The following is a 64,687-nucleotide window of genomic DNA, read 5'->3' as shown; positions in this document are numbered from 1 at the left end:
TTATCCGGTCCTTAATAATTTATTGTTTGGATTTTAATTCAACGTTAACGCCGTAATTTGATTTTATTTTCGGAGCTGATTCGCGGATAGATTAGAACAGGTGGATGTCATTCTGTTTGTTTACATTTTCTCCACTTGCGATTGCCTTTTTGATTGGCTGTTATAAGAGCCTTATTTTTAGCCCCGCCTTGATTCATTTCATATGAAAATAGCGATCCTAGTAACGGCTTAACGCCTCGATTTTAAATACGATGATTTATACCCGTTTCAGGTAGGATTATATGCTTAATTGTAGTTGAATGTGTCAGAAATATTTTAAATAACAATAATCAATCGCTGCGTTGATGAAAGATATTGTCAATTATTTTGCTTACTGAGGCCCGATCTGATTCGCGTTAGGTTGGGAGATGAGGTTTGTTATCTGGGCATTTTTCACAGTAAGATGAAATTACGGTAAAGACGAAATGCTAAAAAAAAATTGAAATGATTTTAGTTTCTTTGGTCTTAAATGAAGCTCTGTCCAATGTAGATTTTGTATCTCAATTTTGAATGCAAGAATATGTACTAAATAAGTACATATTAAACATTTATTTTCATTTTTAATTAACAAACATGTGAATAAAAATGATATAAAATATTTGGCGAAAACTTTCTGAATTGGCTAATAAAATTTTGATTTGGCCAAAAATTTGGCTAAAGGTTTTAAGGGTCTACTAGGTTCTGTGTACATGTTGGCGTGCATGTAAAAGAACCGTGACAGAATTCGTAATAAGAGTATGTTGTTGCACCGCAGTTCGGGCAAAATAGTCCTCATAGGCCACTGCATGGAGTACATTTGTATGTCCATCTTAATTAGCCCGGTTGGTGCAGAAAAGTAAGACGTAAATCCTCGTTTCATTTAATTTCCTGGTAAGTTCCCCAGATTAGTTTTAAAATAAATTTTTTAACATAAATAAATGTCATACATGTATGTTACAGCAGAGTTTAACAAGTGCGACATAAACGTTTCACAGCTATGGTAAGGCAACCAGGGGGACAGACTGACAATGACATACAATGACATTGCATTTTGCTTAAATGTGACATCTTAAGCCATGGGCCCTATGCAAGCCTACTCCGACCCTGGGTGAGCCAGCACATTATTCACTGCACATTTTTCATAATTGTTTGCGCATTCTTTGCCAAGGCTACGTAAGGTGCTAAGTTTTTGAATAATCGTAGAGCAAATGATCTGAAATCATCTGCAAGTAATCCTCATACCATGAAATAAAAATATTGTTGATGTCAGGAAAAAAAAAATCAAACTACTAAAATTCATCAATAATTGAAATGTCCATGTCAGTCTAAATATTTAAATTCACTTGACAATATATATTAAACAAGTAAAATTTAAAGTAGTCGATTAAAAATTCAAATAACTGACAGTTTAAACATTTAAAAAGCAAAGATTCCACTTAAAAAATAAATTGTGAATATTTCACATTTCTCTTTCAATGTTTTCAGTGTTGTATAAACAAGCATCGAAGCAAATATGGCGCGGAATGCATGACATAATTTTTAACTTTTAACCTAGCAATGCGTATTCTTACATATTGAAAACTGACTATATTTACACATGTAAAAATGCTAACTTATTTAAGATTTATTCCTTAAATACTGTAGTTTGATTTTGTTCTATTTCCACTATTACTTTTCATTTATTGATATATATTTTTATATTATCAGATTATATTTTATATTCAGATTAATTTCGTAAACATTTTGACATTTCATAATTTTTAATACTGGATCTAAACGAGCCCATAAGCAGAAGAACCATGCCTGGTCTCACTATTCACAGTCCCGATACACTTTGTCACCAACTTCTTTTATTCAAGACAATAGCATGGGCTGTATGAATGCTACCAGACATGGACTATTAGCCTTAATGTTGCGATTACATGATTAATATTGGTAACTAATTCATGCTGTAAGGCCTTATAGTTATTATATGTGTCATAGGCTATAACCACAAATAACATCAAAAATAAGTCTGAATTTCAATTAAATCTGTCATTCTTCAAAGACAAGTCTTTACCGAAATGCCAACCTGTAGACGGCAAAGACAGAATTTGTTATGGCGGTAAAGACATAGTTTAGTGCTTGGATGTCATAATAATAAGTACACAATTGAATGGTCTAAACCCTGGGTTTAGTGATGTATTTGCTGTATATTCTCAATAATTTATGCTTATTAATGACTGTTTGGGGGTTGCCGGCAGGCGGGCACGATTGAGATGGCAAGTTTTAGTCTGGCAAATAAGGCAAAGGCCTTTCACAATAATTTGCGTATAATATTTAATCTTCAAACAGGCACGGCTTAGTGACAAATAAAAGTATTGAAGTATTTCTTATTATCTAAAAAATATATAAATAAACCTTGGCTAAGTAACTAATTGAGAGATTGACAGTGCTATTAAAACATGGTAAATAAAACACTGAACAATTATTAATCGAAATATGACAATAATATACACAATTATAAGTTTTAAATAACTCAAAATTTGTGTGAAGGTCCACCTTCTCAATCGCTCAATCGACAAAACAAGTATGGCTTAAAATATTATACTGCGCATGTATTAATTAGAACAAAGGAACAATTATTACAACACAGGATACTGTGAAACCTAATATAAAATTAATCAGTGTACCGACCAAGTATAAAACTTATAATAACAAAAATGATAAAGTTAAATAATGTAAAGTTCAATCTGTTCACAACAGTCACATTCCAGTGACCCAGTTGTAGAAGTGTGAGAACTTATTGTATATATATATTATACAGGTCACAATTCTATGGAATACAATTACTGCTTTTTACTGAGCGACGTTTCGACTAGGCTTCTCTAGTCATTATCAAGCTATGATAAAAAATGAAAATATGACAGGACAATATATACATGTACACCACAATGCTAAGTTAATGATGACAAACCAGGGATGTAACTTAATTACGTGTACCTAATGGTAATCTGATTTAATTTACGCTAATAAGTAATAATACCAATTAACCTAAAAAATTGACTAATTGATTAATGGATAAGTTGTTGTGGAGTATACACAATGATTAGTGGGTTTTTATAATACAAACGTTGCAAGAAAATGAAAATTGATGAAATGTTATCAACGACCCCTTTCACTGAAATAAATACAAATGGTAAAAGAATAGATTGTTGTGGAGTATTTACAACGATTTGATGAGGTTTTGATAATGACAACATCCCGCGAAGATGAGATTTGATTTGTGTTATGACCAAAATAATTGATATGTGGGTGTTGATGCGAGTGATTACACTGATATACGAAAAACCCTTAGAACAATGACTGCACAAATGATCAATAGTCCCCTGAAGGCTGACAATTTAAAATAATATTGAGTGGTACTTCACTGGATGTTATGGTGATGTAGAAAGCATTTTCAGGCATTTCTGCTTTTCAGGCCTGCGGTTATTGTAATTTAATGCCATCAATATTTCTAACCCTGCTTTTCTACAATGACTGCACAAATGATCAATAGTCCCCTGAAGGCTGACAATTTAAAATATTGAGTGGTACTTCACTGGATGTTATGGTGATGTAGAAAGCATTTTCAGGCATTTCTGCTTTTCAGGCCTGCGGTTATTGTAATTTAATGCACTCAATATTTCTAACCCTGCTTTTCTACATCACCATAACATCCAGTGAAGTACCACTCAATATTTTAAATTGTCAGCCTTCAGGGGACTATTGATCATTTGTGCAGTCATTGTTCTAAGGGTTTTTCGTATATCAGTGTAATCACTCGCATCAACACCCACATATCAATTATTTTGGTCATAACACAAATCAAATCTCATCTTCGTGGGATGTTGTCATTATCAAAACCTCATCAAATCGTTGTAAATACTCCACAACAATCTATTCTTTTACCATTTGTATTTATTTCAGTGAAAGGGGTCGTTGATAACATTTCATCAATTTTCATTTTCTTGCAACGTTTGTATTATAAAAACCCACTAATCATTGTGTATACTCCACAACAACTTATCCATTAATCAATTAGTCAATTTTTTAGGTTAATTGGTATTATTACTTATTAGCGTAAATTAAATCAGATTACCATTAGGTACACGTAATTAAGTTACATCCCTGGTTTGTCATCATTAACTTAGCATTGTGGTGTACATGTATATATTGTCCTGTCATATTTTCATTTTTTATCATAGCTTGATAATGACTAGAGAAGCCTAGTCGAAACGTCGCTCAGTAAAAAGCAGTAATTGTATTCCATAGAATTGTGACCTGTATACTCTAGTTCAATTACTAAATGCCATTGAAACAGTTTATATATATATTAGCATGCAACACAAATTATTATATTATAAAACACTAACTAAATGTATAACATTAACATCATCTTACAGTCCCCCCTGCGACGGAAAATCAGAGGTTGTTACTGATTTGAGTAGCACATAACTCCTCTCTAGTGGCTATCAAACACAGTTTGTGAATTGGCCTTTCATATTGACCAGTGGCAGTTTTTATTTTCACTTTCTTGACATGACCATCTGCACTAGGGTATATCTCATGTACCAGCGCGAGTTTCCATAAAACTCTTGGTATGCGGGTCTAACAAAATACACAAATCTCCAACTTCAAGATTATCTCTTGAATGAAACCACTTGTTTCTGGCAACTAATGTTGGTGCAAAATGTCTAATCCACTGTTCCCAAAATAACTGAATTCTATGTTGGACGGAATTATTTAAATGTCTAGGGTTAACAATATCTTGTTTCTCTGGCTGTGGTACGACAATGTCATGTCCTAATAATAATGAATTCGGCGTGATAGGTGGTGCATCAAAAATATTATCTGACGATGGATATAATGGTCTACTGTTGACTAAGTTACTGGATTCGTAAAGAATTGTTATCCACTGACTTTGAGAATAACTTGCAAATCCAAATACTCCATCAATGGCTTTCCTGATGGATTTGATAAGTGATTCAACGGCACCATTCATATGACTGGCTGTTGGGCAATTAAATTTCCATTCAGATTTAGACTCATTGTCGGCACAATTATTCCGAATTTTCACCAAGTTCCAATTATTAATCATTTCACGTAAGTAAGTCTGTGAACCGACAAAGTTAGTTCCATTATCAGAATAAATTAACTTTGGCCATCCTCTAATAGATGAAAATCTGCGTAAGGCCATGAGGAAATGATCTGTACATTCGTTCAATACGAGCTCTACATGGACGGCTCGTGTAGTGAGGCATGTAAAAACATTCGTAGGCTTTTTCAATGGTTCTTCTGGCGACTTTAACTTTCAGAGGTCCAAACAAATCAACTGATGTATTAGCAAAGGCGGGTGTACTAACATCAGCACGAAATTGAGGCAAATCTCCCATCTGTTGGTTAGAAAGTGGATTGCGTCTTCTCTTACAGATTAGACAATTGTAGTAAATGGATCTAGCAATATCTCGAAGCAATATCTGGAGCTTCTGCAACCAGGCGTTTGTAACCTGGTAGACCTAATTTCCGATGCAAGGTTTCTAAAATTCTTCTAACAAATATATGATTACTTGGCAATATAATGGGGTGACGTATACTGTATGGAAGGCTTTTGGCTTGTTCAAGTCTTCCTTTGGCTCTCCATATCCCATCTTTATCAAGAAACGGCTAAATCCCAATAAGTTTCTTATCGTGGGCATCAAAGTCTTTTTGGGACTTCTCGATAAAAAGCAATTGGGCTTGATGTAGTTCATCTGGTGTAAGATAATTGACAGTTCTTCAGAAAACGTAACCATATGGCAGCATAGCGACGTATTTTGGACCAATCAAAACTGCGATTTGCGAAACAGTTTATAATATCTTCAACCACTTGAACAGCTGAAATTTTAACCGGTTTGCGTTCAGGATCATCTTTACCAGATCTTTTGACGACCTCACGAATAGACCATTCGTCTTCAGGCAACCGAAGGAATTTTGGTCCGTTATGCCAATTTTCCAGTTGATCAGGTCTAATTCCTTTGGTAAGAGAATCTGCTGGGTTGCATTCACTGGGTACATATCTCCATATAACTGGGTCGTGGCTTTCCTGAATCTCAGCGATGCTTACTCCAACAAATGGCTTAAACGATCTGGGGTGCTTCTGATCCATCCCAGAGCAGTAGACGAATCACTCCATAAAATAATTCTTTCGAAGTTAGTTATCAAGGCAGATGTGGCAGTGTCTACGAGGCGAGAAAAGGTAACACATCCCATCAATTTAAGTCTTGGAATGGTTTTCCGTTTAAGTGGAGCTACAATAAATGGCTTGGAGGCAACAAATCGGCAATCAATGGATCCGTTTGGAAGGCGCCATCTAAGAAATACACATGATCCATAACCATTTTCTCCTCCATCAGCAAAACCATGTAACTGTGGCAGGCCAATAGCATCACTAGGCTTCATACTTCTATGAGTTTTAAAATCTAAAATGGCAGGTAAGTCATTAAACAGTTTATCCCATTTAACAGTAATGTCCTTGGGTAAAACTTCATCCCAACAAAATCCTTCTGACCAGAGATTTTGCATTTCAATTTTGAACTTGATCATTGACGGGCCTACAAGTCCTATTGGATCCCAGCATTGAGCAATAACACCAAAAACAATCCTCTTTGTAAGTTTTTCAGGGATATTTGAGAAATCTTTCTCTTTTAAACCAAAACTGTCTTTATCTTTATCCCATTTATGTCCCAACACAGAAATAACTCTATCAGTATCTGGTGCTTTGTCAGTAAGTTGATGATTACTATGCCAGACCTTTCAGAAGAATGTGATCGACTTCTGTTATGGTTTCCAGGGCAGTGTTCCCATTACTACTGGAGTCCGCTACATCATCCATATAAATATGATTTATTAAAGCGTCTTTACCTTTAGGGAATTCAATTTCATTGTTCTGTGCTAGAATCTGGATTCATGAGCAGGCTAGGTCTGGTGATGACTTATCACCAAAACTCAGTCGTACCCACTGGTACACATTCGGGTCCTTTGACAAATCACAATTTCTCCAAAGGAAACGATGAAAAGGCTCATCATCAGGATGGATACTGATTATGTTAAACATCTTGCGTATATCTCCACAATGGGCAATTGTTTCCTGTCTCCATCATATTAAAACTTTAAACAAATCGTTCAAATAATTTGGTCCTCTCTCTAGAGCATCATTAAGACATTTACCCAAATATTCTGCGGCAGAGTCAAAAACGATTCTGATTTGTGTGCTTGAGGCGTGTGGTCGTTCAACTTCTCTGTGAGTCAGTAACCAGAAAGGTTTAGACCAGTTGATATCATCAGGCTTTAACTTAATACAGAAGCTGTCATCAATAAGTTTACGAATCTCATTGTTATATAGTTCCAGAGAACAATGTCTTTTCAGGGCCATAGGACGATTATCTGGAAATGATGGATGACCAAGCTTCCAAGGCATTTTCATCTGAATTCTACCATCAGGCAAAAACTTGGTATTTGACTTCAGATTTTTCTATAAATGCAGATTCGGCTAACTCACTTTCACGGCATGTGCAGGCTTTAGTAGGCTTTACTCCTAGGCTATCAATTTCGAACAGTTTGGCAATATTCGGTGTGTCCATAATAGTGACATGATTGATGTACGATACTTCGGACTGTTGTCCTAATTCTCCCAAAAGTACGCAACCTAAAGGCGTTTGCTTGGCTATTGGTGCACTTTCGTCTGAAATACAGCAGGAACCTAAGTCTTTAAAAGCGGTTGGAAAGTTAGTCCCATTAAGCAAATCGACTTTTCCACCATCGCAATAAATAAGGTCTAAAAGTCCAGACAAGTGAGGGTACAGTGACAAATTATGGTTGTCAATCGGTGGAATATCACCACAGACAGTTTCAAGCGAAGAGGCAGTCAATTCGTAAACTTGCGAATTATTAACATCAGATATTTTAAGTACATGACTTTTCAACCATTTCACAACCACCAGCTAATCTAATATGAATGTCTTTGGGTTGGCTACCATGCAGTCTAAGTTTATTAGCAAATGATTTTCGAATAAGTAATTGTTGGCTACCAGAGTCTATCATGGCGATTGCTTCGTGTGTGACACCATAGTCGTCTTGAACATGATCTTTTGCGACTGGCAAGTGACCACATCCAGCTGTATTAATTGAAGAACTACTTGAGTTGGCTTGTGTTGACCGACTGTAATCCCCGTGAAGAAGTGGGTGATGATTCTTTTCACAACCAGATTTCGTGCACTTTTTCTTTTCAAAACAGTTTCGAGTCTGATGATTAGGTCTCAAATAGCAAAAAACAACATCTATTGTCTTTAATTATTTCCCATCGATCTGGAACTTTACGCGCATAAACTGCAGGACATTCCTTAAGGGGATGTAAGGCATCACATTTCAATAGGCAAGGCTGACTGGTGGCCTTAAACTTCTGAGGAGGCTTAAACGTCACAGAATTAGAACCGCTGACCTTGTATGATTTTCGCGCGTCATCAAATACACTGGAGCGTAATTGGGCTTCATCTCCTAACCAATTAACTAAAGTTTCTAAATATTTAGGTAAATCTTTTTCATGACAATAAGATTTAAATTTGTATTGATCTTTGGTTGTTAATTTGTCAATCAAATCCACAACAATATAATCAGATTTCAGATCATGTTTTTTATTTAAGTCGTGCATCCTGGTAATAAAACTACGAATTTCTGATGTGAAAGCTTTCAAACTCTTAGCTTCACCACCTCTAAGTGGTTTATATGATTTGATGTCTCTCAGAAATAATGTCATTAACTCGTCTGAATTTCCATAATTTTGATCTAATATTTCAAATGCTGACACAATTGATTGGCAATGTGTAGTGTCCTTTCTAACAGGTGACAATACAGCTTCTTTAAGACGCTGAAGTTGTTCTTCTTCATCTTGGCAATATTTTCTCATAGCGAACTGAGGACTAGTCTTCCAGCCTGTATAATCACGAATGTTACCCGAAAAATGTTAAATTTTCAATCTTTCAAGATGACATTTCATTTGAATATCTGATACAGGATGTGAACAAGGCGGAGATTTATTTTTCTCTTCTTCTTTTTGTGCTTTCTCAACTTTTAAAACGGTCAGTTTTAAGTGTTTGACGGCTACAGTTATATCGGCTCGAACAGAATCCACTTCTTTCATATAACTCATATTATTCTGAAGTTCCTCTTCAGCACAATCGTCAGGCAGGGCTGCTAACGCAGATTCGTTTGCAGTTACAAGATTATCATAGTTCAACTCCATTTTTTCAACAGCTTTCTCAATTTGGCGAAGCCTTTTCAGTCAATATAGAATCAAATGAATTAACAGAAAATGTGAACAAACGTTTGGCAGTCTTTCTCTGTTTTTTGGCTTCCTCCATTTTCCTCGTGTAGACAGGGCTTTAGTTGACCAAAACGTTTCTCAGGCAAATTTTGAGATTGTTTGGGGGTTGCCGGCAGGCGGGCACGATTGAGATGGCAAGTTTTAGTCTGGCAAATAAGGCAAAGGCTTTTCACAATAAAATGCGTATAATATTTAATATTCAAACAGGCATGGCTTAGTGACAAATAAAAGTATTGAAGTATTTCTTATTATCTAAAAAATATATAAATAAACCTTGGCTAAGTAACTAATTGAGAGATTGACAGTGCTATTAAAACATGGTAAATAAAACACTGAACAATTATTAATCGAAATATGACAATAATATACACAATTATAAGTTTTAAATACCTCAAAATCTGTGTGAAGGTCCACCTTCTCAATCGACAAAACAAGTATGGCTTAAAATATTATACTTCGCATGTATTAATTAGAACAAAGGAACAATTATTACAACACAGGATACTATGAAACCTAATATAAAATTAATCAGTGTACCGACCAAGTATAAAACTTATAATAACAAAAATGATAAAGTTAAATAATGTAAAGTTCAATCTGTTCACAACAGTCACATTATAAAAGGGGAAATCTGGCTGATTCTTAGACCCAGTTGTAGGAGTGTGAGAACTTATTGTATATATATATTAGCATGCAACACAAATTATTATATACTATTCAAAAAAAGTAGGGGATATTTGATTTTGGGGGCATAATACTAAAATATGCAAATGACTAGGAAAAAAGTCACTATAGAACCTAACAGAAGAAACATTTCCAGTTACATGTGACGCCCAAACGCACCAATAGCTACCGCATGGAATGCAGGTGATGCTTGGGATCATCATGGGGGTCCAACCCAAGATTTGCACGACTCTGACTTTGAATGTTACAGTCATTGTGGCATTGAATTCCAGGATGGAAACATCAGTTTAATTGTTTTAGTGACCAGAAAACAAATTTTGATATGCGTCGGCTTACCCAAAATGAAAGGTTACGTGCCCTTGGCATGCTACAGATCGGCACAACACAGGCGGTTGTGGCGCGGACGATGAATGTTTCTCAGTCTGTCATAAGCAGGCTATGGTCCAGATACCGTGATACACAATCTGTACAGGACAGACCACGCTCAGGTCGACCAAGGGCGACAACTCAAGCCCAGGATCGATTTATCCGTACCTTGGCCTTGAGAAATCGTGTCATCACAGCAAATCAGATCAGCGCTCGTCTTCAAACAGACACTGGTGTGAGAGTGAGTGGCCAGACGATTCGGAATCGACTGCATAGGGGTCACCTTCGCGCCCGACGTCCTCGCGTGATCCCTTGTTTGAGAGATCATCACATTCAGGCAAGACGTCGTTGGTGTAGGGATCGTCAACACTGGGATAATCGACGCTGGAGCAATGTGATGTTTTCAGATGAGTCAAGGTTCACTGTTGATTTTTTGGACAGACGTAGGAGGGTGTGGCGTCGTCGAAACGAGCGCTTCCAAGACGTTAACGTCATCAGACATGATCGATTTGGGAGTGGTTCTGTTATGGTGTGGGGAGGCATCACTGTTGCTGGAAGAACGGCTTTACATGTTGTTGCAGGGCGTGTTACAGGCCAGTACTACCGGGACAACATCTTGGCAGTCGATGTTGTGCCGTTCGCACGACGTCATGGCCGCCGTTTCATCTTCCAGGATGACAACGCAAGATGTCACAGGGCCAGGATCGTTACAGGTTACCTCCAACAACAGAACATCACCACATTACCTTGGCCAGCACTGAGTCCCGACCTCTCCCCCATCGAGCATGGCTTGGACAGAGGTTACGTCAACGTCAACAACGTCCTGCCAATGTCCAAGAACTTGCTGCTGCGTTGCAACAGGAATGGGACAATCTGGACCAAAATGACCTTAGACGTCTCATTAGGAGTATGCCACGTCGGATCAATGCTTGTTTGGCAAACAGAGGAGGATTTACCCGTTACTGACTTGGTTGTGATGCTGTGGTAACTTTGCTGTTTGACCCCGGGTATCATTTTACCCTTATAATGGTCAGTCTGTGCCTTACTTAGTCTAACGATCATTTGGAATAAATCGATGAATGTGAACTTCATTTCATTTTGTCATTTGTTTCTTCGTCAGTTTCATTAGGTGACTTTAATAACACTTAAAAATCAAATATCCCCTACGTTTTTTGAATAGTATATTATAAAACACTAACTAAATGTATAACATTAACATCATCTTAAAATGACAAACTTTGACGGTCATTGTAATGTCGGTAAAGACTCTCCAAAAGTGCGACATTTAGCTTTCAGAACTTCAAATTTCATGTTCTGTCATTTCATCACATCTTCTGGCTAAGGCTTTATGCCAGAAGGACACTCAAAACATATTTAAGCACTTTGAAGTTAAAAAAGAGCCCTCTATACGGAAAGACCTAGTGAATTATCTCCCTTAAAAAATGGGCATACGGTAAAGACACTGAATTTCAAATTTTACGTTCAAAGTTTGGTGCCACATAAAAATTTACCTTTGGTTAAACTTGACATATTGTGTGTTTAATATTAAAGGTATGTGCTGTATGTTTTAAACCATTTAAATATTTGTTGATTTGAATGTCATATTTAATATTGAAAAGGTGTTTTTCTCTCCCTATATAAATATTTTGCCATGTCGGTAGGGACATTTAAGGCTGTTTTTTACACCGAAGTAAATCATATATTGGTTGTAGAATGAAAACAGTGTGTGCCTCCAAACCTAACTATATTTCACATATTCTTTGTTAGCTACAAGAACGTAACTAAAAACGCTGAGATATACTGATATGCTTGTTTTTAGCTACGATTGGATGCCCTTAGTTCCAAGTGGCAAACTCAATTTCATTATTAATGTATGTACCATCTTAAAAAAAAAATTAATTTTATACTATTAGTACTTATTACACATACGCAGTCCAATCTACTGAAACAAAATTCATTTATCAGCAAATATTGACAATAAAGTAAATCAAGCGTTGTTTGTTTGTTTTTTTATCAAAATTGATTCGGACGTTCATAATTACGCCGTATTACTACTGCGCAACTCTGATCAGATGCGTACTTTGATTGGCTATTGCACACGGGGCCCCGCCTTTATGTGTTACAGACGTAAATTTAAAATGTCGGAAAAAGCAATCTATACTGTCGCTTTGATTTAAAAAGAGGGAATTTGTACCCGTTTCAGGTAGTATTATATGCTTAATTGTAGTTGGGTGTGGCAGAAATATTATAATAACAATAACCAATCGTTGTTTTGATTAAAAATATTGTCAATTTTGTTTACAAATGCCGGGTGCGAATCGCTCCCGCATGTGCTACATTGAAGGTAATAGCATCATCTCTTATCTCGAAACACAGAGGGTTGAGAGATAAGCTTTGTTATCTAATTCTGTGAAAGATTTATTACCATCAGATCATTAAATGTGACAAAAAATTATGTTGACTGTTTTGACTCCATTTTGTGAAAAACACCCATCTAATTACAAGTAGTAGGCATATGCTAAGCTAATTGATCGTGCCGCTAATCGACAATAGGCTTTTATCTAATTTTTCACGGCTTAATGTACGATAAATTGTTCTTAGATTGATTATTTAACATTTAATTAAGAAAACTAAACCAAAATAGACCATCAACGGAATATGTAGATATTTTCTAGCTTGAATTTAATTGGATTTAAAAGAGGCCCATCAAAAGATTGGCCAATATTTAAGGGTTACACTGGCTTGTTTATATCGTTTGCATTAGATTCCGAACGATGATAAATTCTCAATTCATCATATCTTTGTAAATACTGAATAGAACTGAAACGTCTTTGAACTGATATTGCTTTTAGCGATTTAAATTTCACAAATGGTGATTAGGGGTTTTAATAATCCTTGAATGGATAATGACGGCCATGTTGATTTTCCCACTTGTGCACCCGAACACGACAAGTGTGGTATTTATAACTATTTCCTAGTGGGTAGAACGCTATTTCCAAGCGGTAACGAATCCAGTATAGGGCCGTATACTTACTTTACACTGACGTGGTGTTTTATTATGGATTCTAGGACGGTACGTGCTTGTTATTTTATAAATCCTGCATTATCAAGTTGAATAGAGTGAAAGATAATATTATGCAAATGTAGGATGATGACAGAATGTTGACCTATAGGTAAGTTATGTGCATAAATAATCTAGGTCAACTTATAACGAATTTAAAGTAATAGTTTCTATTAATAAATATGTACTACTATTATAATTATTTCCTTATTGGGGGTTGGGTGGCCGAATAGTTAGCACGAGCGCGCTGTATCATGAGGTCTGTCATTGAGTAAACTGGCGTGGTTTCGAATTCCCGGTTGTACGTGACAAGGAGTAGGGTAGCCTGTCCAACCTCGTGGGTTTTCACCGAGTCCTCCGGTTTCCTCCCACTGCTAAAGACCCCTACGCGCAAGCGAATTATTGAAATAAAATTAAACCATATGTTAGTCCCGAAATGAACTAGTTTGTGTCAAGTGGACGTTTATCACCATTTCTCTCTCTCTCCTTTATGGCCAAGTGGCTATAAAATACGCTGGCTCGGTAGCCCGGGGGTCGAGTGTTCGATCCCTGCGTTGGCCGAGAAAGTTCATCGAGATTTTCCGATGTGGTTCCTCCTTGTCAGTGGTGCAGGACGCTGTCTAATCGTTCGGATGGGAACAAAAACCGAGGTTCCGTGTACACATTAGCGTGCACGTAAAAGATCCCTTGGCAGTTGGAATTCGAGTTAAGAGTAGGCCGTAGCGCCGCTGTCCGGTCAAAATTTCCCTCATAGCACACTGAATGGCGTAGCCCAGTAGGAGCAGAACAGTTAAGTATAGGACGTTAAACCCCATTTCATTTCCTTTATGACCAGAGAAAAAATTATGAAACCCCGAAGGGTGGCTAAGTGGAGGGGTGGGGTGCGGGTAGATAATAATAATATAACATAAGAATAGTACACGGTAAATCAATTTGGCACATAAAGACTGTATGTTGGAAAGATAAAATAAAATAGATAAGATTTAATGCACCAATTAATATGATAAATATATAATACCAGGGGGTCTTTATTAATAAGATATTTATTATAGAAAGAACAGCGACAACTCTAACAGATCTGTCCGTGGGTTCATTGCATTAAATACAATTGGTTTGGGTGGATTAAATAGAAGGTGCGTAGATTTTCGCGTAGTAGATATTCCAACAAATAGGCTTTATTTTATATTTTTGCATGCAATGTCGAGGGGACATTTTTGTAACTGTCCGTTTTAGTGAGCGGGAACTTTTAGTAGTAAATGGCTTATTATGAACATAAAATGAGGAAATGTATAGCAGGGCTATTAATTTCAGTTTTAAACAGACAATTAGTTTTTAGCCTTCATAAGCAAAAACAAAATCAATTGAATTGGTCCCGTGTTGATTAAATTAAATTTTGGTACGTATTAATATTGAAATAATGTATTAAGCATGTCATATAGAGACAGCCTATAAGATTTTATTATTAGTTAGCTATTAAATAATATCGTCATTACAAGGCTTCAGTAACAGACTGGTTTCTCTCTTACTAGGTTGGTTTAATATTTTGTACGTCTAGTAGGGTAATGAAATGTATGTTATCAAGTTACATTCCTAGTTAAAATTATACTTTACTTTTTATATCTGAATAAAAATATGCATGCATATCTACCCTTGGTCGGTTTACTGTTATCTTGTATTCCTAGATAATATTTAGAAAATGGAGTTTAAAAAAAAAATAGTCAGGGGCGGATCCAGAGGTGTGTTTGGGGGTTCCCCCCCCCCTCGCCCTGTTCAGCCACATAAATCTTTTTGTAAAACAACCTTTTTTATGAGAAAAGTTTCATAATTGTGCTTTATCCTTTATCGTCAGATGGTGCGACAGGATGGGCACTCAAAGCGCGAGATAATGATATAGACATATGTGATATCACAATTAATGCTTTGCATCAATAAAATATTGAATCACAATGTAATCGTATTGATTCATAATAAAAATTGACATCAAACAGGAAGTTGGATTTCTCTGTTTAAAAAGCTCAATGTGTTTGTATATACGCCAAAATGACGATAGAGACCATGTATTTTTCAAAACATTTCAAGCCGAGGGGAGGGGGGGGGGGTTCAAATGATATTTTAATGGAAATTGATAATAGAAAATGTACATTTTTAATTTTATTATATTTATCTGCTGCTTTCGACACGGTGGACCCTTCCATTCTTCTACGTAGACTTCAATTTAAATTCGGTATTTGTGGCTCTGCATTAAATCTTTTAGAGAGCTATCTTGTGGGTAGAAAACAGTGTATTTTAGTTAATTGCAAATCGTCGTCTGAATCTGTTTTGTCATCTGGGGTTCCCCAAGGTTCTGTTCTTGGTCCGATTTTATTTACCCTCTATACGTCACCATTAGGAGATATTGTCAGAAAATATGGTCTCAGCTTTCATTTGTATGCCGATGATACTCAATTATATATTTCATTTACACCTAATTGTCCATCTTCTTTCAATTTATCAAAATTGCAACTTGAGAACTGTATTAGTGAAATTAGAAAATGGATGTCAAAGAACTTTCTAAAATTGCACAAGATAACCCCCCTGTTGTAATTGGTAATTGTGATATATTTTCATCTTATTCTGCTCGTAATATTGGCGCTATCTTTGATAGTTTTATGCTTATGGGAGCTCAAGTAAATAATATTTGTAAATTGTGCTCTTTTAATATTAGAAATATAGGTAAAATACGTAAATGTGTAACTGTAGAGGCCACTAAGTCACTTGTTAATTCTCGATTAGATAACTTTAATTCACTTTTAGTTGGTTTACCTTTAAAGCTTATAGATAAATTACAAAAAGTACAGAATACTGCGGCTAGACTTGTTACTTTAACTAAGAAATGTGACCACATAACTCCTGTTTTATATAATTTACACTGGTTACCTGTTAAATATCGAACTGATTTTAAGATTTTATTACTTACTTTTAAATGTTTAAATAATTTAGCTCCTGTTTACCTCTCAGATCTTTTAGAACTTTATACACCTGGCCGAACATTACGTACATCAGATAAACTACTTTTAAAGCCCAAAACTGTTCAACTAGTCTCTTATGGTCAGCGCTCTTTTAGTTATCAAGCACCTGTTTTATGGAATAATCTACCATTTAGTTTAAGATGTTGTACATCTCTATATTCTTTTAAAAAACAACTTAAAACACATTTATTTAATCAGGCTTTTAACTGACTCTGTATACAATCGCTAACATGCCCATAATCTTGTTGTTTATGTGTGATTTACATTGTCACTTTGTAAAGTGCCCCTGAACATGTTATATGAAAGGGTGCACTATAAATATGCTGTAATAATAATAATAATAATACATTTTCTAAGGGACCTGGCAAATACCCTCCTGCAAAAATTCCTGGATCCGCCCCTGGATCTTGTCAGCATTGAAAACAAATAATTAATAAGACCTACTATTATCAATCTTGGAACCAAATAAATGTAATTAAGTTTAAATATATTATTAAAAATATCCATAGAATTTATATAATTATAGAAAATAATATAAACTCTGGCCTACGTTTAATGAACGTTTGTTAACTCCATAGTACACTGTGTGCCTTTTCTCATTATCCCGGTCGGTGTAGAAAAGTGGGAAGCTTATCCGCTGTAGACACCCCTTAAACAGGAATAGAATAGCCTATGTTATTAAATCAATCAAGTTGCAGCCTTCACCGATTTACAAATAGATTCAACCAATAGTCGCAGTGTGTTGACACCGTGAGAGCAAAGATTGCATCAGCACTAACGGTGTACACGGCGTGTTGCTTTTGTTAAACCGATCAAGAGAAAATATTTGGAAATAACTGTATCTAATTAAACGGTAAGTCTGGCAGTGGTAGAAACGTTACTAATATGATTTATAAACGCTAAGAATTGACAAATATTATTACATTTCATTGATGATTGTGTTGAAAACTGCTTAAGTAACATCTGTGATTCCAATGCCTGCCATGGCCGTTTGGATTGTGTTTAATAGCTGAGGACGAAACAAATAATACCAGTATGGTGGCCCACAACAGCCATACAATTATTAAAATGGGTTCGTCCGTCCGTCTATCTGTCCGTCCGTCCGTCCGTCTGTCCGTCACACGTTTTGGGACACAATAACTCTCTTTCTAATTGAGCTAGAATGTTCAAACTTGGTGTAGGTGTTTATTAGGTCAATGCCCTGATGGAGTTAGAAGATGAGCATTCAATTTTTCTACTTAGGGTAAGCAGAGATAAGCAATTGATTGGTTGATGCTTTGGGACACGATAACTTTAGTTCTAATTAAGTGAGAGTGATGAAACTTGTGGACGTATATAGTTTCATTACCTCAATAACTTGACTAAGTTCGATAATGAGCATTTTCTGCTCGGGGTAAGACGAGCGATAAGCAATTTGATTGGCTGAGACTTTGGAACACAATAACTCTTCTTCTAATTGAGCCAGAATGTTCAAACTTGGTGTAGGTGTTTATTAAGTCAATGCCTTGATGGAGTTCGAAGATGAGCATTTTCTGCTTAGGGTAAGCAGAGATAAGCACAGGGGCGTAAATGTGGGGGGGGTGTTGGGTGGTGGTACACCCCCCCCGGAAGAAAAATAGTCGGTCGCAAAATCAATGCAGTCGGTCGCAAAATAAGAGCAGTCGGTATCAAAATAAGTGCTCACTGCATACGTCACGCTACCCACGCAAAACTTTAGTATAAAATAACCTTGTCAACTTATCATGTTTGAAAAAATGTTGTGTTTCATTCTTATTCTGTTTTGAGTATGTTGGTCTATGAACAAAATTTCCCCCAGGGAGAAAAACAGTCGGTCTCAAAAGAAGTGCAGTCACTGCAGTCGGTCTCAAAATTATGCATCGGCAACTCAGTGAATTAATGAGGTAAACAAACAATGCCAGAATAGATCCCAAATACTATGTATTTGCGTGAATCCGTGAGCGTAAATTGCATACGTCACACAAACTATAGTATAAAATAACCATGTCTGCTTGTCATGTTTGAAAAAATGTTTGTCACTCTTATTCTGTTGTGAGTATGTTGTTCTATGAAATGTTTTTCCCCAATGGCAAAAAAATAGTCTGTCTCAAAAAAAGTACTCACCGCAGTCGGTCTCAGACTAAATGAATTAATGAGGTAAACAACCAATTACAAAACAGGCGAAATTGACAGATAGGCCACAAGATTCTGTCTCTTTTCTTATCCTCTCGTTAGCGAGAATTTGGTTCCATTTGCCATGACAATGACTAAAATTTCCAGGCCCAGTCCCGAAAATTAAAAGCTTGGTTACATATCTGAAATTTTTTCGCGTCTGCGGCGCCCGATTCCGTTTTAACATCATTCTTCTATTCCTCTGTTTTCTTATACTGTCTCAGCACTATCATATTCACGGTTATAGTGAACTGCCCAGTTATACTGGTGTGTGGGTCGTGGGGCGTCAGACTATACAAATGGAGAGAACTTATATAGGCCTTGCCTGTTGTTCAATCCAATTCAGTTTATTGAATAAAATATTGTTTAAACTAAATGTTATGTCAACTCTTGCAAAACAGGCGGAATTGACGGGCAGATCTCGAGATTATGTCACATTGGCTCACATTTCTGGTCCTCTCGTCCATAAGACTTTCTCCCAGCAATGACCTAAAGTGCTAGGATATCGACTCAATTTTTCCAAAATTTTTTCAGGTTGCTCAGTGTTCTAGGTACAATCATCATATATGACATAAACTTTATGTCAACTTAAATAAAACTGCTTTCCGGCGAGACAACGATCTGCGAACAACTATATAATTATACAATACTGTCTATGTTCTACTAGGACGCTTAATGTTATAGCCAGTATTTTGTTGACATTCATTGTGGGGTGGGATTGTGGATGGCACCCTAGATTTGGAACACCCCTACCTCACCCCCTATTCCCAGCTTCTAGACCCGCTCTGCACATGGCCCCTAGAATACTCGCACCTGTGGTGCGCGGCTCCTGACTGCGTCACTCGTATTGGGGGTATATGCATCAGTCGGTCGCATTTTGGCTGAACACCCCCCCAAACAAAATCGTTATGTACGCCCCTGGATAAGCAATTTGATTGGGTGATGCTTTGGGACACGATAACTTTAGTTCTAATTAAGTGAGAGTGATGAAACTTGGTGTATAGTTTCGTTACAGCAATACCTTGACTAAGTTCGATAATGAGCATTTTCTGCTCAGGGTAAGCACAGCGATAAGCAATTTGATTGACCAAGACTTTGGAACACCATAACTCTTCTTCTAATTGAGCCAGAATGTTCAAACTTGGTGTAGGTGTTTATTAAGTCAATGCCTTGATGGAGTTCGAAGATGAGCATTTTCTGCCTAGGGTAAGCAGAGTGATAAGCAATTTGATTGGTCGAGACTTTGGAACACAATAACTCTCATTCTAATTGAGTTAGAATGTTCACACTTGGCGTAGGTGTCTATTAGGTGAATGCCTTGATGGCGTTCGAAGATGATAATTTTCTGCTTAGGGTAAGCAGAGATAAGCAGTTTGATTGGTTGATGCTTTGGGACATGATAACTTTAGTTCTAATTAAGTGAGAGTGAGGACACTTGGTGTATAGCTTTATTACATCAATACCTTGACTAAGTTCGATAATGAACATTTTTTGCTGAGGGTAATCAGAGTGATAAGCAAATTGATTGGTTGAGACTTTGGAACACAATAAATCTTCTTCTAATTGAGGTAGAATGTTCAAACTTGGCGTAGGTGTCTATTAGGTGAATGTTTAAACTTGATGTAGATGTTCATTAGGTGAATGTTTAAACTTGATGTAGATGTTCATTAGGTGAATGTCTTGACTGAGTTCAATGATTAACATTTCGAGCTGACGCTAAGCAGAGCTAATTGATTTCATTTGTCGATGGTTTGGGACAAGATAATTTTGATTCTATCTGATAGAGATTGGTGAAACTTAATTAGTGTATGGTTTGATTGCTCGATACTTTTGAACAAAATAAATGTGCAATTAATTAATATGTGTCATCTTTTAATATTTTGGGATTTTGGCGATGGATATCAGCCTCACTGTTGGCTTGTTTAATCTAAAAAAATACTTTAAATTTTAAAAATCACCAAAAATAAAAAAAAAATGATTTTGATTCGAAATAAATTTTTTTTAAAAATTTGAAAACTAGTAACGTTTTATTTTTTAAATCTAAATAAAATGAAATATAAAATGAAATAAAAAATTTCCACGTGGCCCAGGGCTGACAAACCTAGAACTACCAAATCAGAGTTATCTCCATAGAGGAGATTTACTTTCGTTACTTTAATGTAAATCCTTGCAAATTAAATATTTACTTTTATTTTCTATTAAAATATTAAATAGCAAATAAGTAAACATACTTTATGTACTACATTCCAAGCAAAATAGAACTATAAATATTATTTGGAAGTTTCATACGTTTTAGCTTCATAGAAGTCATTAATATATTGAACTCGAATGGATCCAATTGCCACGGGCACCAGACAATATGTAACACTGGGAGTAACTTAAATTCGACTACCATAGATATCGATTGTATAGCTTTTATACCAATAGTCATCTAAATTGGAACTCCGGTGACAAGAAAAAAGGAGGTCCTAGGTTTGATGTCTGTGTTGGCTAAGAAAGTTCATGAGGATTTTTCCAGCTGGTTTCTCCCTGTCAGTGGTGGAGGACCACCAAGAAACAGCGTCTAGTCGCTGCACGTAAAAGAGCTCATGGCAGTAATACGTTCCAAAGTGGTTTTCCCTTGTCTGTTGTGGAGGATCGAGGGCCTGGAAAGAAACAGCATCTAGTCATTCAGATGGGACGAAAACTGATGTTCCCTGTACACGTTGAGGCGCATGTAAAAGCACGGAATTCGACGAAGGGTTGTCTTTATTATCCTGGTTGTTGTAGAAAAGTAGGATGTTAAACCCTATTTTATTTCTTGTGGTAATATAAAACCCACTATATACTGCTGCTGCAGAATATCTGTTAATGTGTTTAAAAATTTATAAATGCGAAGGTGAGGGTAAAAGGAACAAACTGACGACAATAAAGTGGTATTTTTATATACAATAATATTACATTTATCAACTCATTTTATTAGTTGATATTGCTTTAATCTACATAAATAAGCGGAAACAGTGCTGAAAAATCCAGAGGAGCTTTATTTGAAAAGCCATTGTTACAAAATGTGAAAAAAGGGCTTCACCCTTCAATGTAAATAATAATGTAGTCCAAACTGCATGTAGGATTGCAAATATTTATAAGCCTTTTATCTTAAGTGTAACCTAATTTTTTCACTGGGTCAAAGTATGTGATCGTAACATTGAATGTACAATATAGTCATGTACATGTAGGTGAATTTATTGCACAATCTGGTTTTACTTTCAAAGCAATTCAACATTTGGTTCCTTGGTTTGTACTTTGCTGATATTATTGACTTTGAAACGAGATACCCACCATGTATATACATGAAAACAAAGTAAAACTAACTGCCGCAGAGATGGTATGATCTATAAATAGAAAGTTTGTTCAATTTGTTTAAAACGTGCGCGCTGTATCATAAGGCCTATCATTGAGTCAACTGGCGTGGTTTCGAATCCCCGGTTGTACGTGACAAGGACTAGGGTCGCCTGTCCAACCTCTTGGGTTTTTTCCGGGTCCTCTGGTTTCCTCCCACTGCTAAAGACCCCTATGCTTAAGCGAATTATTGAAATAAAATTAAACCATATGTTAGTCCCGAAATGACCTAGTTTGTGTCGAGTGGACGGTAAACCCATTTCTCTTGAAAAAGACTAGGAATGTGGAAGAATAAAAAAAATTATTATTTTAAGATTAGATTGTTGTCTTGATGCACTCAGTTGGTCATTTATTCATATAAACATAAAATCAAACATATCAAACTTCAAAAAAACATAATGGTCTTTTATATCCTGTCTTTGCTTGGCATGTTGAGACACAAAAAATATGCAATCTTACAACTGAGTTAACCTATATTATATGAAATATAAATTGTTGTCTTTACCTTTTAAAATGTGAAAAATGAATAAAAGTAAAGTATTTTTTGTAGAATAATTAAATTATTGATAATAAATTCTGAACAGCATGCAATTTGATATTTTAATTTTTTATTTGCAGTCTTAGATTTTCTGTCTATTTTCAATAAATAATGGCTGATGGAGACAGAAAGAAACTTGTTGTTCTAGCCTACAGTGGTGGATTAGATACATCATGTATTCTGGTGTGGCTGAAAGAACAAGGCTATGAAGTTGTTGCTTACTTGGTAAATCTTATTATAAAATCTCAGTTCTGTGGGCTATTGCTATTTGTAGTTTAAGATATTGCTTGAAGTAGCGTCTTTCTTAGAAATGCAATGTGCAAACTAAGGCACTTTAATGCCATCATTACACCTCTTTGTATATCCAAAATAATCCAGACAACCTATCACCTGCATCTGTTGGTCCATCATCCGTCACAGTCACATTGAAGCAGCTATCAAATCATCGGGTTATATTTCCTTGAATGAAGGAGTAAATAGTTTTCAGTTTTTAGAAATAAGATTTCCAGTTGGAGCAAATCCAAAGGAACTCTATCAACTTTGCTATTATTCCCAATCTATGTCCTCACTGACGAAAGCTTGCATTGACAACATTGATTTAGATTCTTGTATATTTCAGGCAAATATTGGACAAGATGAAGATTTTAATGCCATTAAAGCTAAAGCTTTGAAGTTTGGAGCATCTAAGGTAGGTTTTTGGGAGTAATAAATGAATATAAGGTTTTAAGTCCCATTTAACATCCTATTTTTCTGCATGACCCATGGACTGGGTGTAGTAATGTCTAGGACCATGGAGCAATAAAACATTTCTATCTTTATCATAGACCTTATTACAAAGATGTCAAAAAGATCCCTTGACCATTAGAAGTCAAAGTAAAAAACAACTCTCCTTATTGTACCAATATAACAGTGGATAGTTCCTGTCATTACATGTCTATCTGTGTGTTGACAGGTACCAGATGAAGACATTAGGGTTTTTGTGATGGGTTTTAGTGTAAATTAGATTATCTCCTATTGATGAAGGAAGATGGGATGTAGACACTGTCTGTCAATAAAGAATCTATTAGGGGGCTAATTAAAGGTGAACTGTATGAAATAGGATTAGAGTTTGTGCTAAGAGGATGTGTGATCTATGAATAGAATGCGTTATTTATCTAGAATACTCGTAGAGATGAGACATGAATATACTACGTGATGCATATAAGATTGTTGTTAATTCACTTGGAGCTAATGGCTTCATTCAGTTTGACATTTAAGTGGGTGTTTAAAGCAAAGAGATAGAGATGTCGTTAAACGTACACTCTACACAAACTATGTATTAATATATCATACAAATCGATTTCAATAATTCACTTGGTGGGAGTCTTTAGTTGTTGGAGGGAACAGTAATACCTGGAGAATACCCATGAGGTTAGGCTTGCAACCTTACTCCTTGTCATGCATAGATTGGGGATTAAACAACACCACTTGATTCAATGACAGATCTTATGGTCTAGACCATTTAACAGCCCAGCCCTCTGAATCATTATTGTCCATTTGTCAAGTAAATTCTTTTTGTTTAATTGACTATTAAGAAGGATGCCTCAGCAGTACAAAAAACTCTTTTCACATATAAAACAATCCGAGTTTGAATTACGAATAACAAGACAGGACATGTTTTGTTCTTCAGGATTGAAAAAAAATATATCATGGTTGTCGATTTGTCAAGTAAACTGCATTTTTCATTTAATTGACTTCTAAGTTGGATGCCTCAGCAGTATATGAAATGAAATGGAATTTAACTTACTACTGTTCTGAACAGACTGTGCTACAGAAGATGGGCATATGCTATGCAATGTGCTATATGGGGCAATTTTGCCCAAACAGTGGAACTATGGCCTAATCTTATTTCGAATTCACAGTTTCTTTTACATACACTGGACCCCTGTTTTCCATTCCATCCAAAGGACTATATGTTGTCCCTTGGCAGACTCTCCTCACCTCTACCAGCACCAGCACCACTGACAAAGGGAACCATGCTAGAAAATCTCGATGAACTTTCTCGGCCAACAAGATACCTCCTGGTTAGCTAGCCAGCGTCTTACTCACTGAACAATCCTGGCTGCTAATTGACTTATAAGAAGGATGCCTTGGCAGTAAACAACCACCTTCTCACATCTATGCCATAAAAAAGCCCATTAATTTTTGCTTTTTGAGCTTGAGTAACGTATAATGTGACAGAACGTGTTCGGTTATTCAGGAATCAAATAAAATTATTTTTTCTTAGAAAATGTTATATCATTATTGTCCATTTGTCAAGTAACTGGTTTTTTTTTAATTGATTTATTTTTTTTTACTGCTGAGGCATCTGTCTTATAAGTCAATTAAATATAAAAAAGTTAACTTGACGCATGGACAATAATGATATGAATCCCGAAAAACAAAACATGTTCTGTCTCATTATTCGTCATTCAAAATTTGAATCCCAAATAACGAAACAGTTCCTGATTCGTTATTCAAGCTCAAAAAACAATATGGATTTGTTTTATGACATATAAGTAAAAAGAGTGTTTTTTACTGCTGAGGCATCCTTCTTATAAGTCATAATTTGAATCCCGAATTATGAAACACACCCTGATTCATTATTCTGGGAAAATGGATTGTTTTATGACATACAAGTGAAAAGGGTATTTTTTACTGCTAGCAGCATCCTTTTCGTAGGTCAAATAAATATAAATAAAACAAAATTTTTAAGAAAAAATAATGATTTTATTTGAATCCTGAATAACGAAAAATATTCTGGTTGTAAAGAGAGAGAGTAACGTCCCACACAAACTGGATCATTTCGGGACTAACATATGGTTCAATTTTATTTCAATAATTCACTTGCGTGTAAGAGTCTTTAGCAGTGGGAGGAAACCGGAGGACCCAGAGAAATCCCGTGAAGTTGGACAGGCGACCCTACTCCTTGTCACGTACAACTGGGGAATGCAACCCACCAATTAAATTAGCTCTGGATAATATGCCTATGAAAAGGATCACTGGGTAAATAAATTAGTCTTTGTGCCAAACTCTAATGATAATTTATAGAAATGGAAAAGATTTTCTGGACAAATTTTTTTTCCTATAAATGATTCTGTCAATCTTCTGTGTGTAAGTCTACATGTACAATAATTTTGAAAAAATACTAAGATGAATAAGCATATCTGACTTTGTGCATGACACCAATGTATGCATTTACATAAATAAATGAAATGTCTGGATAGAAAAAATCAAACACTTTTGTATCTTCATTGGATAGGGCAATAAGGGTAGAGTAGTAATCTAAACCGGGTACCACTGTACTGGGTATATATGTTAGATGGCAGTATGAACTCAATGTTTGTGGATAGAAATAAAATGCTTTGTAGGCATCATCTTACATTCTTTGAAAAAAACCGAATCGGGGCATGAAGTCAACAGAAAGTAAGATGGCCAGAACTTTCCCTCAAAAATTGATTGATTTGAATAATTTCTGTTTTGACCAATATGCTTTTTATTGTGTATGGTTTGACAGTTTAGTTTGCCTATTGGTCTGGATTCTCTGGAATATGGTACCTTTTATAAACATTTTCATATGATTAAATTCTTACTTTTAGTGATTATAGTTCAACTAAAAATTTTCATCTTATAAAATTCTATCTTAGATTCATGCAATATAACTGGATACAATTGAGATTTAGTTATATTACTGGTTAGTCCTTCTTCGGCAGAAATAATTATCTCATAAATGGATTGAGAATAAGATATTCTGCTTTTATTCACTAAAGAATAAACTAATTATTAAAATCTCAAATAACATATTATTACTGAACAAATTAAGTAGCTTGTGCAAAGTAAATTTACATGAGGTTTGACAAATTATGAATGTCTTATTCTGCTTAAAGACCCAACATGAAGTAGGCCTACCATACTAATATTGGTTATAGATTTTATTTCTGCACAATCAAAATACTCAAATTGATCAATTTGAGTTAATTTACATTAGTTTATTAATTCACACCATAGTCTTATGTGGGCTTATGTAAAAGAACCCATGACAATTTCCTCATAGCACATACTGCATGGCGTATAAATGTTCATCTTCATTATACCTATTAGTACAGTTGTTTGTCTTAGGCAGATATAGAAATAATAATTATAAAAAAAAACCAGTTCATTCTTCTTACATTTTAATTACATAATAATAGTCCTTGCAGAAATATAGAACATATTTTTTACTACAGATGTTAACCATCTGGCTTTTATCTTTAATTGGATCAATATATTAATTTCTTATTCCTGCTTGTATTGTGAACTTAAAGATCTTATCAGTCAATTTGTCTTCTATTGGTATGCATTGGAACATAACCCCAACTTAATCTAAATTGGTTACCATGGCTTTCTAGAGATTTATATTAGTACAAGGTAAACATGTTAATTGCCATGATTAATTTGATTTGCCTCTACATAGACAATTAATCAATAGAGCCAACTGTTTCTTAGCAAGTGATCAAAAGCACTTGAAATGTACAATATGTTGTAGGTCATTATTTAGATTAAAGGAACACTGATGTAATTTAGTAGCGATGATAAAACACCCACATTTAATTAAGAGTGTTAAAGTAGTTTTTGTCTGGTTCAAGAAATGAATACAGATTCCTAATGATCATTGACAAGTAACATCATGGTAACATTAATCAAACGTTATTAAAGGCACCATATTTCAGACTAAATTCAAATATGGATTCTCAGACTATATACACATTAAAACAGTAGTCTAATTAAAAAGGATATACTGGTCGAAAATTTATTTAGATCGATGAAATGTATTTACTAAAATTTCTCATTACTTTGGCCCCATGATCCATTCGCTTGATTTGATATTGTTATTATTGTTCCCACACCTTTCGAAGAAAGCAGGGTACTATTAAAATGGGTTCGTCCGTCTGTCTGTCCGTACACTTTTTGGGACGCAATAACTCTCCTTCTAATTGAGCTAGAATTTTCAAACTGGGTGTAGGTGTTTATTAGGTCAATGCCTAGATGGAGTTCAAAGATGAGCATTTTCTGCTAAGCGGAAGCAGTGATAAGCAATTTGATTGTTTGATGATTTGGGACCCGATAACTTTAGTTCTAGTTAAGTGAGAGTGATGGAACTTGATGTATAGTTTCATTACATCAATACCTTGACTAAGTTCGATAATGAGCATTTTCTGCTCAGGGTAAGCAGAATGATAAGCTATTTGATTGGCTGAGACTTTGGAACACAATAACTCTCCTTCTAATTGACCTAGAATGTTCAAACTTGGTGTAGGTGTTTATTAGGTCAATGCCTTGATGGAGTTCGAGATAAGCAATTTGATTGGTTGATGCTTTGGGACACGATAATTTTAGTTTTAATTAATTGAGAGTGATGAAACTTAGTGTATAATTGATAATCAGTTTGATTGCTTGATACTTTTGAAAAAAATAAATGTGCGATTAATTAATATGTGTCATCTATTTATTTGTGGATTTTGGTGGTGGATATCGGCCTCACTGTTGGCTTGTTTTTATTCTAACTCTACAATGTACTAATTATACATTGTATTTAAAATATTGGACTAATGTGTGACAGCATATGTATAGTGCGCCCTTTCATATAACATGTTCAGGGGCCCTTTACAAAGTGACAATGTAATCATAAATAAACAAGATTATGGACATGTTAATAGTGTCAGTTAAAAGCCTGATTAAATAAATGTGTGTCAAGTTGTTTTTTTAAAAGAATATAGAGATGTACAACATCTTAAAACTAAATGGTAGATTATTCCATAAAACAGGTGCTTTAAAACTAAAAGAGCGCTGACCATAAGAGACTAGGAGAAGTGACCAAAGAATTAATTAATTAATTATTGGCCTCTACAGTTACAAATTTAAGTATTTTTTGTATATTTCTGATATTAAAATAGCACAATTTACATATATTATTTATTTGAGTTTCAATAATGTTAAAACTATCAAAGATTGTGCCAATATTACGGGCAGAATAAGATGAAAATATATCACAATTAGCAATTACAACAGAGGGGTTATGTGTAAATTTACTTAATTGATGCCTTGAGCCAAATAACAAATATTCGGTTTTATCATCATTCAATTTTAGAAAGTTCTTTGACATCCATTTTCTAATTTCACTAATACAGTTCTTAAGTTGCAATTTTGATAAATTGAAAGAAGATGGACAATAAGGTGTAAATGAAATATATAATTGAGTATCATCGGCATACATATGAAAGCTAAGACCATATTTTCTGACAATATCACCTAATGGTGACGTATAAAGGGTAAATAAAATCGGACCAAGAACAGGACCTTGAGGAACCCCAGATGACAAAACAGATTCAGACGATGATTTACAATTAACTAAAATACACTGTTTTCTACCCACAAGATGGCTTTCTAAAAGATTTAATGCAGAGCCACAAATACCGAATTTAAAATGAAGTCTACGTAAAAGAATAGAATGATTCACCATGTTGAAAGCAGCAGATAAATCTAATAAAATTAAAAATGTACATTTTCTATTATCAATTTCCATTAAAATATCATTGGAAACCCGGGTTAAAGCTGTTTTGGTACTGTGAAATTGTTTATGAGCACTTTGAAATGGTTCATACAAACAGTTATCATCTCCAATATTTTAGAAACAAAACTTAAGTTAGAGACAGGTCTGTAATTTTTAAGAACATTAGGATCCAGTGTTGACCAGTGTAGACTTTTTAATTAAAGGGGCAGCATAAGCTTTTTTGAAAACGTTGGGAATAGTAGAAGATGATATACAAGAATTGATAATATTGGTAACTTCATCTATAGGCCTGCAGCCAAAATTTCTAGTGTGAAGTTCCGCTACATGGTCATCCCAAATAAACAAACTATACATTTTTTGAAAGCTTATAACACCAGGAACACAAATCCAGAGAGTTCCAAGCAAAATTTTTGCACTAACTTGATTTAGGGCCTGATGAATATTGTGATAATTGTTAAAGATACATTATGGGAGATTTTTATAGAGAGTTGGCCATTCTTGCTATAACAATTCAAAAGTAGATGATGAAAGAAGAATATATTGAAAAATTCAGTCAAATTACTTTATTCTGAAGATAGTTATCATCGTTGTAATATTTGCCTAGAAATGGTAGCGAAATGTGTCTTCACCTTCGCCGATCGTTTGATTGACAGGCGTTAACTCCACCTACATATCTCGATTATCAAGTAAAGTTTTCAATGGCATACGGAAACGCTTTACAGCGGCATCGCTAAGTACACTCTATCATTTAGCCTTGATCTAACTGACGTATTTTCATCAGGTTACCCCTTATTTGATTTAATCAATTAGTGAAATCCTATTTAAATCCGAGCTGTAGCCGAGCCATCCGTGGGTCTACAGAGTTGATTTTGGTCTTGTTGTTTAAATAAAGATCTAATTTATAATGTCTATAACATCTGAAGCCTAAATTAAGACTTGCAATAATCAGATTTAGCTCTTGCATAATGCATGTTTAAATAAATGCTATATTTATACTAATAATTGTGAAGTTGACATAAAATTGAATATTGGCGAAAACACCCGATGCCTTCATCCTATGCAAAGAATATGCTGTTGGTTAAATTTTGATTTAAAGTAAAATGCAGAAAACATAATAGACAAGGAAACATACAGAATTTCGGAAATCCATTTATGGTAAAAGGAGTTATCTCCCTTTATAGAAAATATCAATAATTATTGATAACGGTAACAGGATTTAAAAATAAACAAGGGCCTATAAAGTTCAACCTTTTTTTTTCAGATAGAATTTGAAGCGGAAGGTCTAACAAATATTTAACCTAAAACATAGCATCTACAGATATTTAGTTTTCTCAATAAAATAGATATGGCCAAAACTAAAAAATACTGTAATGGGAGTGACAATATTGTAATGAAGAGAAAAAATATCAAATGGAGTTTAATGTCTTACTGTTCTGTACCAACCCGTATAATGAAGATGGGCGTACGTCATACATAATTGTTTGGGAGGGGGGGTTATTGTACGTGTACAACTAGTATGCAAGTGTCATCGTCGGTGTGCAAGGGGCGGATCCATGAATTTTTGCAGGGGGGGGGGGGTCATGTTCCTAAGACAATGTATCTCCTCCCCCCCTCTCCCGCATGGTCTTTGTCGTCAGAGAAATTCAACACCTTGTTTGACGTCAATTTTTATTATGAATTAATACAATGACATTGTGATTCAATTTCATGGATGCAAAGCATTAATTGTGATATCACATAATGTCTATATCATTATCTCGTGCTTTGAGTGCCCATCCTGTCCCAAATCTTACGATAAAGGATAAAGCACACGGCCGAGAAACCTTTCTCATAAAAAGTGTTGATTTACACTGTCTTCATTTGCTCAGTTGGTGACAACATTTCTGCAAAGCTTTCGAAGCTTTCAGGGGTTTGTTTATAGTAGCAAATTCTATTCAAGGTAACAGGACATTGATATGTGATGAATAATGGCCGAAATGAAATGGGGTTTAACGTCCTACTGTTTTCCTCCGAACTGGGCTACTACGCCATACAGTGTGCTATGAGGGAAATTTTTGTCCGGACAGCGGCACTACGGCCTACTCTTATATCGAATTCCAACTGTCAGGGGATCTTTTACGTGCAAGACTGTCCATTATGTAAATACAAAGTACAACTGAGGGGCGTCAGCCTCGACATTTTTATTTGTATTTACATAATGGACAGTCTGAGGCTATTATCAAACTTAAAACATAGCACCATAAAGATACAAATAATGGATAGTTTTCTAAAAGAACAAGCCACAAAATAATGGATATATTCTTAAAACAATTTGCACATGCTCATGAATGCAGGTGACAAAACACTCCAGTCATACAATGCAAGCATACGCAGACAGTCCAAAATATTCGACATGGAAACGACATGTTTATAACACAGTCGAAAACAAATATTAATAATGAGAATATATGTGATAAACATTTGGATACTAATTACATTTGGTAATGTACTTGATATGGAAGATAATAGCCGTACAAATTGTGATGTTCTTGATATGGGGAATAATAGCCGTCAAAGTTGTGATGGAAAGGCAGCTCACGAGAATGATTTAGATATTGATAATATTCTTAGTACTGTGGTTAAAGGACAATATTGGTGTCAGTCATTATTACATATGTGATAGAACTGGTTAAATATATTCCAAATATAATTTTAACACAGAGATCATTGCTACGGGAGACTTGTAACAAGCACGTGAAAAAACGGGAAGTGACGCCAAACATGACTAACATACTGAAGTTGTCCTTCTATATAACATACTGAAGTTGTCCTTCTATATAACATACTGAAGTTGTCCTTCTATATAACATACTGAAGTAACGAGCGGTAACAGTTAAACGATCGAATTTCATTTCACTGATAATTCCGTTGAAGTTGAAAAGTTATTATATGGGACGGTGAGAGGGTATCTCACAATTCAAAAATAGAATTGGCTGTCACTAGATAAGGGACACGAGAAAAAGTAGAAAAATCCCATGCATTACCCCGTTTTTATTCATTCTGTTCTTAATAAAAACATGGTAATGCACAGACTTTTTCTAATTTGTTCCTTATCTTTTATCTACTGACAGCCAATTCTTTTTTTTGAATGTCAGATATCCTCTCATCGTCTCATATAACAACTTTTCATCTTCAACGGAATTATCAGTGAAATGAAATTCGATCGTTTGTCTGTTACCGCTCGTTACTTCAGTCAGTTATATAGAAGGACAACTCATATTTGTCATGTTTGACGTCACTTCCCGTTTCTTCAAGTGCTTGTTACAAGTCTCCCGTAGCAATGATCTCTGTGTTAAAATTATATTTGGGATGTATTTAACGAACTCTATCACATTTTTTATAATGACTGACACCAATATTGTCCTTTAATATGGAGGGTACTACCGTCCAAATTTTTATTTGAAATTTAATATATACTCTGATATAAGTGACAGGACACAGGATCACAGGCACAAATCAATTCACAAAATTTTTTGTTCATTCAGGGGCCATAATCCAGGAAGTTACGGTTCGATATGCACCAATATTGCAAGGAATCGAGATCTTTGGGTTAAAAACACACATGTTCAGTTTTATCAGAATGGGCTAAAAATTGTGACCTCTAGTGTGTACAATCAGGAGCCATAATCCATGAAGTTACGGTCCCATACAAGCCAATACCGAGATCTTTGGGATATATACCTATATTTCAAGTTATGACCTGTAGAGTGTCCACAAAGAAGGTGTGAAAATGTGGGCGTATAAAAATGTATCATCAATCTATTGCCGAGAATACTATTAAACGAATAAGGGACATATAACGAAGGATTTAAGTGGAATTCTTTATGTAGACAAATCCGTGAAATCAACATTCATTCGGTCATGTAACATTTTGGTAACTATGAGGTTTTAAAGTAATTTTATGTACTGTAATTTAATTTGTTCAGAGAATAAATTATTCCAAAATACATGTTCATTTTTCAGATAAGTGTCTATTATTTATTAAAAATAAAGGACAGTATTATAAATAATAAAAGAACGCGTACATTCTCCTATATACTGGATAAAAACATCAAAGGGTAACGTCATATCTATGTTTTAATTTTTGTTAATCATATCGCAGAACTTCAGATATTTGTTTGGGACTAGAATAAAAGGGTCTAAGAGCTTCCCTCAAAGAATAACAAGTTTTAGTGACTGAAATATATGTGGGATTTCTCCTTTACCATCCTGCATTTCAATACTTGATTGTCATAAATATTGGAATGAGATGTTATACGTGTAATAAAATTGATTCCAGTTACTTTCTCCTTATAAAACTCTTTTCATTGGACTCGCACTGTTTAAACAATATTATCGAATCAAACTGATATTGACTGACAAGCTATTGAATTATTGATGTTTGCCTTCAATTTTTTTTGCTTCTAAAAATTAATAAAATATGATATGAAATCCCACAAGACATAGTGGATCAATAAAATATTATATTTTCATACCCAAAATAACCCGAGACTCACCTAATTATCAAAAATTGGCCTGCTTAGATCATGTGAAATGAAAAAGTTTTAACATCCTACTTTTCTGCACCAGCTGCGCTAATGAAGACGGACATACATCATGTGGTGTGAGCTATGAAGGAAATTTTGCCCATCAGCTGCGCTACAATTTATTCTTATTTTAAATTGCAACAGTCAGGGTTCTTTTACGTATAAGCCAATTTGTATACAGGACCTTCGTTTTTTTATGCCATCCAAATAACTAGATAGTCACTGGACACATAGTACTGCACCACTGACAGGAAGCCACTTTGGAACTTTCTTGTCCAAAACCAGACTTGAAGATGAGATCAGTTTGAGCCTTTAACACAAGCTTAACTAACTAAGCCTACTGGGCTGCCTGCCAAGATTAGCGCAGTATTCTCAAATGTCTGCTGAACTTTAGAAAACCAGTATGCAATCATTTTTGAACACTTAAATCAACTGGGTTTTTTCTGAATGTCAATGATATCCAAAGTTCCAATTCATTATTTTAAAGCTACTCAAAACATGCATTTAAATCAAAAGTAATTTTGTTGAGAAATAATGAGGAATTCACAAAGAGTGTCAATTTGGAATTTTTGGACATTTTTTAACCAAATTGTTCAGTTGAATTACAGTAATGTTTATGAGTTACTTCTCTTCTTGGTCACAAAAAGACTTGATGGCTCTAATCTCAATAGTAAAATTTCATTGGTCAGAAAACGGTAATTTATAAATAAAACCCGCCTTTTTTCATTCCAGATGATAATTCCAGATTTAAACAAAGAATTTGTTGAAGAATTCATCTGGCCAGCTATACAAGCTAATGCTGTGTATGAAGACCGTTATTTATTAGGCACTGCCTTGGCGCGTCCCTTAATTGCTAGGTAAGTTATTTATAAAAGTCTGAGGAAGAATATGCTCTTTTTATATGCCCACATGGAAATGTGGTCGTAATTTGTCGTTGGACCGTCCATCGTCCACAATTTCTTGTGAACACTCTACAGACTACATTTATCATCTGATTGTTTTGAAATTGATATATTTTGTTTATATTAGTGAGATGAAGAAGCCTATTTAATTTCAGTAATTTCTGTTAATTTCTTCTTGAGTTATTGCACCTTGTGAACACTCTAACAACTAAAATTATCATCTGATCTGTATGAAACTGGATGGGCAACCTTTAAATTAGTGAAACAAAGAAGTCTATTGAATTTCAGCAATTTCCGTTAATTATGTCTAGAGTTATGGCCCTTATTGTTTCACTTTGTTGAACCGTGGGAACGCTGTAACAACAAAAGTTATCATTCGATCTGTATGATATTTATATGCATTATTTAAATGAGTAAAACCAAGAAGCCTATTGAATTTCAGCATTACCGTTAATTAGGTCTAGAGTTATGGCCCTTGTTTCACTTTGTTGAATAATGTGAACGCTTTAACAACTAAAATTATCATCTGATCTGTATGAAACTGATGGGCAACCTTTAAATTAGTGAAACGAAGAAGCCTATTGAATTTCAGTAATTTCTATTAATTATGTCTAGAGTTATGGCCCATGTTTCACTTTGTTGAACTGTGTGAACACTGTAATAATAAAAGTTATCATCCGATCTGTATGATATTTATATGCATTATTGGATTTCAGCAATTTAAGTTAATTAGGTCTAGAGTTATGGCCCTTGTTTCACTTCGTGAATAATGTGAACGCTCTAACGACAAAAGTTATCATCCAATCTTTATGAAATTTGTATGTATTATTACAATTAGTGAAATGAAGAATCCTATTGAATTTCAGCAATTTCCGTTAATTATGTCTTAAGAGTTATGACCCTTCTTTCACTTTGTAGAACCCTGTGAACACTCTAATGACAAAAGTTATCATCCGATCTGTATGAAATTTATATGGAATATTTAAATGAGTGAAATTAGCAATTTCTGTTACTTCTGTCACATTTATTTTGTGTAGTTTAACCACTTGTTTTCTGTATTTTTTTTTTGGTAGGCCTACAGTTTACCCATTTCTTTTGTGTATTTTACCCATTTCTTTCGTACAGTTTATCTATTTTTATACGCCCACATTTTCATGTGGACGTATATTGTCGTCGCCCTGTCCGTTCACAATTGTTTGTGGACACTCTACAGGTTACAATTTTTATCCGATTTCAACAAAACTTGAAATATAGCTTTATCTCCCTAAGATCTCGGTTCCTTTTGATATTGGCATGTATCGGACCGTAACTTCATGGATTATGGCCCCTGATTGTACGAAAAATCGCGTTTTTAGCTTGTGGACCCTATAGCGGTCATAATTTTTATCTGATTTAAAACAACCATTTGAATATATCACCGTTACACCCTAAAGATGGTTGAGTTTGAATTTCGTGAAAATCGGCCCAAAACTGACAGACAAAATGGCCGCCCCTCGTTCTCAAATAGCGTAAAAATATGGTATATCAAGGTTGTGGACCCTCTAGAGGTCACACTTTATTTCTGATTTTGATGGCACTTGAAATGTAAGTTTATAACCCAAAGATCTTGGTTCCTTTTGATTTTTGCGCATATCGGATCGTAACTTCCTGAATTATGGCCCCTGATTGTACGAAAAATCGCTTTTTGTTTAGCTTGTTCTCTATTCATCTCTTGCAAAATGTGGGCGTATCCTGCCTGGCAGCCGCTGGTTAATCCTATTTTAACTGAAAAACCTAAGGTAAATAATTGAAAAATTATTATTACAAGTTAGCATCTGTAGCCTATTTAAATATGTGTAATAATATATAGAATGTATTATTTATCCCTATAACCATATGTTTGAATGGTTTTTTTATTATTTAATGTAATTGGAATGGACCTATCAAATTTAACCATATGTTTGAATGTTTTTATACACCCACATTTTTGATATTCAACAATCCATAACCTTTATCTCCAGAATTACCCCCCTGTGATAAGTTTTTTAAACAGATTTACATGTTGTAATTGGAATATTCAATCTATCAAATTTCCCCAAAGAATTTATTGTGCTACAGTTTATTTGATACATTCTCTAAAATGAGATGGGGGGTTTGATGGCCAAATGGTTAGCAGGTGCATGCTGTATCATAAGGCCTGTCATTGAGTCAACTGGCGTGGTTTCGAATCCCCGGTTGTACGTGATGAGGAGTAGGGCCGCCTGTCCTGCCTCGTAGGTTTTCTCAGGGTCCTCCGGTTTCCTCCCACTGCTAAAGACCCCTACGCGCAAGCGAATTATTGATATAAAATTAAACCATATGTTAGTCCCGAAATGACCTAGTTTGTGTTGAGTGGACGTTAAACCCCATTTCTCTCTCTCTCTCTAAAATGAGATTAGTGCTAATGTTGCATGGATTTCAATATATTTCCACCTAAATAAACATCAATTGAAATGTTAACATAATCATTGTTAATTAATATTAGTCTACTACATGTAATTCTTTTTTTAAAATTGCAAGAAGCGACAAATTTTACCTTTTATTAGAACTATACGCATTATTTGAAAACACATAGGTAGAATGGTTTAAAAGAAGAATGTAAAATTTGTTACCTTTAACTGGATAAGACTTAAATAGGCCGCAAATTTTGAGACAACAACCAGGCCTCTAATGAAAATAAGAAAAAAAATAATCAAATTGACCCTAAGCGGTCAGTGGGACCATATGTGACTGACATAATTCAAGGAGCTAAAATATTTGAACATTTTTATGGTTTCAATCAGATCAATACTACTTTAACTTCTTGTTTTAAAATTAAACAGTAAAAACTTTTGTATATTTGAATATAGAGAAATGATTAAAGTTGTTAAGGAAGTTGGTGCTAATTATGTAGCTCATGGTGCTACAGGCAAAGGAAATGATCAAATACGTTTTGAACTTGGGGCGTACGCCTTACATCCTACCATACAGGTAAATAAAAAAATATTAACATTTGTAATAAAAAGGCATCCTATATTTGTAATTGTAACATGGATGAGAAATCTTCCTTTGTTCTTTTCGTTGAATAAGCAGATTGTTTTCCCTCTAGTAGATTGGGTGGAGCTTAACCGTGCAATAACTAGACGTCATGTTCAATGTTATTGCACATTTTTGCTGGTTTACACTAATTTTAGTAGAAGTGGGGTGGGTTTTCTGTGCAATAACAATAAGCATGTTGAGCAGTTTTCAATGTTACAAGTCATTTATAGCACGCTTCATTCGTTAACAGGTTTAACCCCTCGGCCTTCGGCCTCTGGTTAAACCCCTCAGCCTTCGGCCTCTGGTTAAACCTGTTAAGTCATGAAAGCTGTGCTATAAATATAACTTAAAGCATACAAAATAGATATCAAAATATGAAGTCACATATTTAAATGTATGTTTGTGTATTACAACTGAACAAATGTACATTTATAAAATACAATTATTCCACAATAAATGTAATTTTATATACCAACAAATGCACAGTCAATGTAGGTTTATTAGATAAAATTGCAGTATAAATGTATTTTTATATAGTACAATTGACATGTGTTCACTTTATTATATTTTATTTAAAGGTGATATCACCATGGAGATTACCTGAGTTTTATAACAGATTTAAAGGACGAGATGATTTATTTGAATATGCTCAGGTAAAATATCTAGAGTTTTATTATACTTAATAAATAATTCATATCAAATAAAATACTATGTAACAAATCAAAATGGGATTCACAAGATCTATATTATTGATAAAAACTTTTATCACCCAATAATACATTCTACAGTAGATATCGCTTGTGTGATAAATTTAGTTAGGAGATATCGCTTTACATGAATTTGATTGGTCAATCAAAAAGTTCATTTTTTATTAAAAGTAACTTCTTTCTTATTAAAAAAGGAACTATTTTTATTTAATTGACTGTCATGGAAACACTGGGTCAATATAAAGGACTTTGCAATGGATGAATTGCTGTCAAAAAATGATGTATCACTCACGTAATGTAATGAGGTTCAGTAAAAGTGAAATCTATAGCAAAGAATTATAATTATTTATTTGTACATGTAAGAAAGGATTGAGTGATAAATAACATCTCCTACTCGTCTTTTTTGATATCAAAAAATATCAACACAAGTCGATAAAGTAAAAAAACCTATTAGCCAGAACAGCTATAATATATCATTGTTTGCAATTAAACAAAAAGTTGTAGGGACTGGTCTCACATTGTGAAGATGCCTTTGAACCTCATCCCTCAAGTGATTGATGGGTCTCCGATCAAGCTTGAGGGCTGGCCATGGTAGAACACGGATGTTGTGCAGTTGGAGAAAGGCCATGGTAACACGGGGATGAGCGTTGTCCTGCTAGAAAATGTGTTGTTGATATTGTGCAAAAAATGGAACAACATAAGGTCTTATCACTTGGTCGATGTAATGCTGAGCAGTGATGCCATGTCCCCAACCTTGACCAACCTACTGGAAGCACATGGGTCCAAGTATCACATTAAGTCCAATCACTGTCCATATCATGACACTATAGGTCCTCCCAATAGATTCCGTTTCCATAATGTTTTTGTGGACAAAACGATCACCTCAACGTCGTTTGCATGGAAGACACAAAAGCAATTCTCCTCAGAGAAGATGAGAAGTCTTCACTCATGATGTTGCCAATTTTGATGACCATGTGCCCACTGAAGCCGTGCTTGTTGATGCCTTGGTTGAAGAACAAGACAACGTTGGTGACTTCTGAGGTTGTTGGAACGAAGGCATCGGATCACAATGTCCCAGCTAATGCATCTATTATGTGTTCCTATGGTCTCTCGAGCAGTTTGGCTTGCATTTACGAACAGATCTCGCTGTTAGTAACGTCTAATCCTATTACGACTGCTGCAAAAGAAGGTCATATGTGTTGATGCTGGAGACGGTAAATTTTGGTTATGGTTGCGTTGAAATGATAGGCAACTTCTTGCACCAACTCTCCAGCTTCCAAACGTCCGATAGCCTGGTTTCTCTGCATTTGAGTTAAGCGTGGCATTGTTGAACAATAGGCCTAATATTGATCACAGTTTTATACCCAGTAAAGTTTGTGACAATTCGTGTATGTTCGATTTCACAAGAAATGTGAGCATGATGCCTACATATTCATTGAAATGGTGTGTTCTGGTGATTCATTAATTCGATATGTTCTTACACAGGGCTATCAAAGAGCAATCAAAAAAGTTCCTACTACCATTACATGCTAAAAAGTTTATGGTTCTGCATTTGTTGCCTATTTCGATAAAAAAAAACTTGCATTTCTTTTGAGTATCTTTTAAATTTGTAAAGTGGGATTGAAATAATGTAAATTGTAGATAAATGGAATTCCTTTACCTGTGACTAAATCTAGTCCATGGAGTATGGATGCCAACATGATGCACATAAGGTAAGATTTTTAAACTACAGCAAACTTAAATCTAGTGAGCTATGGGTTTCTTCATGTTGTAGCAGTCTGGTAGTAATTGAAACAGGACAGGTGGCAGACTGTACACTGGACAAGGCTTTAGAGCACTATAACTCTTCTAATTCAGATACATGTAGAATGTTCAAACTTAGTGTAGATGTTCAGGAGGTGAATGCCTTGACTTAGTTCGATGATGAGCATTATCTTCTTCTGCTAAGCAGAAATAAGTTGGTCATTGACTGAACATCTACACCTGATAATCTAGTGCTTAATTTTAACATATTCGAGAGAGACATTGGGTTTAACGTCCACTCGACACAAACTAGGTAATTTCGGGACTACCATATTGTTCAATTTAATTTCAATAATTCACTTGCGCGTAGGGGCCTTATACATGTAGCCGTGGGAGGAACCGAAACGACCTGGACAGGCGACCTGACTCCTTGTCACTACAAACAGGGAATCAAAACCATACCATTTGACTCTAATGCAGATCTAATGATCTAAAGCGCATGAGTTAAAACATTCGACCAGTCACCCCCCCACACACACACACACACACACACCCCAATCTTAATGGTCCTGAGGTTTATTTGTATATTTTTGTTTATCAAGTTATGAATCTGGTGTGTTAGAGGATCCCAATCATCAAGCACCACCAGGTATTTGTCAGATGATAGTAGATCCAGAAAAGGCTCCTGATGTTCCTGAAATATTAGTCTTAGAATTTAAAAATGGTGAGAATAGCATCTTAAATACTTGAGTTAAAAAACATACAGTATGTAAAATAAAGACTATTTTAAGTGAATGGAAGATTCTAGTGGTATGTAAAATAAGACACCTTTTCATATTGTAATCCAATAGTATTTCTTTGTAATGTTATATACATTCACTTTGCTTCATTGTGAAATGTTCTAATTATTAGAGCAGAATACAAAATAGGTGGAAAATGAATAAATCTTGATAATAAAGTCACATTTTACCTATTTTTTGGCATTCATCATTTTCACTTTTTGCTTATGTGGTGTACAGTTTATGTTGTTTTATCAGTGTATTTATGGTGTTAATAGATGTTTATGGTGTCATATTATTTAATGTGGATTGTGGTGTTATATTAGTATTAGTTTATTTCCAGGTGTACCTATTAAAGTTACCAATAAAACAGATTCTACAGAAATAACCAAACCATTAGATCTATTTCTCTATCTTAATAAAGTGGGGTATGTTTATTTCTCAAAATTAATATAGGTGTATCTTGTATATTAAAAATAATATAATGTGTTATATGGAAATCGCAAAAGTATTGTGCTTAACCTTCTCTGGCCAAGAGAGTGAACTTTCTTATAAGTCCAATGTACAACTTTTTATACGCCCGCATTTTCATGTGGACGTATATTGTCGTCGCCCCTGTCCGTCCACAATTGTTTGTGAACAGTCTACAGGTCACAATTTTTATCTGATTTCAATGAAACTTGAAATATAGGTTTATCACCCTAAGACCTCGGTTCCTTTCGATATTGGCATGTATCGGACTGTAACTTCATGGATTATGGCCCCTAATTGTACGGAAAATCACGTTTTTAGCTTGTGAACACTGTAGAGGTCACAATTTTTATCCGATTTATTTTAAACTTGAAATGTATGATTATAACCCAAAGATCTCGGTTCCTTTCGATATTTGCGCATATCTGAATGTAACTTCCTGAATTATGGCCCCTGATTGGACCCGATAGAGGTCATAATTTCTATCCGATTTAAAAAAACGTATTATTATATCCCCGTTAGAGTTCGAATTTCGTGAAAATCAGCCCAAAACTGACAAACAAAATGGCCGCCCTTCGTTCTCAAATAGCGTAAAAATATGGTATATCAAGGTTGTGAACCCTATAGAGGTCACAATTTTTATCCGATTTTGTTGAAACTTGAAATGTAAGTTTATAACCCAAGGATCTCGGTTCCTTTCGATATTCGCGCATATTGGACCGTAACTTCCTGAATTATGGCCCCTGATTGTACGAAAAAATCCCTTTCTTTTTAGCTTGTTCTCTATCCATCTCTCGAAAATGTGGGCGTATCCTGCCTGGCTGCCGCTGGTTTTCTTTTCTGTTGGATGTGTTCTAACTTCTACTGGATATGGAGATCTCTATAATTAAATAATTAATAATTTACTCTTCAGTGGAAGAAATGGTGTTGGCAAAATTGATATTGTAGAAAATCGATTTATAGGCATGAAATCTCGAGGTAAGAAATAGTACTAGTTTAAAATGAAACACAATAATTGATAATAAATTTATTGAAATTCCTTCTTATGGAGATTCTTGCTGTGATATTGTGCATTGTAGTTGTGGGGGGTAGTATTTAGTCCAATATTTAAAGTGTCTACAATTTTCCAAAGTAGCCATCCCCGAAATAGTTCAATAGTAGCAATTGCTTATGAATGGTTCAATATTTTCAGCTGAAACTTTCAAACACACTATTTGGGCTAGGTACAGTTAAAACGACTTTTAATAAATTGTACAGTAAACCTCGCAGAAGTCGGATTGGTACAAGTCGGATTTTTGCTCAACTCGGATAAAATCATTTGGACCCTTTGATCCTGCACGTTTTTCTATTTAAATTTTTGTGCGTAAGTCGGATCTTCGCTCGACTTGGATTAAAATGTTTGGTCCATTTAATATAATTCAGGCTTTTTTTCTTCGCCCAAGCCGGATCGGCAGTATGTTCAGAATTTGACTAAGTCAGCTTTGTCCCGATGATCAAAAACGCAATTACCCGTTAGGTATTCCATGCACAGAGCACCAAAAAACTTTCCCCTATGATTTTGACTCAAATCAGCTTATTTGACGCGAGAATAGAATTTTCCCGGAAAACTTGTATCTTGCTGTCTGCTGTACGAGAAAATTTAGGTCATTTTTCAAAGATGGCAACAAAACGGAAGTTATCTACTCGCACCAAAACGGAAGTTGTCTACTCGCATATACGAACAAAAGCTTGAAATGTGCCTTTTGCAGTTTATTTCTAATCGAGCTAAGATTGAATTTCGTTCTTCGGCTAACTCGGATCTTCGCTTAAATAGGATAAAATTGGTCAGTCTACTCAGATCTGACTTATGCGAAGTTTAATGTATTACTTGTACACTTATAAAAGAATATACACATACCAAAATGATTATTATTGACTTTTTAATATAATTGATTGTCTCCTACAAGAATATATTATGTCCAAAAGTCTTTTCTTAGTGCTTACGAATAGTTTATATGTTGTTCTTGCAAAGATATTTGATAAAAAGTGAGTTTTCAATAACACCAGTGAATGTTCCATTTCTCAAATAGGTCTTTCAAGACCATTCCTGGAGTTTAGTTCCTCTTAAAGATCACTTTATACACATGAATTTGTAGAGGTGTCAACAATTGGCTTGTGAATGTGATAGACGCTACATACAGCTTTTGGTGGATTTTTTTCTAATTTGGCGATAGAGGACGTTCATGAGAGGACGAACCCTATTCAGCATTCCACGACTTTTCATTCCCGAATTATCCTTCCTTTGCAGAAAACCTTGTGAAAATTTATCATTCACTTGTTTTAAAATTGATATATTTTGTTTACATTAGTGAGATGAAGAAACCTCTTTAATTTCAATAATTTCCATTAATTACTTCAAGAGTTATGTCCTTTGTTTCACTTTGTTGCACCTTGTGAACGCTCTAACATCAAAAATTATCTGCCGATCTGTATGAAATTTGTATGACGTGTCATTTAAATTAGTAAAAAGAAAAATCCGATTGAATTTCAGCAATTTCCATTAATTATGTCTTAGAGTTATGGCCCTTGCTTCACTTTGTTCACCCTTGTCAATGCTCGACCGACAAATGTTATCATTCGATCTGTATGAAATTCATATGCATCATTTAGATTAGTGAAATGAAGAAGTCTATTTAATTTCAACAATTTCTGTCAATTGTTTCTAGATTTATGGCTCATGTTTTACTATACAATGTGAACCTTGTGAATGTTCGAATGACAAAAGTTATCATCCAATCTGTATGAATTTTACTTATATGCATTATTTAAATTAGTAAAACGAAAAAGCCTGTCAAATTTCAATAATTTTTGTAAATTACTTCCAGAGTTAAAGCCCTTCTTTCAGTTTGTAGAACCTTGTGAACCCTCAAATTATAATCTCATCTGTATGAAATTGACTTGGAAATTCCTACAAAAGAATAAATATGCGACAACCCTTGTCGACCGCTCAGACGATTTAGCTGATGTGCGTGCGTGTATGTTTTGTTGCCTAGCAACCTATCTTTTAAATTGGTGGGAAACATTAGGGTCATAATGGGATGAACCCTATTGGTATTCAGCATTCCGCGACTGAGATACTTGTATTCCCATTAACTAAAATTTAAACTATAATAAGTGAGTAAACTTATGCTTAATCATGATCAAATGAAATAAGAAACAAATATTAAATCGTGTTAATCATGTCCCCGCCACCACTCAAAATATCACAATATTTAACACTGTATTTGGCCCTAAATCAAAAAGGTTTAAGTACTCAAACTTTGTATTTCCACAGGTATATATGAAACACCTGGAGGGACAATATTGTTAGCAGCACATACTGATATAGAAGTCTTTACTATGGATAAGGTAGGCAGCATTATGTTGTATCCAGGACCATCTTAACAGCACTATAGGTCACCCGGCAAAGCAGTGTACTGGGGACCATACCTACACAACCACTCACAGGAATAAGTCAAAACATGCATAGATTAGCATATACTCCTGGGGCCCTTCAGAAACTGCCCAGCGTGTCCATTGCGTAAGATGGCCCTGATTTTATCCTTAAGATATAGAACATAAAATAACAGGATACGTTTTAAAGCCTGGGCACACCACAAAGTATTTGTCGACTATAGCCCGATTTTTTTTCGGTGACGATCTGTCTGGCAAAATACTCAGTGTATACTGTTTTCCATTTTCTGATTTATGGATGCAATGATTGGTTTATACAAAACTAGATCTGATGGCATCTATCAAAGGCTTAAAAAAGCAATCTCTGTAATAAAAAGTTTCATTCAGAAATAAATATGATCAACCCAATGGGTATTAGCACATGTTTATAACCAATGAAACATCAAAAACAATCTGCATAGGTTTGTATATGCATCGGCTTGTATAATTTGATGCAGACAAATAAATTTTTATTCGTTGGCAACCTGATACTGTACATGTATATGTGGCAACATGACATAACCAATTTAAATGACTGTTTGGTTTACGTTTGTTTTCTAAAAAGAAAATATCAACCATAAGAGATTATCAACCTCATTGCAGTTGTCATTTATCATTTTTATGTAATTTTCATCACAAATTTGATATTTCAGGAAGTAAGAAAAGTGAAGAGAGAGCTGGATATAAAGTTTGCTGATCAAGTTTATAGAGGTTAGTGGATATGGTGGGAGTCTGGGGCGACTATGAACAGAGTTCTATCTCCTGAAATAAGAAATACAGGTTGAAGTTACTTAAATTGTGTTAATGGTATTTATAGTCTGGAGGCTCAGTGTTGGGGTGGGGGGGGTCATCAAATGGGCACAGAACCAGACCTAACTTTTGTATAGTAAAATTTAGCGTAGAATATGATGCTGAGTAGTAATCAGTCCGCTGTTAGGGCGTTTTCAAGATATTCGGCGGACTGAACACCACTCAGCATCGTATTCTATGCAAAATTTTACTATAGAAAATTTGGGTCTGGTTCGATGCCCATTTGATGGACACCCCCACCCCTACCGCACTGTACCTCTGGTCTGTTAGTAATTGATTTGGAATACCCCATTTACTATATGACTACTACTGATAGGGATGCTAAAAAATAATTCTTAAAGCCTCAACCTGGCAGACAGTCTATATTCAATTTCCTTTAATTTATATTTAACAAAAGTAAGGACTTAAAAATGAATAGTACTCTAAACCATTCAAACAAATCGGTTGGCAGGCATCGATATTTCCGCGCACATGCGCACAGCGTGCGCAAGCACATTGGCCTTAAAAAAAAATTTTGCAGGCACATTTTTAAAGATGTACTATGTAGCCACGCCGGGCGGCGCCTGCGCACGGCACTATTTTTTGCCGCCTAACACAAAGAAAAAATCGAAGAAAGCCGCCCAGTCGTATTTAAACCCCTTCGTCCTTCTCTGTACACAAACTTGGTGCTCGAAATTTACCACGGCAATTAAACGGCAAAGCCATGGTAAAAGCCGACGTACGCAAACCATGTCTGTCACAGCATAATTTATTTTTGTGTGCCGTAGTAGACCCTATCATCCCAAATTAGTTTAACGAAAAATGTATTGGTATTTTGTTTATTTATACTTAGAAGATGTGTAGGCCTAGGTCTATTCATTTTAGAATTATTCTACGGTCTTTATATTTGTTTATTTGTCGTAAATAGGTCACCCAGACCAATTTACGGCCCTCCAATGTTAAAGGTTTGAATGTCGTAATTGTCCAACACGCGCCTGCAAATTTTCACGATGGTTCTTATTTTATTTCTTACCTGTGTTGACCGTGGATTTGCTACGGCCCGAGAGTAGGACTAGGAGGACAATGAGAGCTTTCTCAGTTTCTGCCTGACCGGATTCTCATTCCACCGTAATAATAATAATATTCCGAATATTCGTGAGACACGTACAACAACTTTACAAACAAGTCAAATAATACAACGTGTTTTAATTATCAATATCTACCTGTTGTCATAATTCGTTGTACTCAAATAAAAGACAAACATCGTTTTAAGAATCGTTTTAATTTTTAATCTCAAAGAAATATTTGAAAAAAAACCCCAACAAAACAACAAATACCGAAAGGTCCTCAACTTATCTATCCAGAGAAACAGAGTGGGGCGGGACAATTTTATGCTTGATCGGGTGGTGTCAAAAGTTTTTAGATCCCTGTATCATTGATGAAAATTAAGTGAATTTGGTAAAATTTGAATATATAAATGGAAATTTGATTTGCACTGAACCAAATACAAAAGGCAGCAGATGCTCTGAAAATACACAAGAAGGGTTTAATTTTCATAAAAGACCACGCCCCCTCCTAAAACTTTTTTGGCCTCGCTCCGCTCGTCGAATATATTTTTACATCACTCACCAAATCATGGCTACATCCCTGTGTTTCAGTATGACCCTGCAGGCATATTTTCAAGTGTGTGCGCAGGCACACTCAACTTTTATAGAGCCCTGTCGGTTGGATATCATCTTGAACTTGATGTTCATGGACAGAAATTAAACACTCTTCAGGCATCGACAAAGTACAACCCTAAAGAAAGACAAGACGGTTGTAATATAGTCATGAATAGAAAGTAATGGGAAATTTAGATTGCTATAATTTTCTTTAGACCAATAATTTTTTGGACCAATATACTTTTTTACAATGACTAGCAGTCATTTTTTTAATGAGCATGGACTAAAAGTTTATTCTTGCTTTTTATATGGATATATTTGCATATATATTTTAATTTAAGCATGTTTAAAATTTTAAAAAAGTTTAATGATCTCTGTATCCACCATACACATATGTTCTTTTTTAAAATATATTAGTAAACTGTCAATTTTATTTTCTAGGTTTTTGGTTTAGTCCAGAATGTGAATTTACACGATATTGTATTAATAAAAGTCAGGAATCTGTAGAAGGAAAAGTAACGCTAAAAATTTATAAAGGTGGTATTTATATCTTGGCTAGAGAATCTCCACTATCATTGTATAATGAAGAATTAGTCAGGTGAGTTGAACATTCCTAGATTAAGAGGTTCATGTAGGGATCATCTGTTGTAGTATCTGTACTCCGAGTTAGTCTGGAGGCTCAGTGCGGGGGGGAGGGGGGCATCTAATGGGCACAAAACCAGACCCAACTAGAGTAAAATTGTGCGTAGAATATGATGCCGAGTAGTAATCAGTCCACCGTTGGGGAGTTTTCGAGATATTCGTGGTCAAAGGTCAAATGAGGTCATTTGCACTGAAAGTGAATGTGAAGCCATTCGTGTATCATGAAAACATGCTCAAAATGATTGAAAGTAATCAACCTTTCAATAAAATTGTAAACTTGCTAAATTCACCTTTGTTCTTGGTGACCCCGGGAGGTCAAAAAGTCAAATTTTCTGTTTTTGCACTAGGTAGATTTAAAGCAGTAAATGTCATAAAATATAAAAACTAAAGGGAAACCTGTTCTAATTAATAACAGGAACATTTAAAATTTATCTTAAGTGGTCTTAGCATCAAACTTTTACTTTGGAACGTTGAAAAAGATCTTGCATAACAGAACCAAAACACTTCAAAACCTGTTTCAAAAATACGTAAAAACAGTCAAATCAAAATCTCTCTGATTTAGTTTCACAACGAATGCTATACATAATGATACTAGTTGTCTGAAAAAACAATTGAATAGTTTCATGGCTGGACTCCAGCCTGCAGGGCGTGTCACGAAACCTTCCAAACTTTTTCCCGTTAACGTTTACCAATATGACATTTATATTCCGTGAGATATTAAGTACAATGCATCTGTCGGTTTTATCTGTGTCCATGTTCCGGCGAAAATTCATGAAAACTCATAAAAAATTTGCAATCTTTTAATCACATCGTCAAATACGTGTTTTCTGGTCACAGATTAACGTCAGTTTTCCCAGATTGGGATTCCCGGAAATCCACGCGGCCTGCAGTTTCAACTTGTATGTATAACAATTGTTGTTAAACTAAATCGGGCAGATTTCGATTTGACAGTTTTTACGTATTTTTGAAACAGGTTTCGAAGTGTTTTGGTTCTGTTATGCAAGATCTTTTTCAACGTTCCAAAGTAAATGTATGGTGCTAAGACCACCTAAAGATGGAAAATTTGACATTTCGACCTCCGGGGTCACTAAGAACAAAGGTGAATTTAGCAAGTTAACATTTTTATTGAAAGGGTGATTACTTTCGATCATTTTCAGCATGTTTTCATGATACAAGAATGGCTTCGCACTGAGCCTCGGGTCTAGGTTTACAAGGGGTGTAGCATCATTCATTTACATTATTTAATTGTGATCCCCATGCTCTGCAAAATTATTTCAAAGATGAACTGGGGCTTATTCCAGGGAATTGTTGGATTCATGTGTCTTGCAAAGTTTTTGTGAGAATAGAGAATTAGACTTGAGAATCTCTTACTATATACTAACTTATTAAAATGTTAAATTGCAACTTAATGTTAAGTTTACTACCAGATACTTTTAATATCCCATATTAGAATTCTAAAATATTGATATTTATAAAGAATCTTGAAGATTTAAAATTGATATTCAGAATTGTTAGAGTGAAAGTGGTCTGTATACATTGTATAGCACCTATATGTAGCTGTCATAATTATCTGTCTTTTGTTAGACAGAAACCCTTTGAACCATCACCTTTAAAGTTTGACTGACATGGTTTAACCCAGTTACAGGAATTTATTGTGTGATGAAAAGAGTAGATGTAAACACTGTGTTGAAACTTTATACTTTCAGTATGAATGTGCAGGGAGAATATGAACCTACTGATGCTGGTGGATTCATTAAAGTAAACGCTCTACGGTAAGAATTGACTTTTTATGAAAGAAATTTATAGACCTTGGTCCAAATTGAAATGATTGCCTTTTTATGTGACCACATTTCATGTGCTCGTATATTATTGTTACCCATATCTGTTCATCTGTCCACAATGCTTTTAAGCACTCTACAGTTCAGAGGTGGTTTTTTTTCCAAACCTGCTGGGTCTTTAAGGAGGAATCCTATTGAAATTCAGGTTGAATTCAGAGTTACTACCCATGTTACTGAAACATTGTAAACAATCTACAGGGGACCGTTTTTTTAAATGTATTTTTTCAGACTTGATGGGACTGAACACTATCCAAATAAAGATTTGCTAGTTAATTTTATGCATAGTTATTGCCCTTGAAAAATATAAAGTCACCCTTCAAAATGCTGTGGATAGGCTACTATGTTCATACAGTTAAATATGGTATTTCAATTTTCTTGGTTTTTCTAGACCAATAATTAATGTGGCAATTCACTAGAAAAATTTAACTCTTTACATTGAAATATTACTCTTTTTTGTTTGCAGGTTGAGAGAATATTGTCGATTACGAGAAAAGTCAAACTAAATGAGAAGATTATTATAAGAGAGTTTAGTCAGGTCTCTTATGTGCCATTTAATACTGTATATGTATTGTATCTTTTAATTAATTTATTGCATGCTGTAACAGATATAAAAGTTATTTATACATGTTAATTTTATTAAAGGTCATGTACAATAAGTGTCATGTTTCATTTAAAGGAGCTAAACCCTTAACTCAATATTTTTCACAATATTTGAAATTAAAGACACAAATTAGAATTTAAGATTGGCCAATTCAATCAATGTTGATGTTGTTATCTTGCCGTGAAAATATGGGATCCTGATATCCGATATCATAAAGGAATTAAATAAATATTATATATTAATCACTTTATATACATTCATGTTACACTAATATGTTCTTTTAGACTCATTTTCGTCTATTTTAAGGTTCCAAAAAATAGAGTCATAAGCCCTTTAAATATAGTGTAGTTTTATCCATCACTAATTGAATTAACACATCAGATTAATCCTGGACTCAAATCAAAGTATAGAGCCATACACCCATAATTCTATAGTAGGAGGTAGGTAATAAAATATCTGGATAATCTAGATATAGAACTTAAATTATCAGTTTAACATCCAACACATACCATTACACTGTGTTCAACAACTAAGTAAAAGGGTGCAACAATAAAAGAGGAACTTTGGGAAGCAATACCGAATAACATTCTACTAGTCTACAACAACCAACCTAATGAAGACTGGCATACATGACCAAAGTAATACTTTGGTCATTTTGAGACTATCATTTAGTAATTTTCCTTTCAATTGTTAGGTGTGACTGGGGACCCTAAATAACCATAATATTCTCTAATCTATAGACAATTAAAGGTACCAAATAAGAATGACTTGGAGGGTTTACCTAAACCCTACTGTGGCTATGCATAAAAGGTGCCTGGACAGTTGATATTCAAAGCAGGGTAAATATTCTGAAATACACTTGGTTAACCAGTTGTTCAAATTTCATTCCATTTCAAAAAATAAATCCTCTTTATTCAAATGAGATGAAACTTACAAATTGAAGTACGCCGATTTGATAAAATATTAAAGGAGCTCAAATTGTAACTCAATATTTTCCATAAAATTAAAAATTAAAAACACCAATTAAAATTTAATTTTGGTCCATTTCAATTAATATTGATGTTGTTATCTTGCCTTGAAAATTTGCGATCCTAATATCCAATATTTTAGATATAATAAACATGTTAAAGTAGCTAAGTCTCTAACTCAATATCATCCAAAATCTTCGACATTGAAAACACAAATTATTTGTCAATTTAAATCAACATTGATGGTGTGATCTTACTGGGAAAAGGTGGGCTTCTGATATCCAATATTTAAGACAAAATAAACATTTTACTATTAATCGTGTACCATAATGCGTTTCAGCGCAATTTGTAATAAGGGACTCAAAAAACGAGGCTAGGTATATTTCACCAGTCGTGTCAGACGGTGACGCCATATTCTTATCTGTTGAGCATTCGCAATAAATACTATCGGTGTGGACTGGAATAACCAGACACTAGAGATCGCCTTTCGATTGAGACTTCTGGCGTATTTCGCCGAACATAACCGATTAGAAATTACAGTAGAAACAGAAACGATTGAATGTAAATCAGTTTATATACAGTAATATTACATTATTATATGCGTAACACCCCTTTATGTCAATTTCTAGGTCCCAAATATTAGCGATTTAGCCCCTTTAAAATCAGTACATGAGTCATATGTATTCTACCTAACTTTCGGATGTCATTTGTAATGAACAAAGAAAAGCATAATCTACAAGACAATGCAGAAGTAATTAGTAATGGCTGATTCACAAACGATAAAACGCGTAGAACCAACTAATCAGGCGTAAACAACTACAGCTGTTCAATTTGGACTATTCGCGTATTTCACTAAACAATATTGAATAGAAATAACAATAAACAAAATTAAAATTGAATCTAAATCACTTTATATACATTCATATTATATCAATGTGCTTTTAGACCCATTTTCGTCTGTGTTAATGTTCCCAAAAATAGAGCCATACGCGCTTTAAATTTCATAAGGATCCATTCAGTGTTGCTCATTTAAAGGTAATGGTTTAGGCTATCTGTGGCGGCCGCCTAGAAACTTTGCCGCTAACGCCACTGACTCACAGTGATTGTTGAGACGCTATCGGACGATAGTCTGTCAGAGTCAGGTTGGTTGGCCGCACAGATACACCGTTGGGCGACCGTTAGTAGAAACTCCGATAGTCTGTTAAGTCCACTGTTTAACGGCACTAGAGATCTTAAAATTTGCTGTTCTCAGATTTCCTTTCATCATTCAACACTAAGAAGCCCAAGTGAACAATCAAAATGGCTAATGAAGTCGGGTTTAACGTTCTACTGCTCTGCTCCAACGGGGCTGCTACTAGACCGGGAGCTCAGGAGGTTAGCCTAGCTGAAAAGTGTACCAATTTTCACATATACTATTAAAAAAAAGTAGGGGATATTTGATTTTTAAGTGTTATTAAAGTCACCTAATGAAACTGACGAAGAAACAAATGACAAAATGAAATGAAGTTCACATTCATCGATTTATTCCAAATGATCGTTAGACTAAGTAAGGCACAGACTGACCATTATAATGGTAAAATGATACCCGGGGTCAAACAGCAAAGTTACCACAGCATCACAACCAAGTCAGTAACGGGTAAATCCTCCTCTGTTTGCCAAACAAGCATTGATCCGACGTGGCATACTCCTAATGAGACGTCTAAGGTCATTTTGGTCCAGATTGTCCCATTCCTGTTGCAACGCAGCAGCAAGTTCTTGGACATTGGCAGGACGTTGTTGACGTTGACGTAACCTCTGTCCAAGCATGTCCCAGACATGCTCGATGGGGGGGAGGCCAAGGTAATGTGGTGATGTTCTGTTGTTGGAGGTAACCTGTAACGATCCTGGCCCTGTGACATCTTGCGTTGTCATCCTGGAAGATGAAACGGCGGCCATGACGTCGTGCGAACGGCACAACATGGACTGCCAAGATGTTGTCCCGGTAGTACTGGCCTGTAACACGCCCTGCAACAACATGTAAAGCCGTTCTTCCAGCAACAGTGATGCCTCCCCACACCATAACAGAACCACCCCCAAATCGATCATGTCTGATGACGTTAACGTCTTGGAAGCGCTCGTTTCGACGACGCCACACCCTCCTACGTCTGTCCAAAAAATCAACAGTGAACCTTGACTCATCTGAAAACATCACATTGCTCCAGCGTCGATTATCCCAGTGTTGACGATCCCTACACCAACGACGTCTTGCCTGAATGTGATGATCTCTCAAACAAGGGATCACGCGAGGACGTCGGGCGCGAAGGTGACCCCTATGCAGTCGATTCCGAATCGTCTGGCCACTCACTCTCACACCAGTGTCTGTTTGAAGACGAGCGCTGATCTGATTTGCTGTGATGACACGATTTCTCAAGGCCAAGGTACGGATAAATCGATCCTGGGCTTGAGTTGTCGCCCTTGGTCGACCTGAGCGTGGTCTGTCCTGTACAGATTGTGTATCACGGTATCTGGACCATAGCCTGCTTATGACAGACTGAGAAACATTCATCGTCCGCGCCACAACCGCCTGTGTTGTGCCGATCTGTAGCATGCCAAGGGCACGTAACCTTTCATTTTGGGTAAGCCGACGCATATCAAAATTTGTTTTCTGGTCACTAAAACAATTAAACTGATGTTTCCACCCTGGAATTCAATGCCACAATGACTGTAACATTCAAAGTCAGAGTCGTGCAAATCTTGGGTTGGACCCCCATGATGATCCCAAGCATCACCTGCATTCCATGCGGTAGCTATTGGTGCGTTTGGGCGTCACATGTAACTGGAAATGTTTCTTCTGTTAGGTTCTATAGTCACTTTTTTCGTAGTCATTTGCATATTTTAGTATTATGCCCCCAAAATCAAATATCCCCTACTTTTTTTGAATAGTATATATGGTATCAAAGCATTCATATCTGGTATCATCAGAATGTAAGTCTGCCGAGTATCTGGTGGTGGGTGTGGCTGGGATTCTGGGCATGAATTCTTGGGCTAGATTAGCTCAAAAATGTACCACATGAAAATAGTACAGCAGTGTACCTTACATCTTCAAGCATTACAAAAACATTTTGACAGACATTTCTAGTGGTGGGGTACCCCCGACAGAGTTATGTAATTGCCAGACCACAGCTAGACTAGATTAGCTGAAATCTGTACCACTTAAAACTGCTTTTGAGTTGTTCAGCACCACCACAGGAATCATGAATGGTCACTGCCAGACAGTATATGCGGTGGGTTACCCCTAACAGAACAGACACACCCAATATGCCACGCCTGCCAGCTAAGCTAGATTAGCTTAAATCCGTACCACCTAAAACTGCTTGGAAGTCGTTCAGCACAACAGGAATCATGAATGATCATTGCCAGACAGTTTGTGCGGTGGGCTACCCCTAACGCACATGCCCAAAATGCCAGCCCCCAACTAGGCTAGTTAGCTGAAGCCCGTACTACCTAAAACTGCTTGGAAGTTGTTCAGCACCACCACAGGAACCAAGAATGACCACTACAAGATAGTTTGTTCGGTGGGGTACCAATGACATAAAGCCCAAAATGTCACGCCCCGCAACAAGGCTACATTTTCTGGTTATTTACTTTAATTTAGTGGGGTAAAATTTGAGAGAGATTCTCTCGAACCTTGGTATGACGGTAGTTTCTATAAGAATCTGGCCCATTGAATCCGACGAGTTTGGGTGTTCCTCCTAAAAGTGACTGCTAATTCCACTAGGAAGCCAAATTCACATTTTTGAAGGAAACTCATAATGTTCCCTAAAACGTCGTGTAATATATTGAAATATAGGTTTTCGTTGTCAATTACTTCAAATATAAACATAAAAACATGTTTCGACCAAATGGTATTTCAGTCCGATGATATTATTTCCCTTGTATTCTTATAAGGACACAAATTATACACGGTCAAACAGAATCAACCATCGGGCCATCGTGAGTCGATAGCAAATGTTTATAAAAGCTAACTGGGGCTTGTCCGACCTCATGTAAAAGTCCGACTTACGCTCGCTTGAATCACTTGAATACTCGCAATCAGTATAACAGTCTGATTCTTCCGCTTTCATCAGTATCATGCAACGGGGGTGAACCTTGTGACAGTTATTAGGTCACTCATACGCGCCGGTAAAGCTGAGGTTGGCAAACATTTTCTATCCCTTCTTCCCCTCTGTATTTTGGTAAAGAGGGTGACCGCGACTGGTGTCATAGTGGATCATAACCTGGAATACCCTTTGGTCGGAACATGTGTTTTATGTTTATATCTGAAGTAACGGACACCGAAAACCTATATTTTAATATACTGCACACCTGTGTTAGGGGACTATATGGGTTATCCTCCAAAATAAGCCCCCATTTTGAATTTGGCCCCCTAGCGGAATTAGCCATCACTTTTTAGGAGGAATAGCAAAATTTATTAGATTCAGCGGGTCAAATTACGATAGAAACCAGCTTCATACCGAGGTCCGAGAGAATCTGTCCCGACTTTGACCCCACTAAATTAAAGTAAATAACCAGAAAATGTCTCATGTCGGCCATCTTGAATATTTAAATTTTCCGAAGGGTGCCAGGGAGGCATTACCCAGATGCTGAATCTACACATATTAAAGACATATAATCCACTCAAAACCTACATTTAAATATATTGCACATCTTTTTTTGTGAACTTTATGAGTTTCCCTCTAAAATGAGCCTCCATTTTGAATTTGGCCCTCTAGCGAAATTAGCCATCACTTTCAGGGGGAATACCCTAGCTCATTGGATTCAGCGGGTCGAATTCTTCTAGAAACATATTCAAACCGAGGTCCGAGAGCAGCTGTCACATATTTTACCCCACTAAATAACCAGAAACCGCCTCATGTCGGCCATCTTGAATATATAAAAATTCTCCAATTCTGAATCAACACATATAGAAGATATATAATCCACTAATAAACATTAGGTCAATTAGGTGGACTATATTTCCATGTCAACGCTTAAAATGGGGTTTGGCAACCGGACTTTATGGTTGGTACGTCAGTGGTCACTGAGTTGAACCACTACTTATTATTCTTCATACGATTACTTAATCTTTAATAGATATTACATACTCATGAAAATATGTAATACCCAGAATTCTCAATAAGTCCGATAAAGCCAAATTTTTGGGAGGGGGCGCTTGGCTGTCGTGTCTTACCGGAGAACCTCACCAAACAAACTCTCTAGCAATGGGCGGTGTGATTCCTTGGGTGCTGAACAATTTCCAAGCAGTTTTAAGTGGTACACACTTCAGCTACTCTAGCCTAATTGCGAGGCGTGTCATTTTGGGCGTGTCTGCTAGGTGTAACCCACCGTACAATCGGTTTGGCAGCGATCATTCATGATTCCTGCGGTGGTGCTGAACAACACCAAAGCAGTTATAAGTGGTACATATTTCAGCTAATCTAGCCTAGTTGCGGGACAGGGCATTTTGGGCGTTTCTTTCAGGGGTACCCCACCGCAATATCTGTCTGGCAGTGGTAATTCATGATCCCTGTGGTGGTGCTGAACAACTTTAGCTAATCTAGCCTAGTTGGCGGGGGGGGGGGGTATTTTCGTCGTGTCTGTCAGGGTAACCCATCGCACAAATTGTCTGGCAGTGATCACTCTTGGTTCCTGTGGTGGTGCTGATCATTCATGATTCATGTGGTGGTGCTGAACAACTTCCAAGCAGTTTTAAGGGGTACGGATTTCAGCTAATCTAATCTAGCCTAGCTGTGGTCTGGCAATTACATAACTCTGTCGGGCGTACCCCACCACTAGAAATGTCTGTCAGAGTGTTTTTGTAATACTGCTGTACCATTTTCATGTGGTACACTTTTGAGCTAATCTAGCTCAAGAATTCATACCCAGAATCGCAGCCCTCACAGCCCCACCCACCACCAGATACCCGGCAGACTTACATTCTGATGATAACAGATATGCATGCATTAATACCATATAGGTGAACATTGGTATAATTTCAGCTAGGTTGACCCCCTGGGCTCCTGCTCTATACGTGCTATGAGGGAAATTTTGTCCGGACAGCGGCGCTATGACTTACTCTTACATCGAATTCCATATGTCAAGGGATCTTTTATGTGCACGTCATTGTGTACTCGGGACCTCGGTTTTACTTCCCATCCGAACGATAATATATATTTGTTTATTTTAAAAAAATATAATGGATATCCTAAAAGAGAAGTAGCATCAGGTGTTCTAGAAGAGTATGCATACTCTACCTCACGCGCGAAACCTGGTATACTTATGCATAACATTTTAGAGACACAGTAACACTCCATAAATTTATTTTAAAAAAACACAACATTTAAATAAGAAAATAAAGATCTAATTTATAAATTCTATGACATCTGAAGCCTAAATAAAGACTTGCAATAATCAGATTTAGCTCTTGCATAATGTATGTTTAATAATGAGTAATTGCTCCACTTACCTCAGACATTCAGCTTTTTTGTCGTGACATGCTCCTAATCAACCGTCCAATCACGGTTTGGGGCAATCTGACCCACTCCTCTTACAGTGCCACGGTCAATTCTTGCAGTGATGTCGGTTGACGTTGACATCGACGAACACGTCCCCCGATCATGTCCCAGACATGCTCAATAGGGGAAAGGTCAGGACTCATGGCTGGTCAAGGCATATGGACAATATGGTGACGCTGGAGGTAGTCATTCACAAAACCAGCGCGGTGGGCACGGGCATGATCATCTTCAAAGATGAAACGTCAACCTCCACGTTGAGCAAAGGGCAGAACTATCGGTGCCAGGATGTGGTCACGGTAGTACACACCAGTGACCCTTCCTTGAAGTTGAACAATATGCAAGTCCGTTCTGCCATTCATGGTGATTCCTCCCCACACCATAACAGACCCACGCCCGAATCTGTCATGCTATCTGTTAACGTTAGCATGACGCTCATTTACACGCCTCCAAACGCGAGCACGCCTTCGGTGAAATCCAGAGTAAATCTGGACTAATCTGAGAACATTACACGCGCCTATCGACGATTACCCCAATTTCTACGCTGCCTAAACCATTGACGCCTGTTTGCCATGTGCTGGAGAATTAATGGAGGCACAACACCCGGTCGTCGCGCATGCAAATGGGCTGCATGTAGCTGATTTCTAATCGCTTGGGGTGCAACTCGAATTCCTGTAAATTGGTACAAGATTACAGAAAGCTGATTGGCCGTTTGTCCTCGATTTCGCAGGACCTGTATACGAATGTATCGATCCTGGGCTTGTGTTGTGGCTCTAGGACGACCTGAACGAGGTCTTAGGTCAACATTGTGTGCTTATTGGTACATTAAGCATGTTGGCTACTGCTCGCTGTGTAGAACCGATTTGAAGCATGCCAGTAGCACGTAGACGTTCATCATGTTGAAGACGTCTCATTGCAAATTAAACGTAATACACTATAGCAAACATACGCTAATAAGTAAATCTTATGCAAGAACCGATAGGAAAGCAAACATGGTTTGGATAAACCAGCACGCGACAGTTTTCATCAACCCTTCCTTGAAGTGTCAAATTTGACAATGAACCCCTCCCACGTGTATGGCGCTATTGCGTGTCGCAAGTGCAGCTCAGTTCGCAAGTGCAGCTCAGTTCTGTTGGGGCGATAAGTTCTTCATCTGTGAACATACTCTCAAAGCATGTCAAGTGTCCATAACTATTTATTATATCACAACCTGCATAGGTATTTGTATTTCAATATTCCCTACTTTTTATGAAGAGTATATATTGTTTAAGTTCATATAAAGGAGAAAATAAATTAAACATGCATTTATGCAAGAGCAAAATCTGCTTATTACAAGTCTTTTTTTAGGCCTGAAATGTTATCTAAATTATCAAATAAGACATTAATTAACTTATCCAGACCATAATAAACTCTCGATGTCAAGGCTAGCCTTCGATGTTGGCTGGATTAGATTCCTATATGCCGCTAACGGCCGTTGATAATTAAATCAATAAAAGTGGATAATCGAGACTAAGCTGTTTATAATAATGATTTTAGTAATATTGCCAAAATTTCTCCCGCTTCTTTCTCGGCTCATAGTGGATCAATTTGACTGAAATTTTCAGCAAATTACCTTTACACTATCTAGTTTTTAACTATTATCGTTATCTTATCTCCCATAATGTATCTTTAAAGATGTGTGATTTTAAACATGAAAACAACAATATAGACTATTATACAATAGAAATAGATTATACAAGAGAGGACAGTGATGTACAGACATGGTAAAAAATCTGTTAGATCCAATATACAGTGTAGTATTACATAACAGGTCTGGGCAACGTATTACTGACACACGGGTGTTGTGGTCGGGTCAGGGTATTACTGGCGTAAGGGTCTTGTGGTCGTGTCAGGATATTACTGGCATATGGGTCTTGTGGTTGTGTCAGGGTATTACTGGCATACAGGTCTTGTGATCTATTCAGAGTATTGCTGGCGTATGCGTCATAAGATCTATTCAGAGTATTGCTGGCGTATGCGTCATAAGATCTATTCAGAGTATTGCTGGCGTATGCGTCGTGTGAAGCACTATATACAGATAGTTTACTTTCATTCAAAGTATTCAATGTATCCATACGAAGTTCTTCTGTTTCCAATTCATCGATCGGTGTTAGATTGAAGTTCTTCTTCTCTTGAGCACCCACTGTAAAACACAAACATGGAATGGCGAACATAGATTTTTTTCTAATTATTTAAAAAAAAATTGTCTATTAAATTTATGCCGTTTTCTTTCTTCAGTTGTATATCCCTCTTTATCTGGGTCCTAAAGACACTTGGGGTGGGGGTTTACATAGCTTGATACATAAAATTCCACAAAATCCTTTGAAAGGCTTTGATTATCGGAACAATTGATCGTTGTCTGATCACGACGCGAGCGTCCTATTCACTGGTGCTCAGTGAATAAGACGCTGACCCGGTATTTTCCGGTGTGGTCTCCCCTTCTTAGTGTTGCAGGACGGAGAGAGCCTGACAAGGACGGTTGTCTAGTTTTTCGGATGGCAAAATTTCCCCTATAGCACACTGTATGGCCCAAGCCCGTCTTCATTAGTCGGAGCAATAGAACGTTAAACCCCATTTCATTTCGGATCAAGGAGAAATATATTATTATGCTGTCATCAAATGAACTTAAATCTGGTTTAACGTCATACTTTTCTGCATCAACTTGGCTAATGCTTGATGACGACCAGGGAAGCCTAGTTGGAACGCACTGTAATGAAAGTTAAGTAATTGTTATTCAATATATATAGTTAGTTTTATTTATTTATCGGCTAATGACGCAATATGGTATGGGGGATTATTTCCCAGACAACGGCGCTACGCCCAACTGGTTGGTTGGCCAGCTGTGCCTAGAGCCACCGCGGCCTACCGCCTTTCTTAAACATGTCGTTAGCTGTTGATGCGAAGAATAAATAACATCTCGCAGTTTTAATTAGAATGAAAGCCAGCTTACTTACAGTAATAAACAGCCTTTGGATTACGTTGTTTCCATAGAACGAGGATGACGACAACAGCCAAGACCAGTATTAAAACACCACACATTACAGCTATGATATAAATACCACTAGATGCTTTTGCTGGATCGGACGTAGAATCGGGTGTGACTACTGGTGGGATCAATGTGTCTTAAATAAACAAGAAAATTATATATAACCATCAATTACACTATCTTACAACCAAACATATTTACGTCATTATGTTAATCCTGATTACGCTATATCAAATTAGTATGCAAGAGCTAAACAGGAAAAAAGGATCCTCTTGATTTCGATATCAGTTGCGTTTAGGGGCCCCAAACCCCAATACGATTCACGAATGTCACATTTCTGGATAACATGCTTTCGGTCAATTGGAATATCTTTTATTTTAGCGACTTCAGAGATTATTTCCAGAACAGATTACATACATAATTTTAATCCGAGATAGAGAAATATTTTTTATCCCATTATGTTTATAACCATAAGTCACACCCACCTCCAAACATTTTATTTTTTGGGCCTCGCTAGCCCGACAGCATCACCTATACTACTCTGCCCGCCCTATTTCAAAACAAAGCAGACCACACCACTTATTGTAATGGTGCTTGTATTAATGCACCGCACCCCGATTCCAACAAATAAGTTTTAGCGAATCCATGATTCGCGAGGAATACTATTTTTGGATTTAGCTTATCAAAGTTGAACCTACCGTTAATTTTGAAAGTGAAGGTGACGTTTACGGTTTGATCTTGGTGTGATAATTGACACGTGTACAGTCCCATCATGGCCGTCAAATTTTCTGGTTTCACTAAAGTCGAGTTGAATAGAAATGTCCCTGTAACACTGTCATATTCGAAATATGTTTGATAAGGCACCAGTACTTTATTATTCAAGAACCATTTTCTGTCAATAGTGCGACTAGGATCTGTTGTAGCATTTATAGAAAAATCAACTACTTCCTCTTGATTGTAAATAATGGTACTCGGTGGTCGGGACCAGATTTTGATCGGCTCTGAAAATAAATTATATTACATTGTTACCAATCGAATTAATTTTGAATTACAATTTCGTTTCGCTTGTGTTTTCTTTTTTTACACCATATTATTGCCATCAAGCCCATTCCCTATCACAAACGTGCTCTACCAGTGACAGTTCTTGTATATCAAACGGGGATGTCCACATTTGGCCTAGAAAGTTCCTGTTTTTTTGGTGTGTTTCCCCTTGTCAGTGATGCAGGATGGAGGAGCTAGCAAGGATCTGACAGTTGGAACTCGAAATATGGACATATGGATATGTTGATTTAATTAAATTATTTACACTTAATGCTATGAAATTTCTTACATGTTATTTCAATGAATTCATTATGAGTGACCGTGAACGCGAACTCGGCCGAATTTTTGTTTGTGCGGAAAATTCGCGCGGACGATTTTCATTAGCCAATCAGAGTGGGAGGTTAAAGTCATACATATGTGTAGCCGGACATGGCCAAATCATAAATGCACCATTTTCATCTCCGAATTTCCGTACACATCTTCGCTTTCTATGAATGATGATTCGCGCAGTGGTCGCAATTTGCGGTCACGCTCACTATAAACACGCTCCATAAATAGCATGTAAAGATCTTGTTTTTGTCATCCATACATTTCTGGCATTGAGATCTTCTTAAAATCTTACTTAAGACATTCAGGAAACCATCTTTAAAAACAGAGCCGACACTATTCGACAATCGACACTGGATGCACATAATGTCTCGATCTCGTGAAACTCCTTTGATAGTGAGAGTAGTCTGATCTGGGTTAAGTTCGATCTGCCGACCATTTTCCGCTTCTAAAAAAACAAAGAAACCAGATACAAAAATAATTAACCGAAATGCCCTCATGACCTGGGAAGGATCGTAGCTCATTCATATAAGGACAATAAAACTACTAGTACTTCTGTCTCGAACTAATGTGTTAAAATTTAAAAAGAAAAAGTCGTTGATTATAGCAATATAGGAAGGATGTTTTATGATCGTTTGTACATGTTTGGTTCAATAAGCGTTGACGTCGCCCCCCCCCCCCCCCCCCCACACACACACATTCTATTCCGGTCCCGATATGTCCAAGAAATCATCATCAACAGGGCGATTTTTCAAAATTGTCTCGGAGCATGGAGAGCCCCCCCCCCCCCCAACCACCTTGCCGTCAAAATACCCCCCAAAAACACATATACACCCCCTCCCCTCTCAAAATTGCCCTAACCCCACCAGGTCCTGTTCAATCAACTACAACGTTGGATTTAAATCGACATGACTCACCTTTCTGTAGGCTTAATGATTCACCATTTATATACCACTCAGTCATTGATACTGGGCGTTCCCCGACCGCGGACCTTGCCTTGCAGTTAAATGTGACGTCATCGCCTTCCACGGCATGACGTGAGATAATGGTTTTTGTCCAAATCGGGGGAGCTGAAAAATGTCAACACAATACATTTTACATAAATCTTACATGCATCGTAATTTTGAATTCCTAAATACTTGTAAGCAGCTAATAACGTATATCAAAGATAGGGTTATCTGTTTAAAGCTTGGCGCAGACGGTCAACTTTTCGTTGCTTGTTGCTGCAATAGGCAACTACTGGCAACTCCGATAAATGGGCAACTCGAGGTCTCCCGTGTGCGCTGACTGGCAACGAGAAGCAATTTTTCCCCGGATGTATCCGGAATGCCGATATCACGTGATCATTCAAAATAGCGCCGTACATACAACAACATATATCACATGACACTAGAGCGCTCGCTGATTGGACAGTTAACCAGTTGCTTGTTGCCTGTTGTCGCCTACCGCCGCAGACGAGCAATTTTGAAGTAACATAAATATGAACAATTTCTCGGCGACGAGCGATTTTCTGTTTGATATTTGGCAACGAGAAGCAACTCGGAGCAACAGCAGGCAACTATTGTTGCCCGATGGCGCAGACGAGCGATTTTTTCTTTCAACGACCAGCAATTTCACTGTTGCCTGAAAGTTGCTCGAAAAATTTGCCCGTTTGCGCCTGGCTTTAGAAGTTGATGACAGATTGCTCTATCAATTATTTTTTTTTTTGACCCGGCCAAACAGAATTTGATTAAGTCCAGATTATGATGCATTTTCATACTTTAAAGTTGACCATTTCCGAAGAATGACAACACGGTCGTACAGTATGCTTTCTCCGTAAATAGTGTGTATTTTCGTGTTTTGGTATAAAGTTCAGCTTTCGAATACTAAAGTCAGTTAATATGTTCGTTTTTGGTTTAAACAATTCGAACAATTTTTTTCCCGGCTGTCTAGTCGTTCGGGTGGGACAAAAAACCCGAGGTCCTGTGTACACATTGACGTGCACGTAAAAGATCCCACGACAGTTGGAATTCGATATAAGAATAGGCCGTAGTGCCGCTGTGCGGGCAAAATTTCCCTCATAGCACATTGTTTGGCGTATGCCCGTCCTCATTAGCCAAGTTCGGAGCAGAATAGTAGGACGTTAAACCCCATTTCATTTCATTTCATTTCGAACAATTATTAAGATATACATGTACTTTAGGGGCTGATTTTTTAAAAACCTAAAAGAAAAGAAATAAAATGGAATGGGGTTTAACGTCCTACATATCTGCATCGACTGGGCTAATGAAGATGGGCTTACGTCATACAGTGTGCATTAAGTGTAGTTTTGCCCGGAAAGCGGCGGTGCGGCCTATTCTTATTTTGAATTCCAACTGTTCCCTTACGTGCACGCCAATGTGTACACGGGGCCTCGGTCCTGCACCAAGGAACATGCTTAACC

At 36.2% G+C, this 64,687-nt stretch overlaps 2 protein-coding genes across 4 annotated transcripts in view; one reads left to right on the top strand and one right to left on the bottom strand.

The window, feature by feature from the left end:
• The first annotated feature begins 13,419 nt into the window (after window positions 1-13,419).
• Window positions 13,420-50,429, top strand: LOC126807845 (argininosuccinate synthase). 3 transcript variants are annotated; one of them, XM_050532698.2, is made up of 15 exons: window positions 13,420-13,520; window positions 22,682-22,826; window positions 23,221-23,289; window positions 34,467-34,591; window positions 37,504-37,624; window positions 38,251-38,325; window positions 40,021-40,091; window positions 40,725-40,846; window positions 41,245-41,329; window positions 42,286-42,350; window positions 44,686-44,759; window positions 45,497-45,554; window positions 47,735-47,891; window positions 49,642-49,707; window positions 50,237-50,429. In XM_050532698.2, exons 2-15 carry the CDS (start codon window positions 22,713-22,715, stop codon window positions 50,274-50,276), a joined length of 1,242 nt encoding a protein of 413 aa, XP_050388655.1. In that variant the 5' UTR covers window positions 13,420-13,520; window positions 22,682-22,712; the 3' UTR covers window positions 50,277-50,429. The 3 variants fall into 3 exon arrangements, with proteins under 3 accessions (XP_050388655.1, XP_050388649.1, XP_050388643.1); XM_050532692.2 differs by having other exon boundaries at window positions 13,510-13,620; XM_050532686.2 differs by lacking the exon at window positions 13,420-13,520 and adding an exon at window positions 17,246-17,369.
• Window positions 50,430-57,663: 7,234 nt separating this feature from the next.
• The window catches only part of LOC126807658 (contactin-3), a 13,107-nt gene continuing 6,083 nt past the window's right edge, over window positions 57,664-64,687 (bottom strand). Inside the window, exons 8-12 of the mRNA XM_050532406.2 lie at window positions 63,183-63,335; window positions 62,561-62,713; window positions 61,596-61,898; window positions 60,866-61,033; window positions 57,664-60,054 (exon numbers count right to left, since the gene is read on the bottom strand). Of these exons, the coding sequence (XP_050388363.1) occupies window positions 59,672-60,054; window positions 60,866-61,033; window positions 61,596-61,898; window positions 62,561-62,713; window positions 63,183-63,335 (1,160 nt within the window). The 3' untranslated portion in view covers window positions 57,664-59,671. The remainder of the gene's footprint in view (window positions 60,055-60,865; window positions 61,034-61,595; window positions 61,899-62,560; window positions 62,714-63,182; window positions 63,336-64,687) is intronic.

The sequence above is a fragment of the Patella vulgata genome, chromosome 1 (genome assembly GCF_932274485.2).
Source record: "Patella vulgata chromosome 1, xgPatVulg1.2, whole genome shotgun sequence".
NCBI classification, from domain to species: domain Eukaryota; kingdom Metazoa; phylum Mollusca; class Gastropoda; family Patellidae; genus Patella; species Patella vulgata.
Note: the sequence above shows the minus strand (reverse complement) of the source record. Positions and strands in the feature narration are given on the sequence as shown.

What these genes read in the sequence shown, in the direction of transcription:
- LOC126807845 (XM_050532698.2), top strand. Translation starts at nt 22,713, where the DNA reads ATGGCTGATGGAGACAGAAAGAAACTTGTTGTTCTAGCCTACAGTGGT. An exon ending in ATTTATTTGAATATGCTCAG is followed by an intron (nt 38,326 to 40,020) that starts GTAAAATATCTA and finishes TGTAAATTGTAG; the next exon opens with ATAAATGGAATTCCTTTACC. An exon ending in CTCTATCTTAATAAAGTGGG is followed by an intron (nt 41,330 to 42,285) that starts GTATGTTTATTT and finishes TTTACTCTTCAG; the next exon opens with TGGAAGAAATGGTGTTGGCA.